We start from the raw sequence: 72089 nt of genomic DNA on the forward strand, positions 1-72089 counted from the left end.
CCTATCATCATAACTGATCTAAGGACCCTTTATGGTGTATTGCGAATTTCCACAGCCGTAACACTACCCCCTCCCCTTTTTACAGACTCGTCCCGAGTCGCCGAATTTTCGTGTGCCATCATGTGTAAGTTCTCCCCTAGTATGTTTTACCTTCGGATCCCTGAGTGCGACATTCATGGTATTCGTGTCCCCAAAATAAATAACCTACAGGTTGAGTAACTAACTAAACAAACCCACTCATACGGACGACTTAAATAAATTGCCGGCGCTAAGACATACATGCCGGGGGGCGCACTCATTTACAATACACAACTTAACAACTTAACCTTACAAATCTTACACTAAACCATGGCCCAGGACCTATGAACTCTATGGAAAAAAGGAGTAAGAGTTAGCAGGGAGCCAGGCTGCTCGCACGCAGTCTCTGGCTCATGAAATGCAGGTGACAGGGAACGTGGCCGGCTGCTCACACGCAGTCCAGAACCTCCCCCTCGGGAATGGACGCAGCGAACACAACGGCGCACGAGCTGCGCAAATGCAGTCTCCTGGTGCGGCTGCCTACCGGGCAGTCCCTGCGGCACGCGGACGGTGTTGACTCAAACAACACAATGCATCAAACGGTGGATGGATGGATGGAAACAAAACACAGCGCACGGGCTGCTGGTACAGTCCCGTGCTGCAGCTGCCATCAGAGCAGTCCCTGCAAATTTGCGCGAGGATCCTGGCGCACATGGCATTGAACCAAAAGGGGGGGGGATGCAAAACAGAATGGGGGCAAAAGATGACGAAGGCAGTAGGCATGGATGGCAAAGGTGAATAGGCAAGGCATGGCAAAACAGGGCTGTTGTAGCAAAAAGCCAGCAGATGATCGACCGGCACAGGCCTTGAAGCAAAAACAGCCGTCAGACGATCCGACCGGCACAGGCCTTGCAGTAACAGCCAGCCGATGAAGTGGGCCAGCACCTTGCCTTGAGTTGGAGGTTGGTGGAGGGAGTGCGGTGGTGCTGGCCACTCAGAAGGCGGGCTCGGACCTACCCTACGGTCTCCCTCCCAACCTATCGCCTTTGCCTGTCTCTGTCCATACCGACCCCCTTAATTTGTCAAAACCAATTTAGCTCCAACTTGTTTTTTTTGTTTTTATTTTTATTTTCTACTTCCCCCAATATAATTTCATCTCCTAAGCCCCTTTATCGTCTTTGTTCAGCTAACCTATCGTCTCCGAGCCTTCTCCCAACCCCTACGTTCCCTTCCTGGAGGGGAATAAGGGAGAGCTAGCGTCCTGTGTTGAGGCCCAACTCAAGCCAAAGAATGGCCTCCTCAGATTTCAGTGATCTACCCAGAGTGGGTCCAGCGGCCCACAACAAGAGCGGAGGGATGGATGGTGCGGAGGGGTACACTTCCTAATCTACCCTATCCATTTAACCTTTGAACTACCCCGGGGCTTTCAACAAGTGCCTCTCGCTTAATCTACTGGTTCTATGAACCCAGATTCCCGTCACCTGTGTTGGTGTCCTCGCAAATTCCGTGCCATGCCCTCAAGTTTTCCGCCCGTGCCCTCACACGGTCTCACGGCTGGGACGCGTGGCTCCCTTGGCAGGAACTACCCTCTGCCGATTCTCTAACAATGGCACCCCCAGGCACTACACTGCCTCCGAGCCTACCAGCTCCCTAAACTGGGGAGTGCCCTCCCTGGCAACTCCCACTCAATGCTCACGTGGCAGGCTGGCGCCCCGGGTCCCTTTCCGAGGATCGCCCGTCCCCACGCGGCCAATGGCGCCCCAGGCCCCCGCATCATGCGTGCGCACCCGTGCCAACTACGCTATCCCGGCCCCCCCATGGGCCCTTGGCCTACCGCGACCGACTAGCCCGGTGTACCCACTCAGCGATGCGATACCTTTCACAGCCACGCTCCCAGCCCGTCAACAGGGCTCCTGCACCCCTTCAAATGGGTTTCGAGACTACTTCCCCACCAACAACAAAACGACCTCCATTTTGTCAATTTGTCTAACCAAATAACTCACATTACACTGACCCCGGGGTCCCTTGGGCGGGAGTCACTCCTCCCCCCAATCACTCATCGCACCATGCATTCCACATTCGCTCCATACACACAGACCCGCTGGCCTCACTCACTCAACATGTACATTTTCCATTTCTCTCTCCAACTCACACCGCTGAACTCTGCCATTCTGCTCACTAAACCCCCTCAACTAACTCGTGCTCCCACGTCGTCCCTTACAATATAGCACGTTCCTTTTAACACTCTGTAGCTAAGCTACGTCCCCTCTACACATCCACAAGTCTGTCCATGTCTCGAAATCCTCAAAAATCATTTCCCCTCCTCAATCTCAACTGCAATCCCTCTACCTAATCCATTCCACAGGCCCCATGAGGACTTATCCCTGCCCCATGGAGCTGGTCTAACTAACACTAATCCTTCCCCCTAACTGGTGGTATCCTGTGCCTGGGCAGGGGGGTCTTCCACCCCTTGCCCGGGAATTCTGTTCACCGAAGCAAGGCTTGCTTTTTTTTTCCCAACTACGCTTCACCAGTGCGGCAACTCGCAGCCTGCGCACTTTTACCATGACGTCATGGCAGCTGTTCGCGTACCTCGTCCCTCTTGGACGGTACCATCTGGCAGGGATTCACCCTCCTGCCAGATTCCAACCACACGTGCAGCCATGACGTCACCCTTCGCATAAAAAAAAACAATCCTCGCGTTTCGAGGGGTTCCCCACACGAACACATGTGCTCTGCCCATCGGAGCTTCACACACTCGCTCGCGTGGAGAACCCATCCGGTCCAAATCCGTAATCCAGCCGACCCTTTGTCCGTCCGCGGGATCGGCAACATCCACCGCTGGCGTTTACGGACCGGGTTTCACTCCCGCAAGTGTGCACGTGGCGGCCTCGTGCGCTGCACGGCACGAACCTCGTGCTCGCCACCGTGTAAACCCGGCGCGGTCCCCAAAGCAGCTACGGCCGCTACTCGGCCTTTGTCCATCTGTCGCCGTCGTCTCCGTCGCACTCTAGCGCTCAACCTCCATTCCACACACGCACTCCTGTGTGTCACGAGAATCACACACCGCGCCATTACACTCACCCCGGGAGACGTGGCTGCATGTTCGCGCATGCCCACCGTCATCTCCCTTACACACAGCGACCTCACACACGCTGTCCCTCTCACACACCGCGCTTTTTTCACACACGGCGTGCTGGGAAGCACGCACTCCGGCACACTCGTGAGCACACCACTCACACACGGGGGCGCGCTCACACCTTTCACCACACACACCAGGGCAATCACACTGGGGATGAGTGCCACCACAAGGGGTTCCGGGGCCTCTATACCCCCCAAGCTCTCTGTGCACCTGTCCACAGCACTCGCCCCCTCGAACTCGCTCGACACGACCGAACCACCTGGTTGTGACTCGCTTCAAGGGAGAATAGCATCTCCCTCCGTTCCTGAAGGAGGCTATCTGGCTGCTTGCACCGGGTCTCTAAACAGTCCGCCAGCTCCCCCTCATGGTCCTCCACTACCTTAATGTGTGTGTGCTCGTCCTTAACCTCGTCTTTATCGTGCAGTCTCTCCTCTATTTTTTCTATCTCCCACGTCGCTATACATTTTCTCTCCTTGTTCCTTATTTCTGTTTCTTCCTGGTTCCATTTTCCTTCCCATTTGAGTCGTTCTTCCTCTCCGAGCTTTTGAGCTGTTCGTTCTCTTTCCGGAGTTTTTCGATCTCCGTGGACTCAATTTTTGCTCTCCCCTCGAGCTGGTTAATTTCAAACTCGTATAGTTTTTGTTTTCTCTCCCACTGTTACTCATGCTTTTCAGCCTCCAATCTCATCGTTTCTTTCACTTGGCTTCGTTCTTTTTCCTGTTTCGTTCGTTGTTCTTTCATTATTTCTGCGTACTTCAACCTTGCTTTCTTTTTTAATTGTTCTCGTCTTTCTTTTTTAATTTCTTTCACCCGAAGTCCCTCATTCTCCAATCTCATAGTTTCCTTCAATTGGTTGATTTTAAATTCATGTTCTTGTTGTTTTCTATTCCACTGTTCCTCTCGTTCTTCCCCCTCCAATCTCGTTGTCTTCTTCAATTGACTGATTTCTCCTTCCTGCTTCATTCCTTGCTCCTTCACTTTCTCCTCGTACTCCAACCTATTTTTCCTTTTGTCGTTCAGTTTCAAATTCATACTCTTTCAGTTTTCTATTCCACTGTCTTTCTTGTTCCTCATTCTGCAATCTCGTTATTTCCTTCAATTGGCTGATTTCCTTCTCCTGTCTCATTCGTTCTTCTTTCATTACTCTTTCTTGTATCTCATTCTTTAATCTGGCCTTGGCTTCCAGCTGTTCGATATGCACAGTGTGATTCCTTAACGTTTCATTCTCCGTTCTCATTCTTTCCTCTCTCTCAACATCCTCAGCTCGTTTTGTAATCCCGTTTCTTTGTTTTGGTGTTTCAGAAAACTCATAAGCTTTTTTCTCTACCTCCTTTCTCATCTCTGCACACTCCAACCTTGCTTTGGCTTCAAACTGTTTGATCTGTACAGTGTGGTTCCTCAACGTTTCATTTTCCGTTCTCTTCCTTTCCTCTTTTAACATCTTCAGTTCGTTTTGTAATCCTCTTTCTTTGTTTTCGTGTTTCAGTATCTCAGAAGTTTTTTTTTCTAATTCCTCCCTCAATTTGCATGCTTCTTCACTCATTTCATCCCTTTTTTCCACTGCTTCCCTCTTCAATTCGTCCCTTTTTTACTGTATTCCTTTAGTTTTTTCTGCCATTCCTTTCCCATCCTTATCTCCCCTTCCAGGATTTCTCTTTTAAACTGGCCTGCCCTTACCTCGCGCTTCAGTAGTTCCAATTCCCCATCTTGTTTGCGTTTTTCCTTTCTCCTTCCTCCCTCATTTCTCCCTGCAGTTCTTCAAACTGTTCTGACTTTTCCAGCAATTCCTCCGTCCTTTCCTCCAGCTGTCCCTCTCCTCTTTTTATCTTCCGTTCTAGGCTTTCTCTTTCCTGATTGCCTGTTCTTATCTCTTCCTTCAATTGTTCCAACTCCCCATCGTGTTTACATTTTTTCTCTTCCAACTGTATTTCCCTCACTCTCCCCTCTAGTTCTTTGAACCGCCTTGCCCCCTCCAATATTTTTTCCATGAGTAGTTTTACTTCCAAATCGTGCTCCTTTTGTTTCTTTTCGAGCTCGGTTTTCCATTCTTCCTCCAAGCTGTTCCTATCCTGGGAGTTACCAATCTGCTCCTCCTTTCTTTTCTTCAGTTCGTTCTCCACTCGTTCCTGCGCATCGGCCATTTTTTGTGACTCCGTACGCACGTAATCCTCATGAACCCTGTCTACGCGCTGCCGTGCCTCGTCCAACTTAAAGGCAAACAAATACAATTGCGCCATACAGTAATCACCATTTCTCCACCGCTCATTGGCCTTCCACACTTGTGTCTCAAGCATGCCAATGCATGCGCCGGCCTCCTGCCAAGCCCACGTGGTTTGAAACAGTTGTTGGGAGCGCTCGCCTCGTGTCGTGCCATTTGTTGCGCCATTAATAGTGGCCTGCTCACACCTCGTGCCGCGCTGAAGTGCGGCCGCGCTGAAGTGCGGCCGCGCCGCCATCTTGCGACTCCGTTTGCCGGCAAAGTTCGTGCTCAGAATATGAGGGTGAGCTTCCCCACGGATTGTAATTAGCGGTGGAGTTATAAAAAGAACCATCCCGGGCCATGGATTCTACATTACTACAAAAATTCATTTCTACCCCCAGCACCCGCTCGCCTTGAAACTCCATCTTATTTCTCGTAAGGGATTAAATTTGGCTCGCTCGTAATTGAATGGAACATGGAGGGTTGCTCCACTCACCCTTGATCCGGTTCCGTAAATTTAGTTGGAGACCGAGGTGGATTCGAATCCCACACTCCTGTACACCAGTGTTAGGAATTTCTGTTGGAGGCGGGATGGATTTGAATCCCACTTCTGACACCAGTGTTACGAATTTGCGCCCGCTGGCGTGCGATCGGCCGCTTCCTACTAATAGCAACCGTGTCGCCCACCGGACGGACAATTCAGTCGTGACCCTCCTGGAACTACCGCCAGGAGACAGTCACGGGTGAGGGTTTAACCTCACCACAACCTAGTCCGCATCCTACCCGCGCGAAATAGGGTGAATCGCTGAATGTCGATATACCTAAGTACCCGCACAGGTAGCGTACCGAGGAGTTGTACCACGCCGCAGGTCGGCTCCGGACACGAACCGCTGAAGCGGCTCATTCCGTGCTAAGGGGATAACCGAGCAGAGTTATCGCCGACCTCGATGGTTCAGATTACTTACTGGGTGTCTAAACCCACTACCAATCTCTTCCGTGATGCAAGATGGAACTTTCAAACGGGAAAAAGACGACGAACGGGATACATTTCACACAACGACATTTATTATACAACACCTAAGCATGCAAATAGGAACAACAGGCAAGCACGTCTACGGGCAAATGGAAACAACAGCAGGCAAACAAAAGCAAGGGAAAGCACTACGACCGAATATAATTAATAGATGTACAGTCACTTAAGCAGTTTTATTTTACAGGACGGCGCCACGACAACATTCATTCAAAAACTCAAAAGAAACACAAGAAAAGACCCCCTCACAGACAAGGGGGTCAGGCTGGACCACTTGGGTCTTTATGACACGTGACCTGGGAGACCGAACGGGTCCCGCGAGACCTTAGCAGGTTACCTGCATCCTCGAGGTGCACCGGTCGGCGAGCCCTCTCCGGCAGTCTCCTCTCGTGCGTGCCTCGACCCTGGACCACCGCTCGCAACCCTCACGACTTGGCGCCCAGAGGGAGAAGAGGACCTCAACGATCTAGAGAGAGAACCCGAGTTCGACCTCGACCACCAAGAGACGAGGAAGCGCGAACCTCCGACGACCACCAAGAGAAGAGGAAGCGCGAACGATGAGAGCGAGTCCGAGTTCGACCTCGACCACCAGAAGAGAGGGGATGACGTCGACAAAGAAGAAGCAGAGAGCGTCGATGAAGAGGAAGCAGAGCAATCCAGCACGAAGAAGAAGAGAGTGAGCCCCGTGTGCGGTCCGCCATATATAGCGCGGGTCTCCGCCCCTTCGCTCCACCCCCTTTTCGGCTCCGCCTCCCTTCGAGCTCTTTCGAGAAACTCCTCGAAAAGGGGCGTTCCCCCTCCCGACCGCCTCGCCCCGTGTCCACCAATCGCGAGCGAGCTCTTCGCCGCTTCTCGTGCCAGCGTTGGCGGCGCAAAACGGCGGGAAAACTCGCGCGTTGCTGCAGGTCTTCCACGGGGCCTTCGTTCGACGTTTTCGGATGGTCCAAAATAACAATAGCGAAAGAAAAACGGCTAATTCAAAGGATCACAGCCCTGTGAACATAGAAATTCCCTATAAACAACGGTGGGGAAATCTAACAACACCATTACTTATCGTCATAACTGATCTAAGGACCCTTTATGGTGTATTGCGAATTTCAATAGCCGTAACAATATCATTCTCTTTGCTGATGCCACCTCCACCCCTCACACCTTTCTCTTTTTTTTATTCCTCCTCTACCCCACCCCCATCTCTCTCTCTCTCTCTCTCAACCCCGACTCGCAACCCTTCATCCCGGAGTGTATGGCAACATTTGGTGAGACGTCGCTCTCCTTACCTCCCCATGCCCTTCCTTGCTATGCCCCCCCCTTCCTAGCTTCCCCTCCCTTCTCCCTCCGTCCTCTCCTCTCCGTCCTCACTTCTCCTCTCCCTCTGTCCTCGCCTCTCCTCTCCCTCCGTCCTCACCTCTCCTCTCCCTCCGTCCTCACCTCTCCTCTCCCTCCGTCCTCTCCTATCCTCTCCTCTCCGTCCTCGCCTCTCCTCTCATCTCCCTCCGTCCTCTCATCTCCCTCCGTCCTCTCCTCTCCCTCCGTCCTCGCCTCTCCTCTCCCTCCATCCTCGCCTCCCCCCTCCGTCCTCGCCTCTCCTCCCCTCCGTCCTCGCCTCTCCTCCCCCTCCGTCCTCGCCTCTCCTCCCCCTCCGTCCTCGCCTCTCCTCCCCCTCCGTCCTCGCTTCTCCTCCCCTCTCCTCTCCTCCCCCTCCATCCTCTCCTCTCTTCTCTTCTACCTTTCCTCCATCCAACCCCCTTCCCTCCCTCCCCTCCCTCTCTCCTCTCTCTGTGTGCTCAGCAACCTAAGCAACCAAATAAGTAATTTTTAGATTGAAAAACATGTCCTGGTTGAGTTTGCCCAAACAATGCCTGCTTTGAATTTGAAGTCTTTTTTCTTCATTCATATGCAGCGTAAGGCTGCGGGGTAGCATCACTGGCTGAGGGTGCGGCTGTGTCGCCCTCTGCTGGTTAGGGCAGGAATTTGGAAAATAGCTCACGTACTCTTCACAAAGGACACCGTGGGATCTTTAACATCCACCAAGGAATGCTGACAGATGGAATTCCCGTTTAACATCCATCCAAGGGACGGCATGCATTGATTAATCACCCTGCCTGTGAAACACCGGGATGACAGTTTACAGCTGGGTTCGGAATCAAATCCCGGCTGGAGAGATTTGTGTCGCTGGAGTGTGCATAGCTCTCGGCCATCCTGTCAGCCCTGAATTTGAAGTGATATGTTGTTTCACTGCTGAATGTATTTTATCTTTCAACGTTTATCGGATGATATGGAGCGGTGCTGATGATATTCAGCTTCAATGTCATCCAGTATATTACCTATCAAAGTGATCAACACTTATCATCTTTAAAATGGTCTCATCCCACCTTCAGATTAATATACCGAACTGTAAAGGAATTTAAGGAACAATTTGAGATCCCTACTGTACAAAAGCAAAATTGAGTGAAGACGCAATTTATTACAATTAATTCTCATTGTTTAGCGCTGTCAATCCACTCTTCTTTCATACATGCTGTTGTCGTGGTAAATGACATTCTTCAAATTGTTTGAAATACAGTTCCCTATGACGAAAAAAGAAACTTTCCTCATAACTAAATACGTCATTTCAGGTTTCCATGGTGATTTGTGCAGATTTTTACCTTGATATCCCCATGCGTCATGTTCAGGTTGTGCATGTAACCAAAGGCAGATGCAGCCTGGAAGAAGAAAAAATACAAATGGTTATTGGATGGATTTGTAAATCAAGCATCTGATAATGTTCAAAATCACACTGCTCAATCTGCTGGACTGAGTTTCTAAACAAATTATTTGGAGAGTAAATAAATCATCATGAGTGATTATGCTCACCTGAAGAATGATGGGCTTGATGAGCTCTTCTGAAAATTGACGTCGACCAGTCAGCACGCCCAAGAGTGAATCTGCAAACAATAACAGCCGTGAGACCCCTTAAGAGTATTAATGTATGTGCAGGTATGACGTGTATAAGAGGCTCTGACGAAGGTTCTAATTCTCAACTCGCTCTCAAAACGTCAGTTACCCCTCATGTCCTATGGTGGTAGACATACGGTACTCTAACCCTTCAGTTGATAAAAGCCATTGAGCATTTCATCCATCGGCGCAGACGTGAACCTTCAGAGAGACAGATTCAGTTTCACCCACAATATTTGGCCAGCGTTGAGGTCACTTCCTGTATAACTTGCTCATGGGAGACAATACTGTTACAAAAATGACTGAGGGGTTGATTATCCATCCGTTGTTTCATGATTAGCATAAACAGAAGTGTTTTGTAAACCCCGTTGGCGACAGCCGGGATCAGACGTGTCAGAAGTGACTCCAGACGCTTCAAAACAGGGAAGATCACCAACACCCTCACCCTCGTGTCTGTCGCTTCTCCCTCTTTTCCTTCTATGCTTACCATGCAAATTACCCCCTCGCCCCTCCCCCTCCAATTGTCATTTCACATCATACAACTCCACATTCAACATGGTGCATCCACATGTGCTCGTGTGACCCTCAAACATGCTCTGAAGGGATGGCGTGTCTACGTGTGCTTCTTCAGCATGACTGGACCATGTATGCAGCACTTGCAGGGCGGCTGAAGAGACCGCACCATGGGGTTTGGCTTGAACTGGGGAGGGACACAGGACACACAGATGAGTAGACAGAATGGTGTGATGTAGGTGGTGGTCTTCCTTGTTATGGAGCATCTGGAATCACGATTCAGGCCAAGGAGAGATGCCAAACATGACAGAAGAGGCACGCCAAACCCGTGTGGAAGGCTCTGAAGGGTGAGCCTGCAGAAATGAGTCATTGCTACCAACCTGCCAGACCAGCCTGCACCGTGTGACTCCAGACGCTCCATAACAAGGAACACCACCACCTGCACCACACTTTTGTCTCCTCTCTTGTTTGTCCTGTGTCCCCCCCAGTTCAAGCATAGCTGTTACAACTGACTGTCAGGTTAAGCACGCCATTACTTTCTTCCACAATTCCTATTCCAGCTGCTTTCTTGTTTACTTACTGCGCCCCTTCCCATTATTTATTGATTAATAACCCCCCCCCCCCTTTCACAAAGCAGGAGGCATATGTCTGTTGTGGTGTTTGTTTCTGCAGTTAGTGCCCCCATTTATAATGGTACCCCAAAGTTTTTTACACCCTGAGGAGTAAGAAACCACCATGTAGGTTTTTCTTCCTTTTTCTGAGCTCTATCTCAGAGCAGCCTGAGACTTTTAGAATTCAATTTTGCATCAGTAAAATGGGAATAAAAAGTATGTGGGGTTGACATAATTGCTTTTGACGTTGACCTATTTTGTGACGTCATGACCTAATTAAAGGCATTTTAACATTTTTCACCATTACTCAATGAAGGTTTGTCCGATCAGAACTATATTTCCCCCTCTTGATAGCCGAGACAAAGCGACATTTACACTTTATTTACATCATACCCATCGTTGCCTGGGGTTTGCTTCATGGTAAGAGTGGTGGGCTCGGGATTGCAAGGTCCTGAGTTCAAATCATGTTTTCTGTTGAATTAATACCAGGTGGGGTTGACTCAGCCTGTCATTCTTCTGAGGTTAGCAAATTGAGTACCAGCTCAGTGGAATGAATGAGACTTTTGAGTATCCTGTGTCAGAGTGGTGACCTGTCCAGTATTGTGCCCAATGCTCAGGGGACTGCTTCAACAGCACTGATGCTCTGCATAGAGTGTGGTCATGATGTACGGATGGATACCCCTCTGAAATAAAGGTCAATAAATAATTTGTTTTTTGTCATCACTCAATTTTGCCAATTTGGAATCTCAAAGACCTCTTGACCTTCCAAGATGTTCTTGCATGATAATAGTGAACTTACATTGAAGTTGTACACCTGACATTTGATTCGTGTCTTTGACCTACTTTTTTCAGATTGTGACCTAATTAACAAAAAAAACACCTTTTTGATCATAACCTGAATAATTTTCCTCCGATTGTCATGATGTTAAGTTTTATGCATCGATTGTAGAAGTTTACACTGTATCCCTAAATTAGATCAAATTAACACAAAGAGAATATTGCCATCATTTGAATGCAGGCAATGAGTTTATCCTTGGCGATCACTTTGTGATCGCACACATCAAGTTAAACCTGTTGTTCCTAAAGTGCATTCGCTATGCATTTGAGCCATGGGATCGTCCTCCAACATCATCAAATTCCCCTATAAAGCCTACGCACATGCCGTAACCACCACGCGGATGAATTAGTTAAAGTGCCACACCACACAGCTAACCAATAATGCATGCAGGATGTCTCCACTTAGTGTTTTGGGAATTAATCTCTGGCGGTCTCACATCACCCATTTAGGCCCCAACACAGAACCCTGGTGGACACCTGCATTAATGTTATGGGCTGCAGAAGGTTGACCCTCATGCCACACAAAATAAAATGGTGCACAAGACAAGACAAGAGGTCACAGACAATTCTTTACAACATGCAGGCTGTAACTGACATGTTCACTGGCAAAAAAATATATAACTTTTTCTCTTGCTTCGTCTGAAAGGTCCTGAAGCTCAGAATTTATTCACAATGCACGTTAAAAGGAGTCTGATGTCAGAAAAGATACTACTCCAAACCTCACAGTTGTACAAACTCAAACTTAAATCTTTCCTGCTTCTTGGGCAAACAATAAGTGATGATAATTCCAGGAAAGAACGAGAAAGGCACTCAGTGGAGCGCATACCTCTGCCAGGCCGACCAGTTTACGTTTTGTATCCTATTGATATGCCGAATCTGCATCACGACCTTAACCAAAATATAATCGGCTTGTTCTTTTCACCGACCGAACTCATTCATCAAGTTTTGTCAAAATCTGTTCAAAACTTCTTGAAATATATATATATATATATATATATATATATATATACATATATATATATATATATATATATATATATATATATATATATATATATATATATATATATATATATATATATATATATATATATATATATATATATATATATATATATATATATATATATATATATATATATATATATATATATATATATATATATATATATATATATATATATATATATATATATATATATATATATATATATATATATATATATATATATATATATATATATATATATATATATATATATATATATACATATATACATATATACATATACATATATATACATATATATATATATATATATATATATATATATATATATATATATATATATATATATATATATATATATAGTCAACCCCCGCTTCATCGCGGTTCACCTATCGCGCCCCCGGTTCATCACGGGTTTTCCCTTGGAACGTAACTAATTTTTTCTGCGGATTCCCCCGGTACATCGCGGTAATAATATATAAAATATAAATTATTTAAGCGATAAATTATAATGTGTGGCGCTCGAAAGTATCTTCATAATAAAGCAAACAAATTTTTTTTTGTATGTTTGTCGACACAACGCACGAGACAAAGACAGAGAGCGCGCTATTCATTTCCCCTTGGCGCTGATTGGCTGCTGCCCATGAGGCGCACTCTTGCTGTCTTGAGCGTTTCGCTTGTGAACGACACAGATATTTTCTACGTTTTTTTTCTCCAAGCCTTACGATGCCGCCGAAAGGAAAAACGTTTTCCGCGGTTGGGCGCCATTACGGTTTGAATGAATCGACCATACGCTACATCAAGAACGACGAAGCCAACATCAGCGCTTTACATTCGCAACGCGCTGCAGCACCTCGTGGAGGCCATGGATTCCGCCGACAATTTTTCTCTGAGGGCGTATTGGCATGATTTCACGATAGCAACGTGTCTCCAAATAATTCAGAAGGCTCCACAAGAAATGAAAAAAAGAAACCTTAAACGCCTGTTGGAAGAAGCTGTGGCCAGAATGCGTCCACGAATACAAGGCCTTTTCTCCAGACGAAATTCACCATTCGGCAATCGATAAGGCGGTCAAGCTGGCGAAGATTCTAGGAGGAGGATTCAACGACATGACGCACGACGAAGTGAATAACCTCATCAAAACCAACTCTGACCCATTAACGGACGAGGATTTGGCTGAGCTTACGAAGTCTGCATGCGAGGAGGAGGAGGAACAATCTGATCCATCGCAGGAGCACGACGACGAAGGCCTCTCACTTGAACGCTTAGCAACAATGGCGAAAACTCTCCTCACCACCATGAAGAAACAACGCCAGCAACTGCCCATCACAATGTTTTTGCAACGTTACTGAGTTTACAGAAAGCATTTTTATGCTTCAAATGTTTTCTTTATGTGTTTAATTGAGATTAAAATGTGTTTAAAACGTGTTTTGTGGAGGTGTCCATTCATCGTGGATTTTCACTTACCGCAGGAGGGTTTGGAACGTAACCCCCCGCGAGAAACGGGGGATTACTGCATGTATATATATATATATATATATATATATATATATATATATATATATATATATATATATATATATATATATATATATATATATAGTTTTGGCCCAGTCTTTCAATTATAAAAAAAAACTCCAATCAATTATTTCGCCAAAACTCGACTGAATTCACCCCATCATACACCCAACCTGTCCACCCAATTTCATCCGAATCCGTCCATAACTTTTTGAGATATCCTGCTCACAGATGGATAGACAAAGAGATAAACAGACGGGTGAAAACATAACTTCCGTCCATCTTCGGTGGTGGAGGTAACAATGTTTTCCAAATCATCTTACAAATCAAAAGTGCATTTGTTGCACATGCACTCAAGTGATATCAGCTTAAGTGTGCAGTGAGCAGATAGTGTACCAATTAAGCCTCAAAACGAGGAAAGGCAAATGATATAAGTTTACACATGCAATATTACACAGGCACAAACAACAGAACAATGTCAACATAGAACAATGAATAAAGGGAAACTCACCTGCTTCAAAAAACTCTGTAACCATGAAGCACCGATCTTCAGAGATTGTTATGCCAAGCACTTGAACTATGTGGGGATAGAAGAGGGAAAATAAGATAATAAGCATTGGAAAGATCATTCCGAAATTATCTTTACCCGCTTTGCCTTGAATTAATCCTGGTGTTGGCTTAATGGTTAAGGTGGCTGGCTGAAGATTTTAGGGTCTTGAGTTTGAGCCCCTTGTTGTGCCGTTGAAACAACACCAGATGGGTTGACTCAGCCTGTCGTCCTTCCGAGGTCAGCAAAATGAGTACCAGCTTACTGGTAGCAGGGGCACTGCATCAGCGGCACAGCCATACTTCCAGAAAATTATCCAACGAGCAGTCACAGGCTGCATTTGAAACAACAAGCCTTTATCCTTGTTTCAGGAATGTTGTTCCACAATGAAAGTTTTCATATTTCACAATTCTCAAGTTACAGAGAATCTTGATCAATAAGAATCACAAGTAGCGGTACATTGAAAGTACACCGCCCCCATGCCAAATAAATAAATAGCAATTCCTCCAGTGTGCGACATCGCCAGGGTGCCTTTGTTGCCCGGCGATGCCACCTTGCAGCACATGTCATCGAAATTGGGAGGGAGCAGTGTACAATAATTGATTGATTCATTGCATAAATAAAATAACTAATCAGAACATAATTAATTTCTTCATCAATTAGCATACCTAAACCACCACTGTTTCATCCAAATCTGTAACTTTTTGAAAATGAAGCAATTCATGGATTAATTGATTCATCAATAAATCAAAAAATACCCTTTATAGCCAAATCACTTGTTCACTGCCATGTCCAAATATCAGTTTCCAAGCTCAAAGAGTTCCTGAGATATTACCCAGATGAGAAAAAAAAAGTAATAAATAAATCTATCATAATTAAGTATTTAATCAATTAATTGATTAATCAAAAAATTTAAAATACCCTTTTTTTGCTAAAGCACATCTTCACTTTTGTCAACAAAATTCAGCTTTGTAGCTCAAAGGATGGCTGAGATATCGCCCGGACAAACAAATAAACAACCAGCGGTACATTCAAAGTACACCGCCCTCATGCCAAATGAATAAATGACAAATCCTTCAGCACGCAACATCGCCTTGCAGCACATGGAGTCAGAATTGGGAGGGAGAGGTGTACAATAATTGATTGATTAATGGCATAATTAAAATAAATAAATAATTATCAAAAAATAATTTCTCAATCAATTGCCGAATAGCATACCCAAACCACCACTGTTTCATCCGAATCTGTAACTCTTTTGAAAATTAAGTAATTCATCGAAAAATGAATGATTAATCGATAAATCAAAAATACCCTTTATAGCCAAATCACTTGGTCACTGTCGTGTCCAAATATCAGCTTCCGAACTCAAAAGGTGCCCAAGATATTGCCCAGATGAGAAAGAAAAATAAACAAACAATTAATAAATCGATAATAATTAAGTAATTAATCAATTAATTGATTAATCCAAAATAAAAAAATACCATTTTTTTGCGAAAGCACATCTTCACTTTTGTCCCCAAATGTCAGCTTCCTAGATTAAAGAATGAATGAGATATCGCCCAAACAAACAAACAACCAAACAAGAAAACGGAGTGAAAACTGAGTACTGTACTCCCTTCGGCGCCCGGCGATGGCGTTATGCATCGCCTGGATGTGGAATTAGGAAGGAGCGGTGTACAATAAACTGACCCTTTCATTTTCGAGAAGGCCCTCAAATAAACTCGAATATTTTAGAGAGTATGGTGATGACAAAATGACAAACCTCAAAATGACTGCTTTCATGTTAAATTAACTAAGAGTGAAGATCACTAGATGAGGGCTGGCAGGACATATGAGAGGGATGCACAGTTCCCTTTGAGCTGTCTCACCAGGGTTCAAATCTTGACTAAGCTATAAACTGCTACCCTGGAATTTGGCATGCATGATGTTGCATCAATGTGTGCATCATCCATCGGAAGGACATCAAGCCAGAGGATCAGTCTACTTGCACTGGCAGTTCGTGGACGTTAAAGACCCCACAGCATCAAGCCAGAGGACCCCCACAGCAAGAGTAGTCACTGCCACCATGAACTAATTCAAAATTCCTGCCGTCTTCGTCCATCAGGTCTGAGCAGCTGGTTTGTGAAAGACTTGGGCCAAAAACTTTCCCAAGTTGATCCCACAAGATGATCAGAATGATTGGAGCTGTTAAATAAATTGTCGTGGTGGTGGTACCTCATGATGGATAACATATCAATAAGTGGTGGATAATTAATTAACTATTTACAGAAGTCCTCATGCAAATATCCATCAAGTTGTATATTGATACAGGTGAGTAAACCGTACATTTAAATTAGTCTTTCACGAACAGGAGAGTTAAGATCGTTATCGCAGGCATTTGCAATTTGTTCAGGGAGCCGGTGAAAAGTCACTTCACATATCACATCATGGGATCTATATCTACCAACTAGTGCTTGCAGATGGGACACTCGGCTTAACGTGAATGCAAGAGACACCACACTTTGTAATGTAACGTTCAGCCAGCGAAGGACTAATCTGATATTTTATAGTCGAGTTGGGAAACGATCCCATGTGAGAAAGCGTAATCCTGTCGGAGGAATAATTTTACAAGAATATGACAAGGAAATGTGATCAAATTGATGGAACATATGGGGTTTGAATCTGGGATTCCAGCACTATGAATAGTGTGTCACATGGGAATGTCAAAAAGACAATTCCAAATGGATTATTTGGAATGAAATGCACACTTACCAATATTTGGATGACTTAAGGAAGCCAGCAAACGAGCTTCTCTCACAAGCTGCAATCAAACAGCACAGAAATGTATCAGCAACAGGGCAAACATCTTCCCTCCTTTATTTGTGAGGAGAATTCACACATTTGTTCCACAACTTCATTACATTGGCATTTAATACAGTCTGGCACCCCACCTGATATCCAAACTCTCTGCTTACGGCATCCAAAGCCTTCTCCTCTCACGGATCAATGATTTCCTCCATTCCTGTGTTTAGAGTGTAGCTCTTAACCGGATCCTCTCATCTATCCCTGTCGCGGCTGCAGTTTCCCAAGGCAGTGTCTTCGGCCCAATCTTGTTCGTCATCTTCATCAACCATTTCCTGATTCCACAGAAAATCCTGTCTATCTCTTTGCTGACTCCATCCTCTGCCGTATCATTCCTGATTCTTCAAACAGGCGAGGAGCATCCTCTTCCCTCTTGACAGACCTCGATAGAATCAGGACCTGGGTCAACAATTGGAATATTTCTTTCGACCCCGACAAATCTAACACACTCGCCATGTCTCTCTGAAAGGACTGTCTTGTAAACCCTCCCATCTACTTCCTCAACAAATCACCCGAAGAGTTAAAATCACTCAAAATTTTGGGCCTATCCATCAGCCATGAACTTTCTTGGGCAGACTATATTTCCAAGATGGCCTCCAAAGCCAGCCACTGATTGGACATCCTTTTTGTGCAAAGTCTTTCATTGACCAATCTGAAACTTTTATAACCTTCAAGGTGTTCATTCACAGCTTAATAGAGTATTGCTCTCCCCTTTGTGCTGATGCCCCTGCCTCATACCTTCTCCTTCTTTAATCCATGGAAAGGAAGGCCCTCAAAACCATTGGGATGTCCTGCGACGAAGCTGAGTGTCTCGGCTTGTTACTCTCACATCTCAGACAGGTTGGTGGCCTCTCTGCAATCTACCACCTCCTTTTTGGTCTTGCCTCCTCTACCCTCTCTTTGCTCTGTCCCTTCGAGGTTTCTGCATGGTGCACAATCTCCCAGTAACCCTCTCCTTGTGAAAGTCCCAAAATCCATGCTCACTGCTCACCTCCACTCATTTGTTCCTCTTTTCCCTTGCCTGTGAAGCCAACTTCCCCAATATTTTCAGTCCCATTCTTCCCTCTCGAGTTTCAAGACAGCTGTTTATCCCTCCCTACCTCAAGTCACCCCTCCTCCATACTCATGATCTCTTCTACCCCAAATAACCCCATTCCCAAGCACTCCTTTTCCAGGTTATTGTGATTTGTCCTCTTCTCCTTCACCTGTTTTCATTTGTGAGTTCTTGGTTGGTTGGTTTCTTCCTTTCTCGTTTCAACCCCACTTTCCCCTTCCTCTTCATGCTGTGTGGAATCTTCATTCAGCTTATGTGCGGCAGGTTCAACCCCACGTGTCCTTCTGCCCCACCCCTTGATCTCACGCTCACTTCTATTCTGCTGTTGGTGTTTTGCCATTTCATGTTGTTCTCTTCCATCCTGATCTAGCTCTTGCACGAGCCTCAATCATGTACACACAAAAATAACTACATGCCAGTCACAGGGAGTTTCACAGGTGCTGAACATTATTTTTCAGCAAATACACTCCAACACAGGGTTTAATTCAGAAAAAATAATTGATCCAAAAATTATTTGTAAAATAGAACAACGTTCTTTTAATTAATCTGAAGGTCACAGAGGAGAGGAGCTTGCACGTACATCACATACATGACAAAGACATTCATAAACATCAATGTCTTTCATATGAATTACAAGGACATTTACACACGATGTACACACATTTATTACATGGGAGTCAAACATGGATTTTGAGCATCAGGAGCCAGTAGTTCAGTTTCACATGCTCGACAGACCAAGGAAACAATGTACATGAAAATCTACCACATATAAATAGTCAGTCTTTATACGTTGTTAAAATCTTTGTCGTGCCATATCGAGATATCTGGCTGGATTGACGGCTCATTGTGGTTGAGGATTTTCTCCTGCCTGACTTCAGTATTCCTTGTGGGAGGTGAATCCACTCATTACACAAATGAGAACTACCACCTCCTTTGGCCAGGGGGGGTTATGTTATTATCTTTATGATTATTAACACTATAGCAGAGTACCCACCCTACGGATGATCTTGTTCTAAACGTTCTTCCAACAGATGCCTATATTTGGGAGGTGTATAGGTAACACACTGCTGCTTTGATCCCTCTCAAGAAAAAAATAAAATACCTGTGTTGCGTGCATGAATCAAAAACATGTGTACTGCTTCTGTGCATATAAAATACATCGTGGTGACATAGCTTGGATATTTCCAATTAAACCCCCACCCTATCTACCCAAAGGAAGAAAATATGAAGATGGGAGAATTTTTTTTCAAAACTTGATGGAATACAACAAAACTTCCCCAGGCACAACTTCAAGTTGCCCTCATTAATCTCAGAGTGTTTCAGATTCCAAGGACAAATCCCTTCAGAGGAGTGCATGATACATACATACACACAAACGACATGTCTCAGTTCCTGTATAATACAGATTATTATTCTCATCTTCTTGTGGGGTCAGCATGGGAAACTTTTTTGGCTGAAGTCTTTCACGAACTGACTGACCACAGCTGACGTTCGGCTTGATGTGCAAAGATTTGCGGTTTCACCAGGGTGCAAGCGATAACCCACCTAATCTTCACAAAAAAGGACTCTGGTACCTTAAATACCCAACTAACGTGAGCAGACGCCCATCTTAAAGTCCATCCGAAAGATGGCGCACTTTCAAATGAAACACCTGCCTGAAAATCACCAATATAGTCGGGTCGATGATCAGTAGGCCCAATCTTGTTCCTCATTTTCATCAATCATCGTTCTGATTCCCTGGAAAATCCTACCTCACTCATTGCTGACGATTACACCCTCTGCCATATCATTTCTAATCCTTCAGACAGACAAGCAACAGCCTCTTCCCTCTCTGCAGACGAATAGGAACCCCACATATACAATTCTGTGCGTTACCTCTGTAGCATCCTGTCGGACGTGTTGTTCCTGGATACATGTAAAATCCCACCTGTATGTGTACGTTTTTCCAAGTAATCATTCTGTGGGATACTGAAGGGAAAGCTTCTTCACAATGAGGATAATGTTAGTGTAGATACTGTGTGAAAAATTCCCACCCACATATATCGATCATGAACGGGATGGCTAGAGTCTCATGACATCCTGATTTAATCACAAACACGTGTTCATCATGCTCATTCACACAAACTCACTGTGCTCCATTGATATTTGAATTTCGGAATCTTCACAGCAACCTGAAAGAAAGAAAGAAATCCAAATGGAAATGTGAAAGCCCAAATAATATTGTTATAACTCATGATTGCATGATAGGAGAACACAGAGACAGAGAGAGAGAGAGAGAGAGAGAGAGAGAGAGAGAGAGAGAGAGAGAGAGAGAGAGAGAGAGAGAGAGAGAGAGAGAGAGAGAGAGAGAGAGGGGGAGAGAGAGGGGAGAGAGAGAGAGAGAGAGAGAGAGAGAGAGAGAGAGAGAGAGAGAGAGAGAGAGAGAGAGAGAGAGAGAGAGAGAGAGAGAGAGAGAGAGAGAGAGAGAGAGAGAGAGAGAGAGAGAGAGACAGAAAGTGAGAGAGAGAGACAGAAAGTGAGAGAGAGACAGAAAGTGAGAGAGAGACAGAAAGTGAGAGAGACAGAAAGAGAGAGACAGACAGAAAGAGAGAGAGAGAGACAGAAAGTGAGAGAGAGACAGAAAGTGAGAGAGAGACAGAAAGTGAGAGAGACAGAAAGTGAGAGAGAGAGAGACAGAGAGAATTTGAAACCTCATTTATTACATTCAGACACACACAGTGTAATACATATATAAATAATACAGAATTCAACAGAAAAAAAAACCTCACAGTTTAAAGAAAATTATAAAGTAATTACAAATTCTTAATTCTTCACAAAACACAAAACATTTGTGATGCACCATTTTCTCTCAAAAAGTTTAACATTTTGATTGCTCAAAAAGAAATCAAATCCAACCAAAGTTGTGTTGAGACAAAGCTATAAAAAACAGAGATAACATCTGATCCGTGACGATTGTCGATTTTAATCTCCCTAGATTTGTAGATTGCATATTTTGCAATAGCACCCAGAAAATTAAAAAGAACACCCACATCTCTACAAATAGGTTTAAAGGGTACACCAAAAATAAACATGTGTAAACTAAAGGAAAAGGATAATTGGTGAAAAAGATGATCAAGCAGAAGAAAAAGAAAAGTTAGTCGACAACACTTCACGTAAGCATGAAACAAGTCTTCCTCCTGATCACAGAAAGGACATATTTCTGTCAGCGAATTATTAATATAGTGAACGAATGTGTTGTGTACATATATATGGGTAAGTATGTAACGGATTACACCATGTATGGGTAAAGTATACATATTAAGCCAAAGTGGAGTACAGGGAGAACCTGGCCCTTACCGCTCTGACCACAACGCTATTCATGCTCTTCCAGAATGGGATACGTTTCTCTTGTCGAAGAAGATCACAAATTCATTTAGTTCCAAGATGAAAGGAAGGGATACGTTCAATCTCCAACCGAAAAGAAGAAGAAAGGAGTACTTTGATCTCGGGAAAGCTTAACCGGAAATCCTCAATGACACCAACACCTTCCCAGTCATTATTTGACTGTTTACATTTCCGGATAACTACACGCACCACTTGGTCCACAAGTCGGACAGATCTAGAACCAATTGCAGATGCTACCACACCAACAGGTTTCCACTGAACCCCAGATATGTCTCTCAAGTCACACACCATATTCATTCCTCCTTGGATGAAATTTTGAATCATGGCATGACTGTGAGGAATACCAGGGAAAAGTATTGAAAAAATGGGTTCTTGAAGGAACAACCTGCAATTATATGCCTCAAGCAGCCGATGGACATCAAACTTTTTCCAAATGTCCATCAAACTACGATAGAACGAAGAAAGAGAAACAAAGTTTATGTGCTCGAGATCCATCAAAAAAAGATTCCGATCATTTCTCAGTTTACCAGCTTGTTGCAGGAGAAAAAATGCATATGGTCGCCAGGTTAGTTGTTCAGTGAACAGCAGTTTCAGCAGAGACTGCAATCGAAAGGCCACAATCTGACCAAAGATGTTGATAACACCTTGGAACCTTAATTCCGAAGATAGTACAGTATCTCAGGTTGTAGCCAACGAGTGCATGCCCCAAAGTGCGTGGCCGTACGTGCCAAAAAAAAAAGACGAAGAATTGTGACGTCAACCGTGATGTCATAGCACCGTGTACTGTCATTGGTTTGGTAAATAAATGGCCATAACGTGGGAACCACTTGTCCGATTAATATCACACCTTGAAAAGGCACATCCACAGGGCCCCAGCAATATACCTGGCAAGTTTAAATTAGATCGGATCAGTGGTTGTCGAGAAACGGCGGTCACAGACACACAGACACACAGACACACAGACACACAGACACACAGGCACACAGACACAGAGATTGCTGGAATTATCGATAGTGTTTGAATTAGATCGGACCAACCGTATCATAAATGGCCATTACTTGGGAAACACTTGGGAAACAGCTGAAAATGATGAAGAAGAACTATATCAAACCTTGAAAAGGCACATACTCAGGTCCCCAGCGTCAATTGTGATGTCATATCAAACGAAGAAGAAGAAGAATTGTGCCGTCAATCATGATGTCATAGCACCGTGTCCAGTCATTGGTTTGGTAAATAAATGGCCATAACTTGGGAACCACTTGTCCGATTAATATCAAACCTTGAAAAGGCACATACTCAGGTCCCCAGCGTCAATTGTGATGTCATATCAAACGAAGAAGAAGAAGAATTGTGACGCCAATCGTGATGTCATAGCACCGTGTCCAGTCATTGGTTTGGTAAATAAATGGCCATAACTTGGGAACCACTTGTCCGATTAATATCAAACCTTGAAAAAGCACATCCACAGGGCCCCAGCAATATACCTGGCAAGTTTCAATTAGATCGGACCAGTGGTTGTCGAGAAACAGTGGTCGCAGACAAACACACAGACACACAGACACACACACAGAGATTGCTAGAATTATAGATAGAAGGTATCCAGTCCAAAATAAATTTAACAGCATTCGCTGAATAGCCATAATTACTTGATTTGATGGCTGCAGAACAGTGATTCTGTGCCACAATTTTGTTGCAATCAAATTATTGATGACAAGAGTACGACCTTAATATGAAAGGGACTTCAACGGTCCTTCCCATGTTTTCAGTCTGTACTTGATTTATTCCAAAACTCCTTCCCAATTTTTCATCTCCATCTCATGATTGCCAAGGTACACTCCAAGATATTTAAATCCATCCGTTCTCCAGACCAAGTTCTGTGGGAGTAATGGTGGTAATGCACAAGAGAGGTCACTTTTTCCGCACCATAATGCTGTACTTTTATTCCAATTTATCCCACCAGAGGAAGCAGCAGAGAAATTTCTCAGGAAACACTGTAAAGTAGAGACATCGTTTGTACTTTTAATGAAAACACAGACATCATCAGCATACGCCATCTGCACAAATCTTGCTCCTTCTACACTTCTCATTCCCAGAGGTATTTGCTGTCTAATTGAGAGCAGGAGTGGCTCAAGAGCAATTACATATAAAAGACCAGAAAGAGAACAACCTTGCCGGATATCCCGTTGAAACGGAAAGGGAGAAAATAACCTGTTATTAACTTTCAACATACAATGAGTATTGGTAAACAGGAGTTTTACACAAGAGATGAAAGTTTCACCAAAACCCATTCCCTTCAAAACAGAAAAAAGGTATTTGTGATCAACACGAGCAAAGGGCTTAGCTCGATCAAGAAACCGAAATCCAAAATCATCACACAGGTGCTTATTGCACGAAATAATATCTCTTACCAAAAATATATTGTCATGGATAGATGTTCCAGACACACAATAAGTTTGGTGTGGATGTATAACAGAACTGATAACAGTTTTCATGCGATTTGCAAGTACTTTAGAGAGAATTTTATAATCAGCACACAGTAAAGATACCGGTCGCCAGTTCTCCACCAGCTGAGGGTTCCCAGATTTTGGCAGTAAACATACGACCACTCTTCTGCAGGACACCGGAAGTTCTCAATCACGTATGCTTTCATCAAGAAAGTCATATAAATCAGGTCCCACAATGTTCCAAAAAGTCTTCTAGAATTCCCCTGGCAAGCCATATATTCCAGAGGCTTTTCCATCTTTCAGGCTCCTCACAGCTGCTTCAAGTTCATCTGTCGAAATTGGGGAGTCAAGCACGCGTTGCTCACCCCCCTTGACATTCGGGAGCCCAGCAATTAATTATTGCCTTACCTCAATGTCCACGCTCTGAGGAGAATACAAGTTAGAAAAGAAATCCCTCAGTGTACGCCTGATCGCTTGCTGAGAGGTTACCAGGGACCCATTGGGAGTGAGTAAACTGTGAATTTGTTGTGACATTTTAAGAGAGGTCTCTAATTTAAAGAAGTCCTTGTTTGGCATCTCCAATGTTAAATAGCTCATTCACATTCTTACCAAGGTACCTATTGATTGTTTCCGTACCATCTCTTCCAGCAATGCTTTCTTAGACCATATTAATTGGTCACGTGTCTTTCCCATCCTGATCATTGTTCTGTTCTCGGAATACTATTTCCCGTTTTAACCGGTCAATTGATATTGACTGCCTTTTGGTGCTGTATAAACTGTATTGTTGGCAAAAAGGTTTTATTTGGGTTTTTGCAATATCCCACCCACAACCGGAAACGATCAAAATCAGATCAAGAAGAATGAATTTTCTCCTACACGACTTGAAAGGCATCATTGAAACCCTTGTCTTGTAAGAGACTTGTATTGAGAGACCAATAAACACTGCCACAGGGTGGAAAGGGTAATTTGAAAGACACTGAGATTAGGCTGTGGTCAGCAAACCCAGTCGGCACAATTTGAGTCGAAGACACAACATTTAACATGAGCTTATTTACGTAAAACCTGTCAAGTCTTGCCATTGACATAATGCCATCATTACATCTGCACCAGGTGCAACAGCGCAAAAGTGGATGTTGCGACCTCCACACATCCTTAAACCGGTAATTTTTAATGGTGTCTTCCAACACTTTGTGGAGGCAAAATGCAGTTCATGGCCATTCCTATCAATTGAAGGACAAATTGGACAGTTAAAATCTCCCACAATACAAATAAAAGCAGTTGCATCCAAAGTTTTTCGAGTCCCAATGTGGAAAAGAAGATTTTCCTCTCCATGGGATCACTTGGTGCATATACTTTTAGGACAACAATCTTTTAAGTGATGTAAAGAAACTCCACTGATCGGTGGCATAACTCCATATTTGAGACTAATTGTTCATTTTGTGATGAAAGCACCAAATTTTGCATAGGCATAGTCCAATACATTCAGAACAAATTTGGATATTGGACCACTGCTAATTTCCATTCTGAAAGCCATGATAGCCATTTTACAATATGGCTGCCAGCAGAATCATTTCTTACCACATGCGCAACATTGAAGGGGACCCAGTAAGCATACTCATCGTACATTTACCCTGAAATGGATCTCCTTTACTCAAATATGATATGCTGAGTGGGCAGTACCATTCAGTATTGAAATAAATGATCACGTCTGGAATTACATACAAAAAAGCCAGCTTTGGAATTAAATTATAAAACAATAAATATAATACTTATAAAATAATAATATAATATAAACTACAAAGGCACTCGGTAGAGTGCATACCTCTACCACACAATGTCTTATCCACGAGAACATATCAGACCCAATAAATTTTTGAAATATATGGCGATATATCGTTTTTGGCCCAATCTCTCAATGGGCATGAATCACTTTTTAAATTAAATAATTCTTGTATCTGGATCCACATTTGTATCTTCACCAAAATTGAAACAATTTGTTCTTGACACATACCCAACCTGTCCACCAAGTTTCAACCAAATCCGTCCAAAACTTTTTGAGATATCATGCTATATATCGATTTAGTCCAATCTCTCAATGGTGAAGAATTGCTTTTAAAATTTGAGTCTGTGGATCTGGATCTTCACCAAAATCGAATCAGTTTGTCCTTGTCACACACCCAACCTGTCCTCCACATTTCATCCGAATCCATCCACAACTTTATGAGATATCCTGTACGCAGACAAACACACAGACAGGGGTGAAAACATAACCTCCTTCCAGATTCAGCTGGTGGAGGTAAAAATAATAATAAATGCAAAAATAATATCTTTCCTGGGCTGCATTCCACGCAAGCAGTCAGACCCAACGAGGTCATGTTTTCACCAATGGAGCCCTGCTTCTGCTCTTCTCTGACAGTACCCACGCAGTGGCGATAAGACACTCAATGAACATAATTAGGAATGCTGTTGATCATCTCAATGTTGGTCAGACACCAGTAATCACCCTTTATCAACTCCTCTATGCCATTGCAAAACTGATTCAGTGGAAGTGGCCAGAGGAGTATGGAGAAGACCAGTTCTTCACAATGTTTGATGGTCTCCACATACAAATGATTGCTTTGAAGACCCTTGGTGACTGGTTGCATGGAAGTGGCTAGGTTCAAGCACGAGTACAAACAGACATTACAACAATGGCCACTGCTGACTCTTACTGAAAAGCATCAAACGTTACTCGTACAAGGTGTGCACACAAAGTAACAGCTGTTGCCCTGTACATCCTGTAGCGTTGTGCTTCCAAGCACCACAGAGCTACGAGTGATGGAGTTCCACTTGAATTCAAGCAATGGCAGGAGCAAAAGGAAGAGAGCTGTCCCAAATTCCAGTACTGGTCAACTGTCATGGCGATGGAACTGCCTCTGCTGGCCTATGTACATTCCTTGCGAGAAACAGATTTCAGTGCGTGCCTTGATAGCTTGACGGAATTCACACCATGGTTTTCGCTCTAAGGTTGCTCGGTTGATTGAGGACTTTGAGGATGCGCAAGAAAAAAAATTGGAAGATGACTGGAGATGTGGCACCATGACCAAACACCAAGTATACAAGCAGCCTTCAAGAAAGATGTCAATTTGCTCGTCAGCGTGATTGAAGATCTTGGCAACCCCTTTGAAGAGGAGAACATTGACTTGATTGTTTTGGACACCAAAGAGATTGCAGACCACAAAATAGTGGAGACCGTTCGAAGTACCTACAACATTGGTCAAGAATAATTCAGGGCCTTCACAAAATAGTGTCTTGTCGAAAGGACAAAGTCAGTCCAGAGCAACAAAATGAAGTTATTCAATAGCTCCAGTGCCAAGATCATCAGCAAAGGGGAGCTGCAGTGGACGTTGTTTAAGAGTGACATGGAGCGCTTCTCACGATTGTAAATTGCTTGCCAGACAAGGGATGAGAACCTTGACGAGTTTTTTTTTCGACATGAGAATAGAGTGTGACCCCCAGCACTTTCAGATGGAGGAATATTGCACTTTGGTACCAAAAGTGATCTTATCACATACCTGAAGGACATCTCTGAGGGCCAGTCTGAGGCTCCTATGACAACCTGTGTCATACTTGATGGAGCAGCAATTGTTCACATGCTGAAACCCACTCCCGCGAAGATGTTCGATAAATACACCCTTCAGGTGTTCATCCCATATGTCCTCCTCCAACTACGAAGGGCATCTCTCCTGGACTTTGTGTGGGACCAGTATGTGAGTGACTCGCTGAAAGATACAGCAAGAGCCAAGCATGGAAAGGGAGTGCATAGTCATGTTGCTGTGATTACAGCAATACCTCAAAACTGGCCAAACTTCTTACGTGAAGCCAGCAACAAGGCAGAAATGTATACTTTCCTGTCCAAGGTCCTAATTCAATTGCCTGTTGAAGATGGTAAGGAACTTGTCATCACTGATGGGTTCCAGGCACTCACCAAAGGAGAATTGCAGAATCTCAACATGATTGCCCCTTGTAGCCACGAAGAGGCAGATACGCGGATGCTATTGCATGCCATAACCATTGCCCAGCACGGTCACCACCAGATACTTATTCGCACTGTTGACAATGATGTTGTGGTTTTGGCTGTGCTTGTGACACAGCAACTGTCAGCTGAGGATGAACTGTGGGGAGCCTTTGGAACCGGTAACAGTTTACGCTACCTGGTTGCCTGCCTCAGGCCAGAGAAAGCACGTGCCCTTCACATGTTCCACACACTGACTGGGTGTGACACGGCATCGAGATTTGCTGGACATGGAACGAAGACAGCATGGGAAACATGGAAGTCTCTGCTGGAGTTTACTGATGCATTGCTGACACTGGCATGCCCACCATGTGATATCCCAGAAAGACACTATGCAGTCTATCAAGTGGTTTGTCATACCTTTTTATGACCAAACTTGCAAATGCACAGAAGTGGACAAGGGAAGAAATAAATTGTTCACAAGGAAGAACTCTGTATAGCAAATCCCACCGACACTTGCAACACTGGAACAGCATGTGAAGAGAACAACCTATCAGGGTGGTCATGTGTGAGGACAGACATTGCTCGCAAACCCTGTATTTCCTTCACCTACCTGCTGAGGCTGGATCAAAGCAGATGGACTCTATGAGCAAAAACAGGTCAATACTTTCAGAAGTGTGCAGATCATGCTATGAACTGATCTCCTGCAGTTGCAAGAAAGGTTGCACTAAGACCTGCAAGTGCAAGAAAGCATTGCTTCCATGCACTCCACTGTGCTCCTGCGAGGGAGACTCTTCACGCCGTCAATGCTGTTTTTATTTGTACGATATGTTTATGTATGTATGTTTATCGTGAAGTATCCTCTTGAAATCTTGATGGTGCTTTGTTTTCACTCATTTTTTAAATATAAAATTTATATCATTTATTGAATATTTATTTCAATTTAATACTGTTATCTTACAAGGAGACCAGAATACACAACTTTGATTGGAGATTAGTGATATATAGGGCACCTGAGTCAAGTCGGTAGATAAAATGAGAGTGATTTTTGGCGGTCATTTTGGAAATGCCAACATGGCTGTCAGGGTGATAATCTGCAGCAGCCCAACATCCAGATTTATTCCCAAGGTATTTGTCTACAAGACAGTGTACTAAATTTCGTGCTTTTATCACAAAATTAACAATTGGTTTGCAATGCCGTATATAACATGGAGAGACAATCTCACCATTTTGTTGCATTTTCTTTCATTTATTATTGCCTTACATTGTAATAAAACGTATTTTTCACTTTAACTTGTATGTAAACAAGCCGGTAGGCAGACATGGGTAGTCGGCCGTTGCTAGGCAATGGAGGGGTCCATAGCAACGGTTCTTTCTCACACCTAACTAGGACATACCATGAACCTACCATACCAGTTTCATGTATGTCTGACTCATAGTCTCTGAGATATAACGAACTTCGTTTTTTATTGTTTTCGACCAGGGTTCATTCAATGTCAGTCTTCTCCAACAGTTTTCATAGGATCTGGCTGGAAAAGTTTGACAATATGGCTGAATGTACTATACTGCCCACATTCGCTCGTGGCCCGATTTTTGATTTTCGAAAAAATAAATTTTTTATGATTTTTCAAAAATTTCAAAGTCCCATTGCTAGGCAACGGTGGTGTCCATAGCAACGGTTCTCATTTGCACACAACTCGGTCATGGTATGAACCTACCAACCAAGTTTCATCGAAATCGCCGTTGTATTAACGGAGCACTGGACCGAACAGAGGGACAGACAAATATATCGACGCAAATACTGATAATAAGGGTAGAACAAATTTCAAAAAAAAATTTTGTGAAAAAAAAAAATTTTTTTTGGAAAAAAAAAAAATTTTTCGACGAGATCGACTACCCAATAATATTTGTGGTGCTGAAAACATGGAAACAGCAGCTTGGGGATGGCCAAAGTGTTCCATGCCAGTAACCACTGGCAGCCATTTTACAAAATGTTTGCTTGCTGGCAGTTTCTTGAATGCCGATCTGCAATGGCCCAATATCCAGATTTCTTCCTAATATATCAAGCTAGATATGTACCAAATTTGGCGCTTTTATCACAAAATGAACAATAGGTTAGCTATGCTGCCGCACTATGATATCAAATGCCCTTTATACATTTGTTTGAAGGAACCTGATGAGCACACAACCTGTGACTTAGGCAGACGGCAACGCCGGCTCGAGGTGTAGGAAACCCGCTTAACCACCACGGCCCCTTGAATAGTTTCGCCCAATCAGCTACCTGAGTATTCATAACATGGGTTTCTTGTAATAAAATAATGTCAGCTTTTGCTTTCTCGATTGCTTCAAGGGTTTGTACTTTCCGTAAAGTGGAACGACCTCCATTTATATTCAGAGATATAATGTCCAATTTCATTATTGAATATTTTTTGGAATGAAGTCACTTTCCTCATTTAGTTCCTTGTTTGACTTGGTAACAGCTTTCCTTAAGCGCTCAAATTCAGGTCTTCGAGGTCCTTCCCTTGCAGCAAAGGCTTCGCAGCTGAAATAAAGGCCAGAATATTGGGGAAATGATCTTTGATTCGCACGTTGCGTTGTCTAAAGGTTTCTTTCAGAAACCTAACAATATTTCCTTCAGCCACTTCAGTGCTCATCTTCCTCTTGAGATGCACTCAAAGCTTCTCGCAAAGGAAAAGGAAGGTCATCAGCCATTACATCTGGTTCATCGTGGTCAGTTGATTGTGCTCCAGCAGCTAGCTTTGCTGCTGTGCTACCTACTCGGTCATCGTTTACTTTAGCCTCCTCATCCTCATTCTCCTCAAGCGGGAGGGTGGAGAACACAATTAATATCACCATCAGTGATTAATTTGCCTTTGCAGGTTTGATATCTGCTTTCAGAAATCTCTGTTTTCTTCGTGAGCAGGTGGAATTATCTCAGCACTACTCTCACCACTTTGCTCAAGCAGGTGGAATTATCTCAGCCCTACTCTCACCACTTTGCTCACTATTAACATCATTGGGACTATTTTCTGCTTGCACCACTTGAACACCTTGCTGCCCTTATCCTCCTTTTCTGGATTTAAAAAGGACCTTTTCAAAGGCTTCTGTAAACCTATGTCCTCAATCATTCCCTCTGCAGGCTGTGACTCCTCTTCTGTGTCGTTTACACAACCCACAGGTACATCGACCGACTCATCGTTGACACAATTAACCGCTATACTTGTTATCCCATTGTTTATACTCTGCCTATGAACTTCATCAGCACCCTTCTTTACTGTACCCTGGCGTTCCAGCACAGACTCCTGCTCCACACGTGACTCGTTTTCAACGTTCTGTGTCAGTCCTTAGGCTATTCTGAAAAAAAAAATTCGTCGCCGAGTCTGGCATCGTGACATATTAGGTTTCTTGGTCTTATTTTGTAGGTTTGTACAGTACAAAAAATATTAGACTGGGGAACCTTCTCAAAAAGTGTCCAAACTATGAGAAAAATGGCATTTTCCAAAATGGCCGCCATCAATTTTCACGAAATTCATTTTCAAATTATCTCAACTTCTAAACCTGCTAGAAATAAAATTTAGGTATCTAAACTTAGGTTTTTGGTGTCAAGGAATCCAATTAACTACATTTGCTCATTTGTTTATGAAAAAAAATCAAAATGGCCACCATTTTAGTGACAAACACATATTTTGCGACACATACGAGGCGTGTTCAAAAAGTATCCAACCTTAATTTTTCGTGCGTAAACAAATGAAGCTAGGGAGGCGTGGTTTGGTGCACGTATGTAGGCGATCCTAATCCATATGCGTGAATATTTTCCCAACCTGCAGAAGCTGTCAGTCGCCGACAGACCGCCGATGAGTGAGGACGTGTAAGTGAGCGCCGTCGGATTTTCGTTTTTGACAAAATGACGGATCACCGTGGTCTCATCGCCAGTGATCACTGTGTTGAAGAAGTTGGGATCGCTGTTCACAGTCTCCAGCATGTCCTGTGCGATCTCCAAACGGAGTTGCTTCTGCTCAATCGTTAGCAGCTTTGGCACGAACTTCGCTGAGATTCTCCTTAAGCCCAAATCCTCAGTCACAATGGAATGAACGGATCCAATGCTGACGCCCGCCTCGTCTGCAAGTTCTCTGATCGTGATTGGACGATCCTGCATCAGCAGGGTCCTCACTTGGTCAATGACGATCTCATTTCGGGATGTTGAGGGCCTACCAGAACGTGCTTCTCTTTCCACTGATGTGCGACCATCTTTGAAGCGGTTGTACCACTCTTTTATCTGTGTGGTGCCCATTGCTTCGTTCCCGAAGGCCTGTTGAATCTTGTGGATCGTTTCCACTTGGGAATCGCCAAGCTTTACACAAAATTTGATGCAGTAGTGTTGTTCAAGTTTTTCCGTCATTTTTTTCAAAAACGAAAATCCGACAGCGCTCACTTACACTTCCTCACTCATCGGCGGTCTGTCAGCGACTGACAGCTTCTGCAGGTGGGAAAATATTCACGCATACGGATTAGGATCGCCTACATACGTGCACCAAACCATGCCTCCCTAGCTTCATTTGTTTACGCACGAAAAATTAAGGTTGGATACTTTTTGAACACACCTCGTATGTCAATCCAAAGCGATTTTCAAAGATAGTGTGTAAATATATTATATTTTATATACTATTTTGATATTAGCAGGTATGGTGAACATAAGATGGGATGAGTGTGTCTGCCATGGGTACAGTTCTGCACCAGAGAAGGAACAAACATTCACAGAAGGAGCCTGGACAAAACTATGTGATTCTGCAAAGCGATGAAAAGACCATGTGTATGATCAACTACATCCGTACATTGAAGGAACTCATCCATTAGCAGTCAAAGTATGCAGTATCATCCGTCACCAGCATTGCTACAAGTCATACACATTAGAGAAGGGGATTGCAATAGTCGAAAGGAAAAGAGCTGCCGATGCGACTATCACAGATGATGGCCAAGGATGCTCGCCGCAAAAAAAGACTCACACGCTCTTCTGCACCCCATACAGACTTAGATAAATGCATTATTTCTCAACAACAATTCATGAAAGACACACAAGATCGTCGCAAACTACACCCAGCAAAACCATTCACACTTCAGACTACAGTAGAGAAGTTGAGAGAAGCTGCCCAAACAAAAGGAGACACGCAGATTCTGTATCAGTTAGGTGGTGGTGCACGTGGTGGCGATGATGCGATTGCTGATGATGTTCTAAAGCATGACTCCTGTTATAACAAGTACATCAAAGTTGTCAGGAGTCAAGTGACGAATCCGATGACAAGTGGTTCTGGTGAAGCTACTGAAGCATTTCATGACATTGTTTCATTGATACAGAAGAATGTAGTTGAAGATGTGGTCGTGTGGGACATGGGTACAGTGCGCAGTTTGTACGCTGCATCTCTCAATAAACACCAAGTTGATTCAGATCAACATCCAAACTTGATCAAACACCTTAAGGAAAAGCTAGTGAAGCACTTCAGAGACCAACTGGTTTTCCATAACCAGCCCCAGAAGAATGCGCCACAACTTCTCTTCAATTCTAGGCTTGATGTCGGAAAATTAGTGCACGATTTCCGAGCAGTGACAACGGTGTTACAAGAAGAACAATTCGAGAAAGAAATCACTTCATCAACAAGTGATGTCCCAACACACATGCACAATGCCTTCATGCTTGCTTTGCAAATTCATCGTGAACTAAAGAATGTGGCGAAAACAAAATGGCCACCAACACCAGACGACTGTACACGTGCCAAAGCAAAGTCCATGACGCCACCTGTACTCTTTAATATGATATCCTGGATCTTGTCCGGTCGTGCCGAATATACAGAGTACACTGATGTTGATGAAACCCATGAGCCAAAAGTCATGTCCATATGCCAGGACATTCTGTATGCTGCTAGGAATGGCCGTGCGCTAACTCCAAAACATGTGGCTCTCGCAATGGCAATCCGCAGTCACTGGTAGAACAGACCTTGTAACTATGCTCAATGGCTATGGCCACACAGTTTCTTCAACTAAACTGCAGGAGATAGAAACAGCTATTGGTGAACTTCGTCAGTAAGATGGAAAAGAGAAACTACCTGCGAATATTGTAAAAAATGTCCCAGTGTCTTTTGTATTTGACAACAATGACTTCAGTGAAGAGACACCTTCCGGTCACGGCACAACTCATTGTACCAACGGAATCATCTTGCAAGCCAGAGTTCTCACGGCCAAGTCTGAACCAAAGAGCCAAAGTCAAAATAGCACAGGGGTTGAGAGGCCTACACACATGAAAAAAAACCAAGGTCCTTATCATTTGTTGAGAGGGCCATACTGATTACCCATGTGCACCTCGATGTGGGCCAGACCGTGTCGTTGATGCAGCTACCATTGTTACAACTGCCACCATGTCGCTTGACGGGACACATGACTTGGATATGGCATGGCTGTGAGTACGTCTTCAACCAGACTTGTCGACCCCTGACGAGATATATCATCAGGTATGTAACTAGATCATACATTTCAAGTTTGAAACAAAGTCCTCAATAATATCGTCTTAATAATGTACACTCGTTATGTCCATTGTGTAACGTAGCATCCCATATATGTAGATTTCCTGTGTTTCTTTCTGTTAAATGGTAGTACCTGGCTGGAGCCACACCAACCAGATGTTACAGAGCAGTGATGATGTTTGTCAACCTCACAATGTTGGGTACATGCCGGTCATCAGAGTCGCCCAATGACCTGGCCACTGTTCTGACAGTCCTCTCTAATGCCATGGACGTGGTTGACACAGTGGACTATACGTATGAGACATCTACTGGGGACGGACAACCGTCTGTGATTGTGACCGTTGACCAGGCTGTGTATGCCAGAGCAGTAGAGGTAAGCAACAATCCACACCTGAAAGATGACCTTCACCAGATAGTTCTATGACTCGGAGCATTCCATACCGGTCTGAAACACATGGATGTCATTGGCTGTCGCTATGGAAGTGCTGGACTGCGTGATATCCTTGTAGAATCTGGCGTTGTTGTTGAAGGCAGCATTTATCAAGTGCTGAGTGGTAGACACTACAATCGAGGCATCAAAGCATTGAAGACAGTGTATGAAGCTATGTGGCGTCTTCAATGGGAGGCCTATTTGAGGTGGTGGAATGACGAGGATTTACCAGAATCCCCTGAACTTCAGTTGTCGGTGTCACAGTTCTGGGCAGAACTGTCACTAGTATCAGTTGAGGATCTGATTTCATCGGCAGATTTCTCCAATCTGAAGGAAGAATTTGATCGCTTCACAGAGTCATGTGGTCCAAATGCCCAGTTCTGGTCCGAGTTCATTGACATGGTCAGACTTCTCCTGTGCTTCCTTCGTTCAACCAGGACAGGCAACTGGCTTATACATCTGGAATGCCTGCAAGAAATGTTGCCATGGATGGTAGCCTATGACCGCACTAACTACAGCCGCTACCTGCCAGTGTACATACTGAAGATGAAATGCCTGCCAGAAACGCATCCAGATGCCTACTAAGAATTCCGAGCTGGAAACTTTGCAGTTCAGCGCAAATAAGGCAATGCATTCAGCAGAATTGTCCATGACCAGACGATAGAAGTTACGATCAACAGAGACACAAAGACCAGTGGAGGTTTGATAGGAAAAACCCTATGTCACGAAAGCGTCAACCAATGGATATGGACTGCGGCTGACAAGGCACAGTTCTACCAATGTAGTAAGGATTTGAGTGGTATGAGTAGAGCTGGAGTTGAGACGCACATAGATGGCTCAACAGCCTGAGTCAAGCATGATGAAGAGGTTGTACAAAAAGTGATGGCAACTGTTAAAAATCTAGTAGACCCCTTCACTCCCAGGAGGTGATCACCCATGTTGCCTCGGGAAAACATGCAACACCTGGAATCGAGACAGATCTCCTGACTGCAGGACAAGTGGGACTGCAGGAAGTTCATACATTTGCTAATGATCGACTTAACCCAGATAGTGATGTAGACCTCCACGATCCTCTGCCTAAGATAAAACTGAGAACATTTGCATCATTCACTCAGAAAACCAAGAAGGTCACAAAGAAAGATTATCACCAAGAAACAACAGCCGTCTTCGCACAGCTGTATGATTGTGGACAGAGAGGTAAAGTGAACCGTGATGAATTGTTGTCATATGAACTGACGAGTATTCCCAGATGTCTGGCAGACCCAGACGGTGCCAAGCTAAGTGCAGTAAAAGCAGATCTGCTGCACATACTGAGAGATGAAGCAGAAACTGTACCACTCCCTCTGCCACCCAACACAACACACATAGTACACGCTATGGCTGTACTGCAGTCATTGGATCCAAAGAACACATACGATCATCTGGCACTGCAGGTTTTCAAGTTGCTGCTTAAAGGAACAGGGAATGCAGCCATTGTTCACTAGGTTGTGCTACATATCCATTGGTCTCCATAAAGCATGCCGAGCATGTACAGAGAGATGACGTCGTAGGTGTACTCCACTACACCATCAAGTCTGGGAACCAACCAGTCCCCAAGCAGTATAAGAAAGTTCTACGATGTGGACCCTACAAGGAGGAGCTCCTCACGTTCCTGCTGAAGACGTGGACAGATGATGGAAATGGTGAATTTGTTACACTGCTAGCCAACAGAACAGTGTACATTACATCGGGCAAGACATGCATCCGCTTAGAAATGAAAGGAGAAAACATGATAATGTTTTCATCATCATGAAAAAAACGATGTTGACCTTTTTGTGACCTTGACCTTTGATCCGATCGCTCCCAAAATCTAATGGATTTGTCCTTTCATGATGCCAAACAAATCCAAAACAATTAAAGCCTCTGCGTTTTGTTTTTTTTGCGCTAAGTTGTCCACAACGCTTTCCAATATAAATGTGAATTTGTGTGACCCCCTTGACCTTTGACCCCCAACCGCTGCTTTGGGTGACAAAAGTACTATACCATGTGTCATATTAGAGGATGGGGAATTTAATTTTGAACATTTTGGAGTTAATTTTCTGTAAATAAAAACAAAATTGACAATTTAATCGCGAAAAAACGATTTTGACCTTTTTGTGACCTTGACCTTAACCTTTGATCCGATCGCTCCCAAAATCGAATAGATTTGTCCTCTCGTGATGCCAAACACATCCACAAAATTTCATGACAATCTGCGAAGTGGTTTTTGTGTAATGTTGTCCACAACGCTTCCCAATCAAAAACTCCATTTTGGTGACCCCCTTGACCTTTGACTTCCACAGACTAACTAGGGTTGCAAACACTATACCATACACTATATCAGTGGATCGGGATTTGAATACTGAACATTTTGGACTTAATTTGATGTAAATCGGAACAAAATTGACACTTTAATCGCAAAAAAACGATTTTGACCTTTTGTGACCTTGACCTTGACCTTTGATCCGATCGCTCCCAAAAGCTTCGCCTGGTGTCCTTGAGTAACTGCACATCATCTCTGAAAATTTCATGCAAATCAGTCCAGCCGTTTTTGCGCAATGTTATCCGCACACATATTTACCAATAAATAAATACACAGGGGTCAATACAATACCTTCGTCAAACGAAGTTTGCGAAGGTAATCACTGAGATGAAATTCAAAGTGCAAACGTGATGTGACAAAGGCTAAAATAGATGAACTACATCATCATCAGGATTGTCGGTATTTTGCATTCTATGCTTCCTTGACAGGTATATAGCCTCGGAAGACAAATAATTTGCTAAAAGACACTCATTTTTGCATCGCTAAGAGATACTAAAACCGAAGATAAAACACAATGTGTAAAAACAAGGCCTAGCCCTCGAAGTACATGTGATAAGATCATAAAAAGGGGGGCCAGCCTTGGGCACTCAATAAAAATGTGGAACATATTGTTGCGGATCCAGGGGTGGGGGGTGCTCGGACGGTGGCGTCAATCACTGTCCGCAACCAGAGTTGGGTTTTCGCATCCGACTCTCGACAGTCAAATGTTACCGATTCGGCGCCACCATCACCACCGCCGTCTCTAGGGTTTTAACGCCGGCTGGTTCGGCACAATTCTCGGGTTACACGTCTCGAACCACGATACCAAAATACACCTGTACCTTGCCACCTGTTCCCCCAGCTGGGGGAATAGACCCTGGTTACAGACTGGTTTTGTCAAAGACCGAGCGGAGTTTACCAGTCTGTAACCATTTTCATTTTTATCTCCAAATCGAGCGAATCGTTCCTCGACGCGGCACAAATTAATTCAAAGTGGCAACTTCATATGAATGAGCCAGATTTATTGGGGACACATTGGGGAAACACGACACAAGCAAAACATTAACGACAATGTTATAATCAATCTATAACCCGTTATTAACTAGGGAGCTACGGATTATGGGTTTCGAAGGGAACTCTAACGAGATAAGCTTTAAACGACATGCAGACAAGACATGGACAGCATGCAGGCAAGACAGAGTACTTGGTGATGTTTCATGGACGAGAGGAAAGTATCAAAAGCATGAATGTGGCTCGTGACAAGCCAATTTCAATGGATTCGAGCACCCAGCTCGAACACGCCACGTGGAAAAATAGAGGCGTCGTCCATTTGTCGCAGACCTCACGCACGCACTCTCCCGCATTCAGACCCCGCGAGGTCGACTGCACCAGAGCGAAAGATCCACGGTGGTATGCTCAAGCTGGCTTTTCACAAGGTCCAGCATACAAGTCCAGGCCTGCCCTGTTCACCAGACAAGGCCAAATCGAGGTTCCGGGCTCCGGCAGTGTGTGTGGGTCCATGGGATTCCAAGACGTCGTCGAGCCATGAGGTGAGTAGGGACAGTCAGAGGCTCTGTCGTTAGACGCAGGTTGAACCTGTCGATGACCTCCTCTTGAAGCCGACTCCAGACTCACACAGCAGCCAGGTCCTCTCGAAGCAGATTGCAGCCCAACCCTCAGGTTCAGTTCCTCCCTCGGCAGATTCGTCGCTCAGGTTCAGCTCCTCCTACTGCCGATCGCACACTCGACCTCTGGCAGATCCTCTCCCAGCCGATGGTAGACAGACCTCATTCAGTCCCTTCCTTGCCTTTCTTTCGGCTCGCTCTTCACAAAAAGTTGATCGCAAATACCTTCATGCAGTTTTTCCTACTGCCGATGGCAGACTCGACCTCAACGCTCTCGTGGCAGATCCACACTGCCTTTCCTTCGTTCGCTCGCCTCCAAGCCCACTCGCTCCTCCCCTCAGTTTCACTTCCTTCTCCAGGCCACTCCCTCTCAGCCGACTGGGCGGGGCCGCGACCGGAGAGGGGAAGGAAGGAAGAAGAAGCTCTTGGTACATCACCACTGCACAAACAAATAACAGCCTATGACACCTCCCGACACACATGTAACGTCAAATTACCGAACAACCTAGCTAAACATGTATTTAATGGGGGATTTGAGCTAATCCTATATTTAGTAATACACTAAGGGCCATTTCCACAACAATATTTTCAGTAACACCACAGAAAGGGCACAATTCCACGTTATTAGAGCATATGCGATGAGACAAAACATTCAAGGGTAAAATGTAGTGCACCAGCCACTACTGCAAGTCTCCAGAACGCTTGGCAATGGGCGTCTTATGCATAACAAGCCATTGGATTGCAGTGGAAGGAGTAACCCGGAGCATGCTCTTCCAGTGCGCTTGTGGTTCTGCAGGTCTCTCGGGAACAAGGACTTTAACACACAAAAGATTCACAGTACGTTTTTCCATTGAGTTAAAAAGGATAAAACCTTGAAAGTGAAGTGAAAGTGATGGAAAGGGGTGTTGGAGTGAAGGTGTGGAGTCCAGCTGTGGAGTCCATTTTAACTTGGACTGCTTGAAAAAGCATAGAATTACAGAGAAAATTCTCCCTATGACTCGAATGGACCGAATTCCAGTGGCTACAGCGACCTCGGCAGCTGGCTTCCATTGAAAGGAAAAGGAGTTCTAAAATGTTTAACCTTGGTGTATCCAGCATCAATAAAATTTTGCATAAAATTGCGATCACCACAAACCCCGTTAAAAAGAGGGTTTAGAAAAATGGGCTCGTTTAAAAACATTTTGAGAGAGTAGCTACTGTCATCACGGCAGATGGTGACTGCCTGTCATGCCTCCAGCATACTTCGATAGAACAGGGGCACTGATGTGATGAAAACTTTCTTGGTGTCCATGAGAAAGAGTTCCTGATCATAGCCAAGTTTCCCTGCCTGCCGAAGCAGGCAGTGAGCGAAGGCTTTCCAAGAAACATCCGTATATAACAGCCTGTGCAATGAAAGGAGGCAAAAAGCCATCACTTTGCTGGTAACCGCAACAAGCCCCTGTCCTCCTTCGGCAATAGGCAGGCTTAGCCCACCGGGCCAGAGCCAGTGCCTCCCCCCCAAAAGAAGTCAATAAAAATGGATTGTAGTTTTTCAAGAATTAAATCTGGGGATTGTAGTGCCATAAAAATATGCCAAAGCATTGATGCCGCAAGGTTATTAATAACAAGGGTTTGCCCCGGATATGAGATTTGACTAAGTAGTCCCTTCCATTTTAGTAACCGTCTCTCAGTTTTATTTCTTAAAAATTCCCAGTTTTTTTTAAAACGAAATTTTGAGTGCCAAGGAAGACACCGAGATATAAAAAATTCCATCCCATACCCATTCAAGTTGCTCGGGCAGGTTCGGAGGAATGGCGCCATTTTGCGGACCAAGATAGAGAGCTTTGCTGTTTTTCCAGTTTACTTTGGTGGAGCTTGCCAAACTGAATTCATGGACACAGTGGACCAAGGCAGAGACATCCTCATCTGAATGGATAACCGCACAAAGATCATCCACAAATGCAATTACTTTAACCGAGTTCGCCATTGGTTAGGGAAGAAAACCATGAAGATGTACCCGCAACTGAATGAGCAAAGGCTCGATTGCGAGGGAATATAGAAGGCCGGACAAAGGGCAGCCTTGACGAATGCCTCTACTCGCTGGGAAAGGCTGACATAAAATATTGTAAACTTTAAGTATACTAAAAATGTTGTTATACAGGAGCTGTATGTAAGAGATAAAAGTTCCCCCAAAACCAAACCCTCGTAAAACAGAAAAAAGATAGAGGTGATCGACAGTGTCAAAGGCTTTTTCCTGGTCGAGAAAAACCAAACCAACATTTTTTCCCTCTAGAGTGCAGATATCAATCATGTCACACATGATAAAAATAGTCGTGTTTTGTTCTTTTTGGAACACAATAGGATTGACCAGGGTGCATAATTTCCCCAATCACGGGTCTGAGCCGGATGGTAAGAGCCTTTGAGAAAATTTTATAATCCGTGCAAAGCAATGATATAGGACGCCAGTTGCACGGTTGCTGAAGGTCACCTTTTTTGGGGACAAGGGCGAGTACAGTCCTGCGACAGCTTAATGGCAACAGATTCAATCGTAAACCGTCAATCACAGCTTCATGTAACTCTGGTCCCAGAAGGTCTCAAAAGGTTTTATAAAGTTCTACAGGTATTCCATCGAGTCCAGAGGCTTTTCCTGTTGGTAGAGTATGTAGGGCAGCCTGAAGTTCCTCCAAAGTTATTTTCTTGTCAAGTTGTAGACGTGCGGATTCCGATAAGGTGGGGAGGGAAGAAGTCAGGGATTCCACAATCTCATTATCAGTGCTCTTGGCTTGGTAGAGTTCAGAGAAATAATCCTTGAGTGAAACTCAGATGTCTTTTTGGCAATGCGTTATTCTTCCTTCCTTCGTTTTTGGTGAGGCTATCTGCTGACTTGTTTTTTTCCGAACTTCCCATCCGAAGAAGAACTTGGAGGAAGTATCCAAGTGATACAGATTTTCCATTCGGAGATGGATCAGAGCTCCCCTGGCCTGCTTTGTACAGAGTTCAGCAATAAGGGCTTTTTTCTTTGCCAGCAAAAAGTTGGTCCTTTCGGTATTAGAGGCTGAGAGGTTGGATTGCAAAGATAGTATTTCTCTGGCAACCAGGTATTGAAGGGCAGAGTCATGTCAAGTTTGATAAGCTCTGTATTGCTACCAGAAAGATCTTATCTGTGCTTTGGCATTGTCCCACCATTATACAAGATGGGGAAAGGAGGGTTTACGTTGGAGTAAGGTTCTCCAAAAAACATGAAAGGCATCAAGGAACAAATGATCCTCCAGGAGGCTTACATTAAAAGTCCAGTCGGCAGCACCTCGGTTACGAATTGGTAAGTGAATGCGAAGTATGACCATATGATGGTCTGAGAAACCACTGGGGATGATACCAGTATGGGTCACAATATTAAAAAAAATCATTATTCCTATAAAAACGGTCTAACCTTGCGAGGGACAGACAGCAATCTAAACAACGACACCACGTATATTGTCGTGTTGATGGATTACAAGTCCTCCAAATGTCAATAAGGGAGAAGGTTGTCAAAGTCCCAGCCAGGGGCAAAATGCTCACCGAGTGAGGCTCTTTCCCATTGCGATCAATGGAAGAATCCATCGTGCAGTTAAAATCCCCTCCTATACAAACAAATCCATTAAAATCTCAGTGTGTGAGGGATGTTTCTAACTGCGTAAAAAAACAAGTTTGATCCGTACTGTCACTCAATGCATAGACATTGAGTATTGTGTGTTTAAAACCATTAAGAGTGAAGGTGAGTGAGAATATATATCCTTTCATAATTTAATTAAAATCAACAATGAGATTACAGAGAGAGGGATGTACAAAGATGGCTACCCCAGCTCTGGGACACTCTAAGCTGCTGAAGAACCACCTTCCTTTCATCATTCTCTCCCATTCGCTCATACAGGAGGAGCTACATCTGGTTTCCTGTAAGAGTAAAAATTCAATGTGGTTCTTCAATACAAGCTCCTGAACTTCAGCTTTGCGTAAATTTGAGCATCCTCCATTAATGTTTAAAGTAGCAATCGAGAAAGCCATAGTGTGGAATTTTGAAAAAGATATCGGTCAATTGGCCGGCTTATGGACGCAATAGTTTCCTTGCTTTCAAAACCCACTTCCTCAGACGAAACATTTGTGGCTCAGTCATGCCAAACTGCTCAGACTGAAGGAGCAGCCACTTTGCAGTGGTAATAAAACTGTGCATGTCTGGAAAGGAATCTTGAATTTAAACATGTCTCTTATGGAAGGTGTGCTGTAAAAATTTTATGATCTCCTGGGGGGGCACAGTCGGAACACCCTCTGGTTCCTGAAATAAGCCTGGATCGTTCCAGACTTCAGTACTATCACAAGAGGCAAACGACGAGGCCTCGTCAGAATCATAGTCTGATTGGTGATGCATACTTGAACCATGCACCACAGGTGGAGCAGGCATTTCCATTTCTGCTGGGAGGAAGAAAGCCGTTACCGAAGCAGAACACGCACGCTCCACATCTGTAACGTCCGGAGTTGTCTGGAACGCAGATGTCTCAGCCACTACGCTTTTGGTAGAGAGAGGGACCAACATAGGCTCACTTTCAATGTCGATGACATCAGCAACCACTGAGGTGGTCACATCTACCTCTTGGGGTACAACACCACCCTCTTATTCGTGGTCGTGTTCATCCCGTACACGATCAGGAACATTGTCAACATCCACCGGAGCTAGAACTGCAAATTTGTTTTCCGTTTCCAAAGCAGCGAGCGAGCTGGCTGTATCTACATGAGAACCGTGTAGTTTGCTTGATAGCGCAAGCTTTTTAGAAATGCTCACAATTACATCATGATCGTTGACGTTTGGACGCTTGTTTCTTCAGGAGTGAACGGTGACAAAACCCTCGTCGTCTACTTGAGATTCTTTAACTTCTGCACTTGTTTTCCAGGGTTGATCATGGGAGGTGTCTGCACGTTCCACCACTCTAGATGTACCACTCGTGCTTGACTTGGGTTCTGCAGCTCCAGGTGCATCATTCGTGCTTATTCTGGGCTCCTGGCATTGAGAGTCCTCATTAGGTTCCACACGTTGAGACTCACCACGAGAAACGTTTGGTTTTGGACACGCATTCTTTAAATGTCTATGCTTGCCACAAATAAAGCATGTCATCCCTTCAGTGGCAATATAAACTCGGTAGATACGATCTTTATATTTGAGAGTGACAGCAGTACTAAGTGACCGTGCACCATTCTTCAAAACAATATAACAGTGGCGTCAGAACGACATAATGTGTCGAACCGAAACGCCAGAACGCAAACGTAATGGGATCACGGAAATCCGTGACACAACCGTCCCAAAATTACTTAAAGCAGAGATAATCTCCTCCCATTTAAAGAAAGGTGGAATATTTGATATAATAATTTTAACAGCAGGTGTGTCCAAAGGACTTACAGAAACAAAAAGATCCGGCGGGAGAGGCAAGCCGGATTCAACCGTCTGAGCAACGTATCGCTCTTCAGACAAAAAACTAGCACAACACGTTGATTCATCCTCGACGCTGCGAGAATGTTTTCGAGCCCAATGAGCTCTCTAAAACCCATTACGACATCATCAACACTGACTCCATCCGGTGGACAAACTATGACCCTGTTCTTTGGAGTGAGTTCCTCATACACACTATGTTGCAAACGTATGTTTGCCATCATGTAAAATAATACAAAGTAAATTGCTGGATCAAGAAACCAAAAGCAAACCTGCCACAAGCAAAACTAGCAAGTGGAGGGAAACAAAAGATTAATATGAACAAAGTATTTAGCAAAGAAAAAGGCTAAACGTTGAAACACAGCAAGTAGTAAAGCAGGCCCAAAAACCAGGAAGTCCTGAACAGGCCTGCGAAACACTTAGTGTGTGTGCTATCTTTCTCTCTCCTGTCTCAACAAAGAAAGGAAACAAAGGGGAAAACTTCACACACACAAACAAGGATACAAGGGGAGCGAAAAGGGGATAGGAAAAACACCCACACGACACAGTACTCACACCTACACTCGCACAGCCGCCATGATGCCTCACCCACGCACAACTCACGAACAACCAGGAGAGAGAGAGAGAAAGAGAAAGAGAAAGAGAAAGAGAAAGAGAAAGAGAAAGAGAAAGAGAAAGAGAGAGAGAGAGAGAGAGAGAGAGAGAGAGAGAGAGAGAGAGAGAGAGAGAGAGAGAGAGAGAGAGAGAGAGAGAGAGAGAGAGAGAGAGAGAGAGAGAGAGAGAGAGAGAGAGAGAGAGAGAGAGAGAGAGAGAGAGAGAGAGAGAGAGAGAGAGAGAGAGAGAGAGAGAAAGAGAAAGAGAAAGAGAAAGAGAAAGAGAAAGAGAAAGAGAAAGAGAAAGAGAAAGAGAAAGAGAAAGAGAAAGAGAAAGAGAAAGAGAGAGAGAGAGAGGATATTCTCTGTGAGTGATCTCTGGATTTAATTCCTGGTCGACTTCAAAATGTCACTTTTGTGCTGTATCACGTGATTGGGTGCCACTGCACCTCGTACACCACAACTTTGTCAACAGGATATTGCATTGATGAGTCCACAGTACACAGATGAGTACCTGCAGAGGGATATTCAGCTGGATATCCTGTCTGATAGCATTTGCAAGTGCGTATTTAAAATTACAAGGTACTTTCCACAAAAAGTGGCCCATTATTTGCCGGTACATCGGCGAAACTCCTGCTATCAGCTTTAGCACGCAACAATGGAGTGGTGACATGTTCAGGGTTGGTTCTTGGTGAGGTAACCTCATTGGAGGAAGCAATACTCTGGAAACAGAGTATGGTGAAGCATTGTGATGATCTTCTTCTTCTTGCATGTGGCAGCTTTGTTGCTGGGTCACTGTCATTTTGTTGCGGGCACAATTATGCAACTGATGCTGTGCCCAGCTGTGCCCCGACACCAGTACACTGGTACTCATTTCACCGACCTCAGAAGGATGACAGGCTGAGTCAACCCCACCTGGTGTTAATTCAGCAACCAACGGGGCTCCAACTCAGGACCCTAAGATCCTGAGCCAGCCACCCTAACCATTAAGCCAAGACCAGGCTTGTGATGATGATGATAATGATGATCATGATGATAGATGTAATCACCCTATTTATAATTGAATAATGTATTTGCGTGTGTTTGTTTGTTTGACTTATGTACACTCCTGAACCACTGCACAGAATGAATTGAACACTCATGGTTGTATTCTACGAGTGCCCAGCAAGGTTTGAGGCGGTTAAAAAAATCCATTGTCCCATGGTGAAGGACACTAATTCTCTTTATGTTGATATGTATAGCATAGCACCACTCGTGGTGGGAAAGGGTATTGCAAGTCATAATGAAAACCATTTCTGGGAGAATTCCTTCCTTCCTTCCATATAAGTGCTGCTTCATCAGGATGAAGATTACAGCAATGTGATATTAATTATTTGTTTCTCTATCCTCTTTACTTTACCGATGAGCGCACTGCGATTAACATCAAATGGCGATATTTCACAGTAAACCCCAAACTTAAACAGCAAGAATTAACGCATAAGGACAGATTTTTGGCAAGTCGTTTCAAATTCTATGATGAGCTTCCTTACAAAGATGTAACATACAATAATTTTGGCTATTTGGCCACAAATATCCATGTTGCATTCATTATTAATTAATTTAAGGGCTAAAAGGATAATTTTATTGGTGTGTGAAATCACATTTGAGTTTGTACATTGGGTTTGAATCTTGACCCAGTTATAAACGGTCACCCGGTGTTTGGCACGCAGGGTGTGGATCAATGTGTGCACTGTCCATTGGATGGACGTTAAATCAGAGGATCCGTCTGCAGGCACTCACTGGTCGGTGGACATCAAGATCTCACAGTGTCTGTCGTGAAGACGAGGTGAGTTATCGCCGACACCCTGAAACAATTCCACATTCCTGTCGAAACAGGAGGTAGGTAGCACAAGGTCGAGGATTCTCGAAAATTCCTCGATACCAGGTTACACTGGTTGCTATCTCAGAGTGTGGTTGGTTGCCCTGCAGGCTGAAACTCTAACACCACAAAAAGGAGTCCATCTCGCCATTGAAATGTGACAGCTGAACGGTCATCTTCCGCTACGAAGAGAAACCATTATCAATCATTCATTCAGTCATTCATTTTGTTCCTCAGAATCAAACTTCCAGCTTCACTGTTGACAATGAAATAAACTTGCTCACAACATGGAAGTCAGTGCATAATGGCATGATGTCATCTTATATTTGGTTACAATTTCAAGGAAAAGCACAGGTGAGGCAACCGTCCCAAACATTTACTCAACGTTGGCAGGAGCAGTAACACGCAGGAGTGAGTGAGGGTGAGTTTCGTCATATTGGCTTCTGTTGATCGTTTGTTGTCAGGGATACAATTGGTCTACGTTATGTTTGAATTGTGTTCATCCCAATTGAAAATGTTCACTTTTGTTGTGATCATGAAGAGTGGAAGCAGACATGACAGAAGACTCGTGAAACCGCCGGTACCTCTTTCCTCACCACCTTCTGAGACATGAATAAAAGTATCAACAAACTATAAAACATCCAAACCTCATTCATTAACACCACGCTCAGCCATACCTGAATTCCAGAACTGACTTGCTTTGCAAGGAAAACTTCTCCAAAGGTTCCTTGTCCCAACAACTTTCCCATCTTCGTTCCAAGAAAGGGATAAGAAAAGAAATGGAGAAACACGCCGAGTCAATCACAATCCCCATCGATACGATGAGAACAACTAAATATATAAATGACAAATTGTTCAAACAACTAATTAATGAAAGGCACAGTTCCAATTTGTCGAAGGTGTGCCAAAGATTAAACAAAAACCCTGAGTTAATTATCAGGTAAACAAACCATTTACAGGTACGAACCTTAAGATCCTCCCATTCAACTGAGCACGTCATTGTCGTCACAAAGACACACTTGAGAGAATCTATCACAAAACAACGAGGACCCAACTTGCAGAGCAACAGGTAGCCTGTGCTTCGAGAAGCAGCGAAAACACTGCTTTGTGATGTCACGCACAGTGATATCACAGCTTGTAGTGACGTCACAGAGGCACAAAGTTGAATCTCATTATTTGGCCTCGCGATTTGTTTTTGTGGTAAATAATTATTTGTTAAATGTGCATTTACTGGCGAACATTGTATGTTTTATCAAATCATGATGTGATGTGCAAAATGCGATGATGATCAGATGTCGGTTCGTTCGTTTCCCATTTGAACAGCAAGTTCGTGATCTCGCGAGATCTTAGCTCCAAATCCCGTCTCCGCTGTTCATTTCCCCGTTGTCTCGAGATGTCCTTGTAATCCACGGATAAGTAAAGCAGAACTTGTTTGGGTTTTATCCTGTACTTCCTGTCTTCGTACATCGAGGTCTCCTCACTAATGTCCTCGTCGTGCGAGTGATCACGGACACGTGACAACATGAGTCTGAGTTCACAGAACAAAATGTCCATCATTTGTATTTCTTTCTTTGTTATAACATTCATGATGTCAGACCACTGGAACTTGTCCCGTTCAGAGCTCCGAGGGTCGGACACACACGGTCCCCTCCGAGCCTCGGACACACAAGGTCCCCTCCGAGCCTCGGACACACAAGGTCCCCTCCGAGCCTCGGACACACACAGTACCCTCCGAGCCTCGGACACACACGGTCCCCTCCGAGCCTCGGACACACACGGTCCCCTCCGACCCTTGGACACACACGGTCCCAATCGGACCCTCGGACACACACGGTACCCTCCGACCCTCGGACACACACGGTCCCCTCCGACCCTCGGACACACACGGTCCCCTCCGACCCTCGGACACACACGGTCCCCTCCGACCCTCGGACACACACGGTCCCCTCCGACCCTCGGACACACACGGTACCCTCCGACCCTCGGACACACACGATCCCCTCCGACCCTCGGACACACACCGTCACCTCCGACCCTCGGACACACACCGTCCCCTCCGACCCTCGGACACACACCGTCCCCTCCGAGCCTCGGACACACACAGTCCCCTCCGAGCCTCGGACACACACAGTCCCCTCCGAGCCTCGGACACACACGGTACCCTCCGACCCTCGGACACACACGGTCCCCTCCGACCCTCGGACACACACCGTCCCCTCCGACCCTCGGACACACACCGTCCCCTCCGACCCTCGGACACACACCGTCCCCTCCGACCCTCGGACACACACCGTCCCCTCCGAGCCTCGGACACACACAGTCCCCTCCGAGCCTCGGACACACACAAGATCCCTTTCACACCGTTACAAACCAAAATGAGAGATATAATTAGTTTGACTCTGGTTACACAGCATCGGCTTGATGAGGTTTATAACGACCTTTAGTTTCTGCATTAACAACAGAAACAAACTCCGTTAAAAATAAACAGAACTCATTTCCTTTGATCTCATCGGAGTTGACGACAAACGTCTCGTATTTGGGGAGGGGGGGAGGGGGATGCCATTTGGGGAGGGGGTTGCCATTTGCATCATTCATGACGTCACACCACAAGAACTTGAATCGTTCAGATGAATGACTCCGGTGCACACCATTTCCACACCAACTGAAAACCTACCTCGTGGTACACACCATTTACACACCGACCTAAACTCCACTCAGTGGTAATCCCCATTTATGCACCGGGTCAATCCCCACCCACCCCCTGCTACACACCTACTCAAGCCTCACCCCGCAGTACACACCATTTACACACTGACCCAAACCCCATCCCTGGCACACACCATTTACACACTGACCCAAACCCCATCCCTGGCACACACCATTTACACACCTACCTAAACCCCATCCTCCAGGACACACCATTTACCCACCTACCTAACCCCACCTCGTGGTACACCATTTACACACCTATCTAAACCCCACCCCCCAGTACACACCATTTCCACACCTACGTAAACCCCATCCCCCAGTACACACCATTTACACACCTACCGAAACCCCATCCCCCAGTACACACCATTTACACACCTACCTAACCCCACCTCGTGGTACACACCATTTACACACCTCCCGAAACCCCATCCCCCAGTACACACTGTCAGGTCTTAATGTCAGGTATGACTATTGATTGGCCACATATCGTCAATATTTAAACATTTAACTCATTTAACCATTCAGTGATTGCATTAACCAGGTGTCTGGATTCAAACCATTGGCCTGGTTGCTTCAAATTGTGTCTCCAAGCTTTTGCCTTCGTTTTACAGTTTGCTTTACGATGTGTTCAAATGTATTATCAACAAGCCAGCCATGGCCTTGCCAGGGAGCAGCGTCTGCCGGCTGTTCTGGATTCCAGTGTGAAGTGGCAACAACTCTTGTCGAACTACGAAGGGGTTTTGGTTCTGTTTGTGAACATGTGTCTATGCTGTTATGGCTAATTCACCGGAGGGCCGTAGGGAGGGGTGGAAAGTACAACTTGCCAAATTGTTTCTTGCTTGGCCTTGCTTTTCTCCGCCCAGGAATAGGTTTATATATGAAACTTTTGGAGTGTAACCTTTAGTGTGGTACAGGGTCTGACTGCTGTGGTTGGTCCCTGTGCCACATCCACTTGCAAGTGCTGTGCAACTTCAATAAACCGTATATTCGAGAATCCTCAGATGACTCCCCTCAATTCTTGGCCGGGATTGGTGAGGGTCTTCATAACACACACCATTTACACACCTACCAAAACTCCATCTCGTGGTACACACCATTTACACACCTATCTAACCCCATCCCCCAGTACACACCATTTACACACCTACCCAAACCCACGGTACACTGTGACACTCGAGGATCTCATCATTTGGTGTCGATGTGAGGCTGTGATGGTTCAGGCGAATCTCATGCGAGATCCCGGGTCAGTTGTGGGACCAGTTTAACTCCTTTATTCCTTTTCTTACAATTTTATTTTATTATTTTGTTAAGAAGAACTTCCTTATCAACCTTCCTCCTCATTTGAGATGCTTTTTCGTAACCTCTATCTCAATTTATTTTATTTTTAAATAAATTGTCGAGGCTCGTATGAGAGCGAACACACAACGCACAGGAAGAGGGACATGAGACAAGAGGGGCGGGAGAGGGAAGGACAAAACATTGGGGAACAGAGACATTCAGAGATATGTGGAAGGGAGAGGGATGGTGTTGGGTACACGGGGAATACAAGATGCACACTACGGGGACTTTCAGGTCCTTACACGACAGGGACTTTTAAGAAAGAAAGCAGGGAATTTGAAGGAGTTGGGTTTGGGGTGCATTAATGGGGTAGAAAAGATCATGATTTTGGGTGGGGGAAGATATGAGATGGTGGTGAACAGCTATTTTGAAAACCTGGAGGGAATAGTGGGATTGAAGAGAGTGTGGGAGTTTGTTCCAGAAGTGGGAGGAAAAAAAAACGAGAGGAATGCAAGAGTGAAGGTGAACAGTGATTCTTGATATTGGTAGTTTCACCAGCAGCGGGTTGCTGGCAGACCTTAAGCACCCTGTGGAAATATGGGGGGAGGGGGGACGACACCCCGCACACAGAGCAGGGGGTGGGGGCCGAGACAAGAGAGGACACAGAAAGACCACCTTCCTGCCTGCGGTGAGAAAGTGATTGGCCCAAAGACTCAGCCTCACCACGGGAGATACCAATGATCCTAAATGCCTAAGTTTGCACAGCGTGAAGCCGAAAAAGGTGAGAGGGGGGAGCACCAGCACGGAGGGGAGAGCAGTACTCCATCAGGCTGTGCACGAAAGCTTTGTATGTGGTCAGGAACTCCGGTGGGCCGAGGAAGGGCTTTGCACGATGGTGGATGCCCAGTCTGCCACCGGCTTTGGAGGCCAGGTTGGAAATCTGGCTTTCCCAGGAAAGATCATGGCAGATAGTGAGACCCCAAGCTTGAATGAAAGGACGTCTTCAATGGGATTGTTGTTAAAGTGTATGAGGGGGGGGCAGGGTGGGTTCCAGATAGTCCCTTCGGAGAGACATGAGAGTATGAGATTTGTCAGGATTGAAAGACATGCTTCATGTGTTCGACCAGTTTGTGATTTTATACAGAACTGCAGAGAGCAAAGAAGTTTCTGCTTGCCAATCTCAGAGATCTCAAATGGTAGGGCAGAGGGTGGAGTAATCAGCAAAGATATAGAGTATTTTACAGAGAGTCAGAGAGATCATTGATGAAAACCAGAAAAAGAACAGGGCCCAGAACGCTGCTTCGAGGAACTCCAGCCTGGACAGGTAGAGAAGATGAGAGAACTCCATTTAGGGCCACACGTCAACTGTGACAGGAGAGGAGGTCTGTGAGCCATGAGTGGAGATGGCCTTGGATACCATAGGAAGAGAGTTTGATGAGCAGGGCAGGGTGCCAGACCATATCAAAAGCACGCAATATGTCTTGGGAGATGGCTCTGACTTCATGTCTGGCATTGAGGACCTCAATCCATTGTTGTGAGAACAGAAGCAGCATTTCCAGGGTAGAGTGACTTGGTCTGAATCTAAATTGATGATCGGAAATCAAGCCATTGGAGAAGAGGAAGGATTTAATGTCTGAAGCGATTATCTATTCCATCATCTTGCTGATGATTGGGAGAAGGCTGCTTGGTCTGTAATTGCAGGGATATGTTTTCGCACCTTTTTATGCAGAGCGGTAATGTTTGCTGATTTCCAAGCAGATGTCAGATTACCTTGAGCAAATGAGAGGTTGAATAGAACAGAGAGAGAGAGAGAGAGAGAGGGAGAGACAGAGAGACAGAGAGACAGAGAGACAGAGAGACAGAGAGACAGAGAGACAGAGAGACAGAGAGACAGAGAGACAGAGAGACAGAGAGACAGAGAGACAGAGAGAGAGAGAGGGAGAGAGAGAGAGAGAGAGAGAGAGAGAGAGAGAGAGAGAGAGAGAGAGAGAGAGAGAGAGAGAGAGAGAGAGAGAGAGAGAGAGAGAGAGAGAGAGAGAGAGAGAGAGAGAGAGAGAGAGAGAGAGAGAGAGACAGAGAGAGAGAGAGAGAGAGAGAGAGAGAGAGAGAGAGAGAGAGAGAGAGAGAGAGAGAGAGAGAGAGAGAGAGAGAGAGAGAGAGAGAGAGAGAGGAGCAGGTTTTTAGGACACGTGGGTTGATGCTGTCTGGACTGGTTGCAGAATCTGAGTCGAGGTTTTGACAGCAAACTCTCCACTTTCTCAGCAGAAGAGGACATACATTCCATGGACAGCTGGGTGTGACTGGGTAAGGTGGGTACAGAAAGCGATGGTTGTGGGACACAATATTTATAAGCAACCACAGAGTTTAAGCATTCAGCCTTTTCACATGTGGTGTCAGCTGTGTGGCCATTTGAGATAAGTTGGGGATGGAGGGGAACATTCACAAGAAACAGATTTTACTCGATGCCACCAGGATTCGGAGGAGGGAGAGAGGTTTGAGAGTTCAGACTTAAAAGATGTTAGTTCAGACTTGAAACATTAGAAAGATGTTGTTTCCTGGCTCCCTGAGGTGAGACAAACACTTGTTCCGAGCTTTATGGAAGGAACTGAGATTACCCACAGTTGTATTTGCTTTCCATGAGGCAATGGCAAGTTGTTTCGGGACAACTGTCTTGCCACATGCTTCAGTGTACTATGCGTGGGAGGAAGGGAAGGACAACTGAAGATAAGAGGGGATAAATCTGTACTTGAGAAAGAGCAAGTTTCTTTGAATGAATTCCCAGGACAAGTTGATGTTGGAGAAAGTAGAGATGGTAGACCAGTCTGAAAGTTTGATGGCTGCTTGAAGACCCTGCCTGTCAGCTCGAGTGAAATTTGACGGTGCTGAGGTGGTTCTCTAATTACAGCCAGAGTGATGTCTACCTTGACAAGCATGTGGGTTAGATGAACCGATTGGAGCAGAGGAAGAACAACAAATATTTTCAGGGAAATTGGTCAAAATCAGATCCAAAAGAGATGGAGTACCATTGGTTGAGAACCGGGTCAGGAAGTTGACCGAATGAGTCAGTCCCAATGAGTCATAGAAGTCTTTTGCTGAAGTGCCATGGGAGGTGAGAGAGGAACCCACACCCAGCCAACTGGCATGATGACAATCAAAGTCACCACATCCGAGAAAGAGAGAGTTGGGATGAGAGGATATAAATTGGTCCATGTTTTCAGAGAGCAATGTGGAAATGGAGTCATCACTGTTTGGTGGACAGCACAACACACAAATAAACATGAGGTGGGAGTGTAGGGGAATCCGTAGCCAGAGGTGTTCCTGGGGGTGTGGGGGAGTGAGGGCTTTGGGTGCAGGGGAGGGGAGGGGATGGGGAGGGTAGGACAAGGGAGGAGGGGGAGGTAAAGAGAGTTGTTGAAAGAGTGTGGGGGATTGCAGAAGAGCTCAGGGAGAGGGCCAGATGAGTAGGAGAAAAGGCTTGGTGGGGCTGGGTTGAGGTACAGTGGGGATTAATAAGAGAGGGGCAGAAGGCAGTTTAGGATTTGAGGACGTGGAGTGATGAGATGGAGGAAAGAGTGCCGGGGAAGGAGGAAGCTTTGTGGATGTGAGGGGGGGCAACTTTTGAGAAGGGGGAGTGAAGGGGTGATTGGAGGGAGAAGGGTGAGTGGGGATAGTTGAGGGAGAAAGGTGAGGGAGAAAGGTGAGGGGGGAATTTTTGAGAAAGGTAACGGGGGAATTTTTGAGAAAGGTGAGAGGGAAGCTTGGAGGGGAAGAGTGTGAAGGTTGCTTTGAGAGGGAGGGGTGAGGGGGTGATAAAGGGTTGGGAGGGATAAAAGGGAAGCAGTGGGAAAAGTGGAAAAAATAAGAACTAATGGTAATCGGGAGAAAATACAAATAAAAACAGTCGTGCACCAAGACGGGAAAGATGGGTAGTTCTCAAGGAAACCAGATAAGACAAGATTGACGAAAACTCACAAAATAGCACAAATTTTGAAACAAAACCAAACTCAAAACACCCAGTAAACATGTACAGTGCCAGTCAAAAGTTTGGACACACCTACTAATTCAAAGGTTTTTCTTTATTTTTACTATTTTTTACATTGTAGAATAATAGTGAAGACATAAAAACTATGAAATAACACATATGGAATTATGTCGTAACCAAAAAAAGTGGTGAACAAATCAAAGTATATTTTAGATTTTTCAAAGTAGCGACACTTTTGATGCCTTGATGCCAACATTGCATACTCTTGGCATCCCCTCCACCAGCTTAATGAAGTAGTCACCTGGAATGCTTTTCCAACAGTCTTGAAGGAGTTCCCACACGTGCTGAGCGCTCGTTGGCTGCTTTTCCTTCACTTTGCGGTCTAACTCTCACAAAACATCTCAATTGGGTTTAAGTCGGGTGATTGTGGATTTTAGGTCATCTGATTCAGCACTCCATCACTCTCCTTCTTGGTCAAATAGCCCTTATAGAGCCTGTAGGTGTGTTCTGGGTCATTGTCCTGTTGAAAAACAAATGATAGTCCCACCAAGCGCAAACCAGATGTAAAGGCATATTGCTGCAGAATGCTGTGGAAGCCATGCTGGTTAGTGAGTGCCTTGAATTCTAAATATATCGCCAACAGTGTCACCAGCAAAGCACCCCCACATCATCACACCTCCTCCTCCATGCTTCACGGTGGGAACCACACATGCAGCGATCCTCCGTTCACACTATCTGTGTCTCACAAAGACACGGACGGCGGTTGGAACCAAAAACCTCAAATTTGGACTCATCAGACCAAAGGACAGATTTCCACCAGTCTAATGTTCATTGCTCGTGTTTCTTGGCCCAAGAAAGTCTCTTCTTCTTATTGGTCTCCTTCAGTAGTGTTTTTTTTTGCTGCAATTCAACCATAAAGACCTGATTCATGCAGTCTCCTCTGAACAGTTGATGTTGAGATTTGTCTGTTACTTGAACTCTGTGAAGCATTTACTTGGGCTGCAATCTGAGGTGCAGTTAATTGGAGATTTCTGATGTTGGTCACTCTAATAAACTTATCCTCTGCAGTAGAGGTAACTCTGGGTCTTCCTTTCCTCTGGCAGTCCTCATGAGAGCTAGTTTCATCATTGCGCTTGATGGTTTTTGTGACTGCACTTGAAGAAACTTTCAAAGTTCTTGAAATTTTCTGGATTTACTGACCTTCATGTCTTAAAGTAAAGATGGACTATTGTTTCTCTTTGCTGAGTTGAGTTGTTCTTGTCTACTACAGTACAGACAAAATCATGGTCTTTTACCAAATAGGGCTATTTACTGTAAACCAACCGTACCTCGTCATAAAACAACTGATTGGCTCAAACGCATTAACAAAGAAAGAAATTCCACAAATTAACATTTAACAAGGCACACCTGTTAATGGAAAAGTATTCCAGGTGACTACCTCATGAAGCTGGTTGAGAGAATGCCAAGTTTGTGCAAAGCTGTCATCAAAGCAAAGGGCGGCTACTTTGAAGAATCTAAAATCTAAAATATATTTTGATTTGTTTAACACTAGATTGGTGACGAGATAATTCCATATGTGTTATTTCATGCTTTTGATGTCTGTACTATTATTCTACAACGTAGGAAATTGTAAAAATATAGAAAAACCCTTGAATGAGTCGGTGTGTCCAAACTTTTGACTGGTAACAATAATTCCTCGAGTCGACTTGTAGGTAACAAAATAGACAGTCAAAACGTGACAAATAACGATTGGAAACTTAACTTTGAGAAAGTCGGCAAAGATCCCCGAGGGAACCAGCTATCACCTCAAAACCCAGGACCGGAAGTTGACGAAGCACACTTTCACGTCAATGGTGCTGTCAATTCACACAACAACATTTTTGGGGGAAGTCGCTTAAGGGTCGGAAAGGTACTGCTTTTGTGGTTGTCAGCTACAGAGATGTGTTTGGGCCGTATTGGTTTGAAGACAAAAACGGAAGAACGGTCACCAGATATCAAGAACGATACTGGTTGATTGTCAACACATCTTATGAAGACTTGAAGCAATCAATGAGCACTGCAGACCTCCTGCGACAGTGGTTCGTGCAAGATGGTGCTACCCGTTACTCAACCTACAGCCTACAAAACAATTGCCTTTCTTTGTCAAAAATTCGGACAGCGAGTTCTCAGTTTGCGTACGGAAAATGAATGGTCTCCACACAGCCCTCACCTCAAACTGCTGGATTTTTTACTCTGGGGAGCTTGTAAGGATAACGTACGTCTACAAGGAACACCCCAAATCTGAATCTGATCTGAAGGCAGCAGTTGAGACTTGTGTGCAGAGAGTAACCATTAAAACTTGCAGACACGCCATTGAAAACTTCACAAATCGTGCGAATGCATGTTGTGTGCGTGTGGGTGCTCACATCGAACACCTCAATTATATGTGCATTAACGCAAAAAGAGTTTAATTTCTCCATGATTTGGTTTTCATTTTCCGAGTAAATTTTTTGTTCTATTACTCAATGTTTTGGTTAATAAACTTTTGAAGTGGTTACCTTTTTATTGACACACCCTGTATATTCTATAAGTAAAACGGGGATGTTGAAGGTCAGTGATTTCGGACTGTCCATTTCGTTTGAACCTGGAATGTTGATACAATATGGAGGTGGAACAAAAGCTTCTGTCTCCAGAAGTATTCCAGAGGAAGAATTATAATGGTCCAGCAGTTGACATGTGGGCCCTCAGTGTGGTGTTACACATCTTGTTAAATAAAGAGTACCCTTTCAAAAGAAATGAATTTCAGGATAGCAGTAAAATTGATGGCTTTATAATCATCATTATATCCTTATTTTTGTGTAAGTTTGCTTCTTTCTTATTCTGTCAACAAAAATGTCATTGACAAAATCCTAAATTTTAAAGATGTTCGATCAAATGGTATTGTTATCTGAAATCGTCTGACAGGATAATGCAGAAGCACGTGCATCTGAGCTTTTTCTTCGGCATTCCATCCCTGACCCGATGATGAAGAAGTGTGGGAAAGAGGCTAAAAATGTCAAGCATTATTATGATTGTTAAGTTTTTAAAAAAGAAGAGTGTGGGAAGATGAATATTGAAGTATTAAAAGTTATCAACATCAGATATATTCAGAACAAATACCATAAATAAGAAAGTATGAGAAGAATTGGATGAAAAGAAATATTTTTAAGAATGGAATTAATACTGTTGTGGGACGGGGGTCTGGGTGAGAAGACCACTGGGGGGGGGGGGCAAGCTATCTCGGGCAACCACCAGACTCCCTGAAATCGCAGGCCATCGCACATGGATAACTCCATGACGCAGCGAATCGCTAACCGACCGTGAACACCAATTACTCAACCACGTGACCTAAGGTCCTCCGTCTATGAGTTAACCGGGTTACTAAATTCATCACGTGACCTAATTACGGGGGACACACCCTCGGTACGCCTTGTCTGAACCGGAACACCTTACCAGATCAGATTCAGCCAAGCAATACTGCCAAGGACGTACCGGCTAGAAGAACGGATCATTGGGAATAAAGTCCCTGCTTGGCTAGGATACGGACCATGCTGGATCAATGAAAGAAAAGACAAAAATGAGCAGGCAACATTTCTACGAATAATTTATTAACAGGCAGGCGAGAAAAGATATGTGGCACAGTGAATGTAGTTTATTGTTGTACGTAAGTGGAGATAGCAAGAAATGTGAGGTCCGACAATAAAATAAGCAACTTACAAAAGCAGACACAGAGCAGACCTCTCCCGATATAATTCTTCTGCAATTTTAACTTAAGCGAGGACAGGCGGCATGACACACACACACACACACACACACACACACACACACACACACACACACACACACACACACACACACACACACACACACACACACCCAGATGAAGAGGAGTTAATGAGAAGAAAAAGGAGAGGAGATGAGGTTAACGGTCTCGTAATACCTTGCACGATTGACTGACCACGCCACCCAGTACGTTTTGGGGAGGATGGTCCAGCAGTTGATGATCCGCTAGACAATCCCTCCTTGACAGCTGGCATGTCATCTCTTTTTACAGCGCATGCGCTGTATACAATTGCACCGAGTTTGAAATGTCTCCGGCGTCATCTACCACGTCTCTGGTGGGTCCGGTGTCCCCCCCCCCACCACGTGCCTCAAGACAGCCAATGACGGCCGTCCGATAGATGCAGTGCGTAACCTCGATGGAAATGGCGACAATTGACGGAAATAGCCGAGTATTTCAATGGAAATTTGTGAAACTAATGTGTTATATATGTGAAAACCGTTTAATTTATTGCTTCACGGAAAAAAACGAAGAAACGCTCCCCTCATGTACGAACGAACGAAGTCATTTCCGTCCACCATGGCATTTCACGCTGAACGCAGAAAGCTAAGTTCTTCTTATGCCATCATTCTCTTTAATATTAGCCATAAACAAGTGTTTCGTCATGCATTAGTAGTTGAAATTTACTTACAACAAGAACGAAAAAATAATCTCCTCAGATTCAACAAGAACGAAAAAAACCCCCGAAAACCACGTGCAGGACAAGACCAATCGAGCTGAAGGAAACGACACTGTGACTGCACTGCTCCTGATTGGTCAAAGGACACCACGTGTGTTGTGTGGGCGGTGTTATGCACGATGATTCCAGCAAACAGGACTGGACCAATCATGTTCGTGATTTACATCATGCTGCATCGCCAATCCTCGGCGGCACGTGATGCCATTGGACCAATCACGTTCCACGATGTACCTCGTGCTGCATTCTGACAAGCTCTGGATCAGAGCGAGTTTTGATTGGTCAAAGTAGTGGAGAGGTGGCGATAACTTCTGACAGAGAGAAATGACCAAGGAGGAAAGGCGATGCGTCGTTTTGATTGGTTGAAACGTGGAGGAACGGAAGGAATTCTTCTCCTCGGATCCACTTGCAACACACAGGTATCTGTTTCATAACCCGAATCACTTCACTGCGTCATTAATAATAATAATAATAATAATAATATTTTTCTCCTTATTTTAATTTGTACGATTTTCTTTTTTTGATCAACGTTAAAAAGCTTCAGTGACGGCTTTCGACATTTTCTTCATCCGCGGAGTCTTCATCGATATTTGTGAAAATTTGATTTCCGTGGGAATGTGATCTCACTGTGAACGGCCGTCCTGGTTTCATCATTATTTTGCGGCCTCCTGCCACGCTGTATCGAACGATTTCATTCCTTCTGTTATATATATATATATATATAAAGGTGCTTATCATAATAATAATAATAATAACAAGATTTTTACATTTCAAATATTAAGTACGCTTTTTAATTGTTTTTCAACTGAAAAAGCATAAATCGCATATTTTAACATTAGTGTACTCATTTGCTTCACCACACGCGCTGTATTGAAGGATTTCACTTGTTTTTGTTTTTTTTGTGCACCTTGTCGAGGCTCGTGTGAGAGCAAACACACAACGCACAGCAAGGGGGTCATGAGACGAGGGGTGGGAGTGGGAAGGACAAAACGGTGGGGAACAGAGACATTAGGAGATCTGCGGAAGGGAGAGGGATGTGGCGGGGAACATGGGGAGTACAAGATGGACATTACAGGGACTTTCAGGAAGGAAAGCAGGGAATTTGAAGGAGGTGGGCTTGGGTGGATTATCGGGGGCGGAAAAGATCGAAGATTTGGATGGGGAATGATAAGCGGTGGTGAACAGCTGTTTTGAAGGCCTGGAGGGAAGAATGGGATTGAAGAGAGTGGGGAAAAAGAGGAATGAAAGAGTGAAGGTGAGCAGTGATTCGTGATTTTGGTAGTTTTACCAGAAGTGGGTTGTTGGCGGACCTTGAGCGCCCTGCGGAAATGTGGTGGGGACAAATCGCAGAGAGAGCAGGTGGAGAGGGGGGCGAGGCTGGAGAGGAGACGGCAGAAGACAGAAAGACCACCGACCAGCCTGCGGTGAGAGAGTGAGAGGCCAAAAGACTCAGCCTCATTGCAGGAGATGCCAATGATCCAAAATGCCTTGGTTTCCACAGCGTGAAGCCGAGAAAAGTGGGAGGCAGGAGCATGGAGTACTGCCCGGAGGGGAGAGCAGTACTCCATCAGGCTGTGGACAAAAGCTTTGTAAGTGGTCAGGAGCTTAGGTGGGCTGAGGAAGGACTTTGCACGATGGATGATTCCCAGTCGGCGACTGGATTTGGAGGCGAGGATGAAATGTGGTTTTCCCAAGAAAGGTCATGGCAGATAGTGCGACCCAGAAGCTTAAAAGAAAGGACTTCTTCCAGAGGTTTGTTGAGAAAGTGGATAGGGGTTTTTCTAAACGTTCCTTTCGGAGAGACATTGTGAGAGTGTGAGATTTCTCCGGATTGAAAGACATGTTCCACGTGTTGGACCAGTTTGTGATTTTACCCACATCTGCTGTGAGCGAAGAAGCTCTTGCTTGCCGGTCTGAGGGATGACCGATAGTATGGCAGAGGGTGGAGTCATCAGGAAAGAGATATAGAGGATTTTCCAGAGAGTCGGAGAGATCATTGATGAAAACCAGAAAAAGAACAGGGCCCAGAACGCTACCTTGAGGAACTCCAGCCTGGACAGAAAGAGGGGACGAAAGAACTCCATTTAGGGCCACACTTTGACTGTGACAGGAGAGGAAGTCTGCGAGCCATCAGTGGAGATGGCCTTGGATACCATAGGAAGAGAGTTTGGTGAGCAGGGCAGGATGCCAGACCGTGTCAAAAGCACATGATATGTCCAGGGATACGGCTCAGATTTCACGTCTGGCATTGAGGACCTCCATCCATTGTTGGGAGGGCAGAAGCAGCATATCCAGGGTAGAGTGAGCTGGTCTGAAACCAACTTGATGATCCGAAATCAAGCCATTTGAGAAGAGTAAGGATTTAATGTCTGAAGCGATGATGGATTCCATAACGTTGCTGATGATTGGGAGAAGGCTGATTGGTCTGCAGTTGCAGGGATGTGTTTTTGCACCTTTTTTATGCAGGGCAGTAACGTTTGCTGATTTCCAAGCAGATGGCAGATTACCTTGAGCAAATGAGAGGGTGAATAGAACAGAGAGAGGGTGAGCAAGAGCAGAAGAGCAGGTTTTTAGGACACGTGGGCTGATGCCGTCTGGACCGGTTGCAGAATCTGAGTCGAGATTTGACAGCAAGCTCTCCACCTTGTCAGGAGAAAAGGACACAGAGTCCAGGGAAAGTTGGGTGCGACTGGGTAAGGTGGGTAGAGAAAGCAATGGGTTTTGGACACAAGATTTAGCTGAAAACACCGAGTTTAGGCATTCATCCTTTTCACGTGCAGTATCAGCAGTGCGGCCATTTGAGGTAATGGAGGGGAACATACACCAGAAACAGATTTGATTAGATGCCACCAGGATTTTGAGGAGGGAGAGAGGTTTGAAAGTTCTGACTTGAGATTAGACAGATGTTGTTTTCTGGCTCTCCTGAGGGTAGGTACACACTTGTAATGAGGTTTATGGAAGGAACTGAGATTACCCTCAGTTGGGTTTACTTTCCATGAGGAAAATGCAAGTTGTTTCAGGACAACTGCCTTGCCACAAGCTTCAGTGAACCAAGGGCGGGAGGAAGCGTAGGACAACTCAAGAAGAGACGGGATAAATCTGTGCATGAGTGAGAGCAAGTTTCTTTGAAAGAATTTCCAGGATAAGTTGATGTTGGACAAAGTCACGATAGGAGACCAGTCTATAAGTTTGATGGCTGACCCTACCAGTCGGCTTTAGAGAAATCCCAGACTCAACGGCGGTGAGGTGGTTCTCTGATAATAGCCAGAGAGATGTCCACTTTGACAAGGACATGGTCAGAAGAACGAACCTTGCCTCCTTCATTCCTTGCCTAAAAAATCCAACTATTACAGCACTTCTTCTCTCCATTCTCTGAATTTGCCTTCATTGCATCCATCAAGAATTGTGTTAAATCGCATCTCTGACCTAAAACTTTTTAAAACCACAGTTTGCCATGGATGTTCACTTTCCATCAACCATTCCTTTTTTCCAACTTCAGTGCCAACTCACCCCATCACCCCTCACTCTCAAAGCAACCATCCCACTCTTCTCCCTCCAAGCCTCCCTTTCACCTCTCAAAAATTCCCCCCTCACCTTTCTCCCACCTTCCATCCCCCCCTCTCATCTACCAAGCTGCCTCTCTCCACTGCCCTCTCACCTCCATCTCTTCACTCCACCTCCTCAAATCCTCAACTGCCTTCTTCCTTGTCTCTTGTCCCCCTCTCCCCCAGCACCACAGAGCCTTTTCTCCTCCTCATTCGGCCCCCTCCCCTCGCTATTCTGCAATACCCCACACTCTTTCAACAACCCTCCTTACCTCCCCCCTCGTCCCTTGTCCTACCCTCCCCCTCCCCCCCCACCTCCTGCACCCAAAGCGTCCTCCCCTACCTCTTCATTAAAAGTGTGGACCTCAAATATCCGGGGCCTTCGCTCAAACCTTTCAGATCTTTCCATACAGGTTGCCACTGACAAACCAGACATTATCTGCTGAACAGAAACTTTCCTCCCCCAAGACGTGTCTGACTCCCAAGTATCTCTCCCCGGTTACTCCCTCTTACGGTATGACAGACCTGAGCCTCGTCCTGGTGGAGGTGTTGCTCTCTTCATCAAAGACTCTATTCCTCACTCTCCATGCACTGCTCTCACTCCCCCACACCCCCAGGAATACCTCTGGCTTCGGCTTCCCCTCCACTCCCATCTCATGTTTATATGTGTACTGTACCGTCCACCGAACAGTGATGACTCCATCTACACCTCACTATCCGAAAACATGGACCATCTTCTATCTTCTCATCTAAACTCTCTCTTCCTCTTACGTGGTGACTTCAATTGTCATCACGCCAGTTGGCTAGGTGTGGGTAGCTCTCTCACCTGCCATGGCACACCTGCCATGGCACCTCAGCAAAAGCTTTCTGCGACTCATTAGGACTGACTCAATCGGTCAACTTCCCGACCCGGATCTCAACCAATGGTACTCCATCTCTTCTGGATCTGATTTTGACCAATTTCCCTGACAATATCTGCTGCTCTTCCTTCGCTCCAATCAGTTCTTCGGACCACGTCCTTGTCAAAGTGGACATCTCTCTGGCTGTTATCAGAGAACCACCTCACCGCCGTCGAGTCTGGCATTTCACTCAAGCCGACTGGCAGCCATCAAACTTACAGACTGGTCTCCTATCACTACTTTCTCAAACATCAACTCATCCTGGGAATTCTTTCAAAGAAACTTGCTCTCCCTTATGCACAGATTTATCCCCTCTCGTGTTCAGTTGTCCTCCCCTTCCTCCCGCCCTTGGTTTACTGAAGCTTGTGTCGAGGCAGTTGTCCTGAAACAACTTGCCTTTGCTTCATGGAAAGCAAACCCAACTGAGGGCAATCTCAGTTCCTTCCACAAAGCTCGGAGCAAGTGTGTATCTACCCTCAGAGCCAGAAAACAACATCTTTCTCATCTCAAGTCTGAACTCTCAAACCTCTCTCCCTCCTCAAAATCCTGTTGGTGTTTAATCAAATCTGTTTCTGGTGTATGTTCCCCCTCCATCCCCTCCCTTACCTCAAATGGCCGCACTGCTGATACCACACGTGATAAAGCTGAATGTGTAAACTCGCTGTTTGCAGCTAAATCTTGTGTCCTAAACCCATCACTTTCTCTACCCACCTTACCCAGTCGCACCCATCTGTCCCTGGACTCTGTATCCTTTTCTCCTGACAAGGTGGAGAGCTTGCTTTCAAACCTCGAGTCAGATTCTGCAACCGGTCCAGACGGCATCAGCCCACGTGTCCTCAAAGCCTGCTCTTCTGCTCTTGCTCACCCTCTCTCTGTTCTATTCACCCTCTCATTTGCCCAAGGTCATCTGCCATCTGCTTGGAAATCTGCTAACATCACTGCCCTGCATAAAAAAGGTGCAAAAACAGATCCCTGTAACTACAGACCAATCAGCCTTCTCCCAATCAGCAAGGTTATGGAATCCATCATCGCTTCAGACATTAAATCCTTCCTCTTCTCCAATGGCTTGATTTCCAATCATCAATTTGGTTTCAGACCAGGTCACTCTACCCTGGATATGCTGCTTCTGCTCTCCCATCAATGGATGGAGGTCCTCAATGCCAGACAGGAAATCCGAGCCGTATCCCTGGACATATCACGTGCTTTTGACAGAGTCTGGCACCCTGCACTACTCGCCAAACTCTCTTCCCATGGTATTCAAGGTCATCTCCACTCATGGCTCGCAGACTTCCTCTCCTGTCGCAGTCAACGTGTGGCCCAAAATGGAGTTCTTTCATCCCCTCTTCCTGTGCAGGCTGGAGTTCCTCAAGGTAGCGTTCTGGGCCCTGTTCTTTTTCTGGTTTTCATCAATGATCTCTCCGACTCTGGAAAATCCTCTATTTCTCTTTGCCGACGACTCCACCCTCTGCCGTACCATCTGTCATCCCTCAGACCTGCAAGCAGCAGCTTCTTCGCTCACTGCAGATCTGGATAAAATCACAAACTGGTCCAACATGTGGAACATGTCTTTCAATCCAGACAAATCTCACACTCTCACTATGTCTCTTCGAAAGGACCGTTTCGAAAACCCCCCCATCCACTTTCTCAACAATCCTCTGGAAGAAGTCTTTTCTTTCAAGCTTCTGGGTCTTACTATCTGCCATGACCTTTCCTGGGAAAGTCACATTTCCAACCTCGCCTCAGCCAGTCGCCGACTGGGAATCCTCCGTCGTGCAAAGTCCTTCCTTGGCCCTCTTGAGCTCCTGACCACTTACAAAGCTTTTGTCCGTAGCCTGATGGAGTACTGCTTTCCCCTCTGGGCTGATGCTCCTGCCTCCCACCTTTCTCGGCTTCACGCTGTAGAAACCAGGGCATTTAAGATCATCGGCATCTCCCGCAATGAAGCTGAGTCTTTGGGCCTCTCACTCGATCACCGCAGGTTGGTGGTCTTTCTCTCTTCTACTGACTCCTCTCCAGCCTTGCCCCCCTGCTCTCTCTGCGATTTGTCCCCACCACATTTCCACAGGGCGCTCAAGGTCCGCCAACAACCCCCTTCTGGTAAAACTACCAAAATCACAAATCACTGCTCATCTTCACTCTTTCCTTCCTCTCTTTTTTTCCCGCCTTTGGAATAAACTTTCTCACTCTATTCTTTCCCATTCTTCCCTCCAGGCTTTCAAAACAGCTGTTCACCACCACCTCTTATCTTCTCCCATCCAAATCCTCGATCTTTTCTACCCCCGATCATCCACCCAAGCCCACTTCCTTCAATTCCCCTGCTTTCCTTCCTGAAAGTCCCTGTAATGTCCATCTTCTCTTCTCCATGTTCCCCGTCCCATCCCCATCCCTCTCCCTTCCTCAGTTCACCTAATGTGTCTGTTCCCCACTGTTTTGTCTCATGCCCCCTTGCTGTGAGTTGTGTGTTAGCTCTCGTACGAGCCTTGACAAGGTATACAAAAAAAAAAATATATTAAAACTGGTAAACCAGTAATCCCGGGCTTCAAGGCGTGCCTCCATTTTAACAAATTTCAACACTATCACCCTGTCACATGATGTGGGTTTTCCGAGTTAGAAAGTTAGTTCAAGTCTGCAATGGGGCCCAGCTACGGGGTCCCTCATGTTATCTCAATGAAGGATTGAAAAGCCCATAGCAATACATGATAGAGAAAGAAACTTCACATTGGACAAATCGAGGCTGGACAAATTTTCAAGTCTCCAAAAAAGTCCAATAACTCCACATTTGCATATTAATGTAAATGGCGAACTTGTAGAACGTTAAAATATCTTCCAGAAATTGTGGTCACTTTTTGTCTATCTTCTTTGGTTTTCATTTTACGACATGTCAAAAATGGGTGATTTTCAACTTTGGGGGGCTCTGGGGCCTCACTGGGGTAAAACACAGACTTCGTGTAAACATATTTGGAGTCCCCTCTTCAAGGCCTATTAGAATCTGTCATTAAATTTTTTCAACTCTCATTTGCATATTTGGCATATTTAATGAGGCGAATCGGCATTATTTTAATCATATAAATTATGCAACGATTTCGACGAAATTAACAACTTAACATTCCAATGGAACCTCGCAAATGTGTGCAAAAGTTTGAGGCTTTTGTATTACCCCTTCTGGAGAAGATGTTTTTAGGTTTTGGAGAAAATCCAATATGGTCGCCATACCACGTGACCTACGTCATCAAAATTTTCAAAGTATAAACCTCAGGTGGAGAGTTATTAAATGGATAACTGCTCTCTCTGCGTTATTAAATTATTATTTAGTCAGTTATTAAACTGCTCTCTCTGCGATTTGTCCCAACCACATTTCCACAGGGCGCTCAAGGTCCGCCAACAACCCCCTTCTGGTAAAACTACCAAAATCACGAATCACTGCTCATCTTCACTCTTTCATTCCTCTTTTTTCCCGCCTTTGGAATAAACTTCCTCACTCTATTCTTTCCCATTCTTCCCTTCAGGCTTTCAAAACAGCTGTTCACCACCACCTCTTATCTTCCCCCATCCAAATCCTCGATCTTTTCTACCCCCGATAATCCACCCAAGCCCACTTCCTTCAATTCTCCTGCTTTCCTTCCTGAAAGTCCCTTTAATGTCCATCTTCCCCTCGCCATGTTCCCCGTCCCATCCCCATCCCTCTCCCTTCCACAGTTCACCTGTGTCTGTTCCCCAATGTTTTGTCCCACTCCCGCCCCTCTTGTCTCATGCCTCCTTGCTGTGAGTTGTGTGTTAGCTCTCATACGAGCCTCGACCAAGGTATACAAAAAAAAAAAAAAAAAAAAAAAAAAGTTTCATTGAATTTCATCCAAGCGTTGTTTTTATTTTATGACATTTCAAAAATGGGTCATTTTCAACTTTGGGGGGCGCTGGGGGCTCACTGGGGGCAAATACAGACATAGTATAAATATATTGGGAGTCCCCTGTTTATGTGCTATCTAAATTTGTCATTAAATTTTTTCAAACTCTCATTTGCATATTTTGCATATTTAATGAGGCAAATCGGCATCATTTTAAATCATATGAATTATGTAACGATTTCGACCAAATTAACATTACCATGGAACTTAGCAAATGTGTGCAAAAGATTGAGGCTGTCAGATTATCCCTTCTGGAGAAGAAAATGTTTTTAGGTTTTGGAGAAAATCCAATAATGCCACCATACCACGTGACCTACGTCATCAAAATTTTCAAAGTATAAACTTCAGGTGAAGAATTATTAAAGGGATAAGTTTCATTTTATGACATTTCAAAAATTGGTCATTTTCAACTTTGGGGGGCTCTGGGGGCTCACTGGGGTCAAATATAGACATAGTATAAATATATTGGGAGTCCCCTGTTTATGTGCTATCTAAATTTGTCATTAAATTTTTTTCAACTCTCAATTGCATATTTTGCATATTTAATGAGGCGAATCGGCATCATTTCAAATCATATAAATTAAATAACGATTTCAACCAAATTAACAACTTTACATTCCCATGCAACTTAGCAAATGTGTGCAAAAGATTGAGGCTGTCAGATTATCCCTTCTGGAGAAGATGTTTTTAGGTTTTGGATAAAATCCAATATGGCCGCCATACCACGTGACCTACGTCATCAAATGTTTCATCGTATAAACTTCAGGTGGTGAGTAATTATCCTGTTAAGTTTCGTTGAATTTCATCCTACAGTTTTCCCTCCAGATCCGCCACAAAATCGGTCAGTAGAACATAAAAACGCCTTTAATAATAATAATACTAACGATTTCAATTGAGCTTCAGCCATGCTTGAAGCCCTAATAAATAACGATTGCAGCGGAGGAAGAGCAGCAGATATTATCAGGGAAATTTGTCAAAATCAGATCCAGAACAGATGTAGTACCATTGGTTGAGATCCGGATAGGGAAGTTCACCGATTGAGTCACAGAAAGCTTTTGCTGAAGTGCCATGACAGGTGAGAGAGAGGTACCCACACATAGCCAACTGGCATGATGACAATTGAAGTCACCACATATGAGGAGGAGAGAGTTTGGATGAGAAGATGGAAGTTGGTCCATGTTTTCGGATAGTGAGGCATTGATGGAGTCATCACTGTTCGGTGGATGGTACAGTACACATATAAACACGAGGTGGGAGTGGAGGGAAAGCTGCAGCCAGAAGTATTCCTGGGGGTGTGGGGGAGTGAGAGCAGTGCATGGAGAGTGAGGAATAGAGTCTTTGATGAAGAGAGCAACTCCTCCACCAGGACGAGGCTCAGGTCTGTCATACCAGAGGAGGGAGTAACCAAAGAGAGATACTTGGGAGTCAGACACGTCTTGCGGTAGGAAAGTTTCTGTTAGGCAGATTATGTCTGGTTTGTCAGTGGCAACCTGTATGGAAAGATCTGAAAGGTTTGAGCGAAGGCTCTGGATATTTGAGGTCCACACTGTTAATGAAGAGGGACGGAGGAGGCTTTTGGTGGGAGGGGAGGGGGTAGGACAAGGGACAAGGGGGGAGAGCTAAGGAGGGTTGTTGAAAGAGTGTGGGGGATTGCAGAATAGCTAGGGGAGAGGCCGGATGAGGAGGAGAAAAGGCTCTGTGGTGCTGGGGGATAGGGGGGACAAGAGAGGGGAAGAAAGCAGTTGAGGATTTGAGGAGGTGGAGTGAAGAGATTGAGGTGAGAGGGCAGTGGAAGGAGGCAGCTTTGTGGATGAAAGGGGGTCAACTTTGAGAAGGATGAGTGAGGGGGTGAATGGTGGGAGGAAAGTGAGGAGGAGTTTAATGAGAGGGGTGAGAGGGGGGCTTGGAGGGAGAAGAGTGTGATGGTTGCTTTGAGAGTGAGGGGTGAGAGGAGTGAGTTGGCACTGAAATTGGAAAAAAAGAATGGTTAATGGAAAGCAAACTGGGGTTTTAAAAAGTTTTATGTTAGAGATGCGATTAAACACATTTGTTGATGGATGCAATAATGGCGCATTCAGAGAATGGAGAGAAGAAACGCTGTAACAGTTGCATTTTTTTCGGCAAGGTATGAAGGAAAGGTCGAATTGAGAACAGTCTGTTTAAATAGCAGAAGAGTAGTGCATTATGATACGGGAAAGAGTACCACATGTGTGAAAGAGGAAGATGAAGCATTATAAGAGATAGTTTTCATTATTATTGTTTGTTTGAGAGAGTTTTCATCAGATTAGGTCATGGAAGTGTTGTAGAAAAAATCGTGAGGTGAATGGTGAAATTGGATCGACAAACGCAGGGGATCTAAACAGATCACGTGGTTATGGGAGAAGCACTTGGCTCTGGAAGGTGTATCGTCAAAAGTGAAATTATTTATTTTAAATAAGGATTGCGTCTCATGCTTGGCTATCCAGCAAAGGGGCGCGACCGTCAGGCATGAGGGAGGGACTTTGGATGGAGCCAGCGGCGAGTCGGGGGAGAAGGCGGAGTCGAGAGTGAGTGGGCGGAGTGGCAGACAGGATCAGGTGGGTGGGTGGAGCCAGTGATGAAGAAGGCGGAGTCAGCAGCGAGTGGGTAGAGATGGTGGAGTTGAGAGCGAGTGGGCGGAGTGGCAGATAGGATCAGGTAGGTGGTTGGTGTCAGCAATGAAGAAGGCAGAGTCAGTAGAGAGTGGGTAGAGATGGCGGAGTCGAGAACGAGTGGGCGGAGTGGCAGACAGGATCAGGTGGGTGGGTGGAGCCAGCAACGAAGAAGGCGGAGTCAGCAACGAGTCGGATGAGTGGAGAAGGCGGAGTCAGTAGGCGAATGCAGAGATCGATCCCAGGAGGACGACCAGGAACCTCCCAGATGGCTTCGCGACCTGTCCTTTTATTGACACTGCAGTGCAGGGCGGGGCGTCTCACCGAAGCGATGTGTCATCACCCGAATCAGGCACTCTGATTGGGCCCCGGCCACCACACAGCCAGGCCGCCATGACCGGAAGCGACTTCACTGCACATCTGGGCCGCGGGATCATCCCGCTCCGAACCCCGTGACCGCCTTGCATCCCGGGCCGTGCCCCGGTGACCGGCCGAAGGTCACGTTGGACCCGAATGCCCGCCGGGACACCTCCGCCCACCCGTGGTTTGCGCTGGTCAATGTGCTTGCTTTGTCCGTACGGCAAGCGGCCCGAGCGATCTGGGCCGTACAGCATGCCTCTGCTTGGTGGCAGCTGTATCGAGGCGAAGGTGCAGGAAGATGTTTGCCGTCCGCGGAGACATTTATGACCGTCATGGTGAGCGAAGACCGACAGTAAGATGTTATTGTAACCCCATGCGTACACCCGAATGAAGAGATGCGCTATCCATGCCCCATACATTGCGCACGGGTCTGCCATTGTACATCTGGTTATATATTACGTGGCTGTGGTGTGCACGGTGCCAACCCCGATCCGCGCCATGAATTGAATGAAAGGATTGTATTTTATTATTAGAGGTAGATTTGGATTGAAAATAGGATAGATATAATTATTAGATGTAGATTTGGATTGAAAAGAGGATAGATATAATTATTAGATGTAGATTTGGATTGAAAAGAGGACAGATATAATTATTAGATGTAGATTTGGATTGAAAAGAGGATTGATATAATTATTAGATGTAGATTTGGATTGAAAAGAGGACAGATATAATTATTAAATGTAGATTTGGATTGAAAAGAGAATATATATAATTATTAGATGTAGATTTGGATTGAAAAGAGGACAGATATAATTATTAAATGTAGATTTGGATTGAAAAGAGAATATATATAATTATTAGATGTAGATTTGGATTGAAAAGAGGATAGATATAATTATTAGACTCAGAAATGGGTTGAAAAGAATGCGCCGCGTGCATCCTGTACGGCGTTGGTGAGGTTGTTTGTTTTTCTATGGTTGGCCTTCGCGAGGACCCATTCTTGCAGTGAAGGGCAGGCCGCAGTTTTTACAGGTGGCTGTCCGATTGCAGTGCCTGCTTGAATTTATCTCAGGAATAAGAGAAAAAGAAGAGTAGGAATGAAATTAGAGATATAATCAGACCTAACTATGTCCCGTTTGACTCATTAGGTATGAGGGAAGCGTCCAACTGTACGTAAATTAATGAAATAACTGGGGACCACTGTATGATGAATGCCATTGCCTTGGAGGCATGCGGTTTCCAGAACTGCAACACTACCCCCCTCCCTTTTACTAAATTCGACCCGAGTCGTTAAACATTCGTGTGGCATATAGGTGTAGTTTCCCTTAGTACGCTTTACCTTCGGATCCCTCAGTGCGACATTTCAAATACATGTCCCAGAAATAATAAACCTAGTGC

At 44.8% G+C, this 72089-nt stretch overlaps 2 long non-coding RNA genes and 1 pseudogene across 2 annotated transcripts in view; 2 read left to right on the forward strand and 1 right to left on the reverse strand.

Annotated features, from left to right (window-relative positions):
- Positions 1-14323: 14323 nt before the first annotated feature.
- LOC147018640 (uncharacterized) lies at positions 14324-47596 on the reverse strand. The gene is made up of 4 exons (XR_015062476.1): positions 47526-47596; positions 20384-20425; positions 17111-17159; positions 14324-14389 (listed from the first exon to the last, which is right to left on the reverse strand). It is a non-coding gene; the product is annotated as an uncharacterized LOC147018640 (long non-coding RNA).
- LOC147018641 (uncharacterized) lies at positions 27151-35140 on the forward strand (annotated as a pseudogene).
- Positions 47597-59505: 11909 nt separating the features above from the next.
- The window catches only part of LOC147018642 (uncharacterized), a 56743-nt gene continuing 44159 nt past the window's right edge, over positions 59506-72089 (forward strand). Inside the window, exon 1 of the long non-coding RNA XR_015062474.1 lies at positions 59506-59774. This is a non-coding gene — a long non-coding RNA (uncharacterized LOC147018642). The remainder of the gene's footprint in view (positions 59775-72089) is intronic.

Source organism: Eptatretus burgeri, chromosome 10 (genome assembly GCF_056783735.1).
Source record: "Eptatretus burgeri isolate ZD-2024b chromosome 10, Ebu_testis_v1, whole genome shotgun sequence".
Taxonomy (NCBI): domain Eukaryota; kingdom Metazoa; phylum Chordata; class Myxini; order Myxiniformes; family Myxinidae; genus Eptatretus; species Eptatretus burgeri.